The sequence below is a fragment of the Falco punctatus genome (assembly GCF_963210335.1).
Source record: "Falco punctatus genome assembly, chromosome: 8".
Lineage (NCBI taxonomy): Eukaryota > Metazoa > Chordata > Aves > Falconiformes > Falconidae > Falco > Falco punctatus.
The window spans coordinates 27,751,777-27,823,865 of NC_137588.1; the positions used below are offsets into that span (position 1 = coordinate 27,751,777).

A 72,089-nucleotide genomic window follows, 5' to 3' on the forward strand; every position below is an offset into this window, starting at 1 on the left:
TTTTTTTTTTAATTTTTTATATTATTTGGCTTTGAAACACCCATATGAATTTTATTCAGTGTTTCACAGAGAACAGGAGCTCTCTAGGGAGGAAAACCCCAGCACTCTGAGTGTGTATTTCAGACACAGATGGCAGCTTTATAGCAGAGAGTTTGTGTATAAAAGTATTGAAAAGACAATCAAAACATCCCATGAACTCAAACACACTTAAACAAAAACAGATGAAAATCAAAGCAACAATTTCTTGGGAATGTGCAGGATACTAATGAATATTATAGATCAAAGAGCTAAGGGTATAGTCTCCCTGTGTTTGACAGAGTTTGCCTGCCAGACTTACCAGCCCTATTCACAGCAGCTGAGGGAGTACTCCAAACAAACAGCAGTGCAATTTTCAGAGTTCCCAATACTGACTTGTGCTCATATACGGTACTTATTGGGGGCTAAGTAGTGCCAAATTACCAAAGTTTTCTGTTTCAGCCAGATTTAACCAATTTTAATACAGAGCAAACAATGAAGGCTAAAAATAGCCTGCAATATTCAATAGCAGCAACCCCTGTGCCTGCAGAGATGTGTGTCATGGGGGTGACATGGGTGCTACCATAGTGCAGTGCTGGAGGTGAAATTATGCTGTGACAACCTGCACTACATGAGAAGATGGGGCATGGCACACAAGAATTATTATCCTCCACAAGCACCACAATTTTTATGGAAACTAATTTTTATGGAAAAGTAAAAAAATAACGTTTGGGATATTTAGTTTTAAGTCAAAAAGTCATTTTTCTGTTTAAGTGAAACCATTATTTTACTTCTGAAAGATTTTTTAATTTCCCTGTATTTGCTATGAATCATCCCAGATGAAACAATCAAAATTAATTTCCCCTTCCGTACGCCCACACTGCTTTAACTTTTACTAAAGCTTGAAGTCTGAAAGCCAGAGAGTGTCAACCAGCTCAGTGTATGCTTGTTCTGGGCTGACCTACAAACAGCTCAGAAAGCTACTCACTTAGAGAACACCAAGAACTAGGAAACAGTAATTCACATGATAAAGTAGGTTAAGATAGGATAGTGGCATCTCTCTCCTCTGATAGAGGATCTCTTCAGATTTGTGTTATGGATAGGATGGGGAGAGGCCTTGTTGTATGTCTGCTAGTTTCACTTTGTTATAACTTCATCCTTTCCCAATAACTCTTGTTTTGTCTTTTATTCTGGGAAGGATAATTAGCCTTCAAATGATAACAATCCCATTACAGAAACAGCAAGCCTTCTTAGGGGAGGCAAGAACAGCTCAAACCCTGCCAGGCGGGGAAGAAGAAATCTCAAGGTTTCTTTCCAGATATCCCCTCCCACCCTGTGGCATCCTGCTGCTACCTCCAGGTTTATCCTCTCTGCCTTTCCCTCAAGAGGTTCAATTGCTTTCATCTTTGCATTTACGGAACTTGCAATGACCTGTCACAACATGAGCTCCCAGCAGCAATACGAAAGATGCTGATTTAGGCTGGGGGTGGCTGAAAGCTCACTCCTTTATTTTTCTTTCTGAATCCCATTGAAAAGAAGGAGTAAGGGTTTTCAGGGAGAGAGGTAAGACCTCCTGCACCTTCCCAAAATCCAGCTGTTTGCAGGTGCCTACTGCAGTGTAGTTCATGTGTATGTTACCAAGCATCCCATGATTATGCACAATCAGTTGAAGCAACGCTGCTGTCCTTGATCAAACCTTATGATCAGGTATTAGAGAACTGTATTTAATTCCCTTGCAACTATGTATGACTTCAGATGCAGCCACCCCTGAAGTCTGCAAGTCTAAAATCTGATTAAGTTTCTATATGTGGCCTACGCTTTTATTATCACCCTTCAGTCATTCAGACTCTTTCTTAGTAGTCCAATATTCAAAAAGCCACACTGAGATAAATAGGAACTTTTTTATGCTGAGTGGGGAATGATGGCTGCAAAAATTGCCCCAGAGTCCACACCCTTCTGTTTGCAGTCACACTGAACTAACTAGGGCAGGTATAAAAGTCCCTTCTTCTTTCCTTATCTGTACCGTAATGTTACCTTGCAAAGGAAACGTGCCTGACCTTTTGGCATGTGCTGCCTATCAGGCTGGTTCCACAGCACAGTAAATGCTAAATTTAGGTCTGCAAAATGCTTAGAGTGCTTTGTGTCCGAGACATGATGCATATTTAGAACAGAGTTACCAGTGCTGCAGTGAGCACTTCATTCAAGAAAAGGGCAGGGATCGATTGTAATGTTGCTTTAAGCAACATTGATCTAGGATATATAAGAAAGCTGCTTGGCTAAAGGATTTAAAATGCAGCAGCCTGCATGGACACAAACAATAAAGGAAGATGTCAGTGATGAGCTGCTAACGTGAAGGCTGAAACCCCAGTTCTCCTAATCTCAGGAAGCTGGACAGGAGGTAGGGAGGAAGGGATAAGCTTGTCACATTTTCAGTGCAGAAATCAGGTGAGACATGCAAAACCTGGAAATGCATTAATAGAAATTATGATAATGAATCAGTGTGAGAAAAAAAGTCACAATGATAATTTCAAAGCACCAGTAGTAAGCTCAGTTTTCTTTATTTTGTTAAAAACTAGTATGCAATTAGAACTTTGATGGAATGGAAAATATAAATTTTTGTCAGGCACATCAAAATAGGTAATTTCAACATTTTTTCTTCTTTCTTTTTTTTTTTTTTAACTGAGAATGTTTTTCATATAGATTCATCTAGGTGGACTCATTCCTCTTGTAAGTTTTATTTCCAAAGACAACAGCATTTCTTTTGAAAGGGAGAAATGTTTTGTTAATAGAATTTCCAGCTGTCTTACAACACCAAAAAGCTTAAGGAGATGAGCATCACAGCAGTATTGCTAGAGGTGAAATGCAAGAGTGGAGGTAATGTGCATTAAGGTTGTTCTGTCTGGTCTGTCGCAACTACTTATGCTGAGTCCCCTGAGAAGTGCTGTGAATTAATCTTTGGAAAAGTAAACTACATGGTACATGGTACATGCTACGTTCTGAGTTCCTGGTCTTCAGCTCCAGCTCTCTAGACTTTGTGGGCCACATGCTCATTTCCACCACACCACTTCTGAATTCTTCACAACTGTACCTTGAGTAATTTGGCGTGAAGAGAAGCCTCTAAAGCACAATGCATGCAATACGCATGTTTATTTCCTGCCTACTCCACAGGCTGTTGAAGTTAATGCGAGGTGTTCCCTTGGCTTTGCAGAGGTCTGAACCTGGCCCGAAGCAGGGTAGCATACTCGTGAATGGTGGTCTTAGAAAGAGTGACAGAAGTTTGCTAGAGCTATGCAAGATGGGATGTAATTTCATTGAGTAACTGAGTTATGAGGCAGCAACAGAGAGGTCTTGCTGATGTATAAATTGTAAATCTATGTACTTTGCCAGGGGGACTCAGTCTTCTCTGCCTATTAATTTACATTGTTCAATGTGCAAATAGGCAGACACACATGTAAGTTATTCTTGGCATGCTGCTATCAAATTTGCATAGCAAATAGAGCCTGCGATATGCATGAAAAATTCCTTGGACAATTGTATGAAAGTTTTTTAAAACTTTGGTTCTGCCTTGAGACACACAAGTGCCTGAGTGTCATCTCAAGGAATGTATGAGATTTACAACATTCATTTTAGAGGTGTTTGCTCAGAAGATAATATCCTAAGGTTGCTCTGGAGCTTGCAAATCACTTCCTTACCTTAAAGAATTTATGACACAAAATGTGTGTGAGTTCAGTGCAGATTTGGGGAAAAACTTCATGTCCAATGCTGTAGAAGTTTTATTCCTCTTTCCACAGAGGATGCCCAGCCTTTGCTTCAGAGAATAATTTCCTTTGTGTCCCAGACCACATTCTTTTGGCTTCACAGTTTTTAGATGACCATGCTATATGAATAAATGCAACCTGCAGGGGCAACGTACTTCCTTTGGAAGTGCTGTCCTTTCCATGGGGACACTTGAAGAGGTGTTCATCCCGATTCCCCTTAATTCACTTAATTAGTGACTCCCTACCTCCTGGTCAGGACCCCTTTATTACATTCTGACTCTTCTGTTCCTTTGCCATGGTTGCAGTTGGACAGAAGGTCTCACATTTCCAGAGTGTGGACCACAGGCTGAAGGAGAGAGGAACCACCCTTTGATGCACTCTTAGCTGGACTGCCTTCTCTCCTGCTGTCAATCAACTAGTGTCCCTGTGGCCACCCATATGGCTACTCAACTGGAACAGAAACATCAGGAAGATATTTATTCTTTGTGAGTCTTAAAGCAAAATTAGCTATCTGAAAACAAGCAGAACAAGCCAGCGTCTCAGAAAGAAGTATCCATGGAAGACCATAGACCTAATTTTACTAACTTTTGCTACCCATGCTGATGTCTGACAATCTGCTGCTGGAAGAATTTCCAGTCTTCTGCCACAGTGAGGCCAAATGCTGTTCTGGGAGCCAGGTTGGCTATGGTAATAGTCCGTGTGGTTCCTAGTAAATGGATTTTGCTTGCTATGAGAGAGACAGCACAAGCAAGATGTACTGCTGGTGAAAGGACTATGGTGTCAATGATTACAGAACTGGGAAAAACATGAAATAAGTTTCAGACTCCTGAGTCACTTCCTTTCCCAAATATCTAACCAGAATTATTCTTTGTTCTTTAGCGTTTAAATGAGGTCCACACTGCCTCCTTTCAGTGATTCCACTACATAGCACAATATCTGTCAGCAACTTTTCATTAAGACTGCCTAAAATTTCCTTTGCTCAGCTTGGTTTTAATAACCTTCTCTGTCAATTCCCTCTCCAACAGTTTGGTCTGTACTTCCCAGTTTATCTAATCTTTTCTTACAGATGCTTAGAATAACAATAATAACATTCCTTTAAAAATTTTTTTCTCCCATTTAGATATACCTAGTGCCTGGAAATCTCATCTAGGCAGAGTCTGAGGCTGTAGGATGTTTGTTCAGAATTTCTAGCTGTTCCAGACATATGCATGTGCAAAATGGTGCAAAACAGCCTGTGTTCACAGTTCCTCCCTGGTTTTATCTATTTATAGCCTGAAAACCTCAGCTTGAAATTTGGGACTCCCATTCATCTGGCATGATCTCCCATATATAGTTTGCCATTGCACTGAACCTCTTAGCTGAGTAAGCAGTCCAGCTTGGACATAGCAGAATTTCTCAGCTGTGGGGTGGACCTCAAGGGTAAGTACAAGAGGTCCTTGAGGCAGGGGCCTAAAAGAAGCAGTTCTGTTGGCAACAAGGAAACATGACCATTCGCAGGGAGGAAAAAGAGATGCAAGTCATGGAGCTAATTTGCAGGGTGGAAATGTGAAGTATAGTATCTAGAAGAGTCTGAGGCAAATGTTATTTGCATCAGCCTTTACATCTATGCTTTTGGTGAATTCTCAGCAATAGGACTATTTACTGATTCATCTCTTTCATTACCCTATTCATCATTCCCATTTTCTTTCTCTGCTGACTTGATTCAAGCAAACAGCAGCATCTGAAGCGTGTGGGGAGAAATTACAGCATCCGTCTTTAAAGTGACCTGCTTTTCTCTTTAAGCAACTTCTATGCCCTACCCAGGCTTTGGAGGTTCTCTGCTGGATAATGTTAAATGACACTAACTGGTCTATTTATATCACTGCAAAGTGACTACACGATGGGATAATTAGCAGTGCTGTATCTGCTGGAGTGAGCGGTAACACTGTAACACATTTTTGTGTTAAGCAACACAAACAATGCCTGCAGGTTAAACAGTACCTGAGCAGCTGATAGGCCTCCTGCACTATTATTTCCAGGAGGCAATATCTACTGGCTTCATTCATGCGTGAGGCACCGTTGTAATGCTGATTTTATTACCTCTTGGAGTACTTGCCCCCCTATGCAGGTAAATGATTTTTGCAAGCAAGCTTGCTTTGGGCAAGTATGGGTATTCATGACATTTTGCAGACAAGTAAGGTCATGTGGATTTGTAGATCTGCTAACAAACATTACCCTTGGATGAAAAGGTCCAAGTGCTTGGTCAGTCGGTCTCGCACTGCTGCTCCTAGATGGAGTCCAATAGCTTGTGCTGTGTTTCGGTTTACATATTACTTCAGAAAACATAGTCAGTCTTGACCTGAAGCCATAGAAGTGTAAATGTGATCCGTTCAGCCCATGTCCAGGTAGAAAGATTCTAGTTTTGCTGATGAAAGCCTTGACTTCTTTTAAGTATTAGCACAGCCACAGCCACAGCGGACAAGAACCTGTTATACTATGATTCAGTGTATTTCAACAGTTAATCACACTCATTAAAAAATGTTTAATATGAATTTCCTCAATTTCAATTTCCATAAATTGTCTGATATGCCTTTCTCTGCAAGATTAAAGGACCATTTTGTATATGCTATTTTCTCCCCAGGAATGTTACTAATGCAATAATTATGGCTGTCTCAAGTCTTCTTTGAGATAAGATCAAAATTACTCCCCGTAAATATATTCTCCATCCCTTGAGTTATGTTTTTGTCTCCTCCCTACACACCCTGTAGTTTTTCAACATCCTCTTAAAGATGTCAACACCAGAACTGGACATGCCATTCCAGTATGCAGGAAATGTGCCAGCATCAGGTGAGCAGTGCCAGATGGAGAACAAAAATCATTGCAGTGCTTGCCTGCTGGTGCATCCAAGGAGTGAGTTTGTTCACCTATTATATTACCCTTGCAAAGTATGTTGTTTCTTTGTTATGAACTATGAATATGACTCACTATTTACTAGGGTTCAGTTTCTCACTTATCTTAAGATCAGTAACATTGCATTCCACTTAGCTAAAATGCACTTTGTTTGGATGGACCAAACTTTCAAAGCAAAATCTGTAACTGCCTTTATTGACCTTTATTCATCATGTCACCCTCTTCAATAAGAAGCAAGTCTATATTTACCTCCATCTCACCTATGGGATGCCCCATAGGAAGGGGGACTAGGAACTCTACAGCTCAGGCTTGTAATTCCTTGGTTCTAATGCAAAGCTGTTTCATGTTTCACTAAAAGACAAGAGAAGCGTCATTTAACCTTGGTAAAGAATAGCATTATGATTGTGAAAAGAAACTGGAGACTGACATGTAGGTGACACATGCTGATAATGTTCTTATGCTGTCAGCTAGTGTGAAATGTGCCCTTCCATAACTAGAATTAACCCCATCTGCAGCCTGCAGCTGCTTTTTGCTAGGAGAGATTCCAGCCACCCATTTACTTGGATTCCATAAACAAGTCTAACCAAAATAAGACAGACTCAGGTCTGTCAGGTGTCCATCAGGACTTTGCCTTGCAAATTATCCTAGTTCAGTCCTGTGATCTCTGACACAACAGTTCAATATCTGGGAAAGAGAACAGCCTTTCACAAAGTGGAAGCCAAATATCTATTTTTTCATATCAAAGCTACACATGAAAACAGTCCTGAAAACCTTCTAGTGGTCTATAATAACATGAAGATTAAAATGCTGTCTGTTGCACAGAAGCCATGGATTGCAGAGTATAATTTTGAATAAAGCTGCTGCCACAAATGCAGTATCTTGCTGACTGTATTATACAGAGAATAGGTATGAAGCTTTAAAAGAGTCATTTAACACAAGTTGAGAACAATAAGAAAAAACATCTAAAGAATATAACTTTCTAGCTAATTTACTTTCCCATTTTTTGAAAGTGCTGCTGTCTGTTTCCCCCATACAGGACACGTCATGTTACTGTAGCTGTCTTAAGGAGCCACACAAAGGTGTGTGGCTCACAAAAGATTCCAAGTGACATGAGGACCACTGAAGGAATTAGATGGAAATAACTGCTGGGCATCTGTTCTGATGCAAAGACTGTCAGGGCTCTGCTGAGAAACTGTCAGGGACAGGTTCAGAACAAAGAAAAGCAGGTACTGCTTTACTGCTTCAGCATGTCTGAGACACAAAGAGAATTTTGTAAATTCAAAACATTCCCCTATAAGTTAAAGGAAGAAAAAGCCTTACAGTCTGAGAACACAGTAACCTTTCTCTGATATAGGAAATCTCTAAATCATAAATGTTTGAGTATATTTTAGGGAAATTGCACCATAACCTTCCTCTGTCCTTGTGTTCTTCCCTTACGTGTCTGCACTTGGGAAAGATTTGGAGATGAGGTACCAGGTTACTTGGACCTTGTATCTGTCCCAGTAAAGCTCTTTCATGTTACGCTTACCTCCTTATAGAGCTACACACCGTCCCTACAATAGCAGTCAGCCTCTAACTGCTTCTGCAGTTTACTGGGGTATCAGTATGAAGAAAGTGAGAGAGACTTGCTGGCCTGAATCAGAGACAAAACAAGCTGAAAGAAAAGCTCACTACACAGGGAACCAGACTTAGTATTCACTGGTGGGAAGCAAGTGCTCTAGTAACAAAGAAATAAGGGCTAGGTGCAGTCAAGAGGTTGATAGCAGGATAACAACAGGAGAGCAGGGTAGAGAGGTGCTGCTCGGTAGTGTACATACTTGTCCCTACAACAGACCAGAGTGTGTGAGCCACGCTGGGTGCTGCTCATGTCTCAATGGGAATGATGCAATGCTGAGATCTGGGACTGAGAAGCCCACACCACGCTGGCTGAGGTGTGCAGGGACAGAGTAGGGTGGAAGAAATTGCACCCCTTCTAAGTATCCAGCTCTGCCAGAAAATCAGTGTTACATAGAATAGCCATACAGAATTACACAGAAGTACGGACCTGCTCTTCTAATTCAGAGCATTCTGTTCTTCAACAACAGCCATTTTTAGGTGTTCTTCACTAAACCTCACTGTATTTTCACACTGCAGTTTAGCCTCCTTCAAACTTTTCTTCATACTTCATCTTTGGCTACAAAGGTATTCTCAAACCCAAACAAAACCCACTCTGTTCTGCACCCCTCTAGCCAAATCAGAGGATTGACTCAAAAACTTCCTTATGAAAGCTTCTCCCCAGCTGTGGCTATTTACTAAATAAGAGAGGATTAGCTTCTTAGTGGAAGCAGGCATGGAAAGCTAACTACACCCAGTTACGGTGTTAGATTGCAAACCCTAGGTGACTGGTAAGAATCATGGTTCTTGGATAATAGCAGTATTTTGGGGAATGAAATCCAGGTGTGCAGAGATTGAGTCAGTGTCAAGATACAAGGTATGCTAGCAGTTCTGAGTCATTGATAAAAAGCTTCTGGTCACTGAAGCCTAAAATAGCTTTGGTAGAATATGAGTTTAGGCTGAAATGAATCTGAGGCACTTAATGGCAAAGTGTTATTGTCAGTCTTAGTAGCAATGTATAAATAAAGTCTTTGTTATTGACCTTACTAGGCAGTAAACATAGGCTTTCTGAGATACCTCAAATGCATAGGTCTACCTCTCAAAAGCATCTCTGTTCAATTTTCTGTTAGGTCTAAAGGATCCAACTGTGTATCTCTATTTCTTATTATGAAGCAGTTACTGATAGGAAGGCTGCTTCTGAAGATAGGGTTCAACTCTAACTTAAAAACTCTAATCAAGTCTGGGGTCTTCAGGTGAATTCTGTTCTCAGTTATCTCTGTGGAAATTGAGTAGCTTTATCAAAACCAGCTGATAGTATAAGAGCAGAGTGGTGGGCAGTGTATGCTCTATGTAACTTTGTCTTCTAAATAACCTTCCTTGTACTGCTACTAAATCACAATATTCCTTTTCAAAGAGCATCTGAAATCACTTCCCTGCAGAACCAAAGGAGCAGCAAATTTTAGAGTATTCTTTTGTTATCTGTTTTCCTCAGTCCTGCACCTACTTAAAAAAAAAATAGGAAGAATAACTTATATATAAAAAATAAATGAAACTAATTTTGTGAACGTTGAACATTCACTCACAGTTCCCAGACTGAAGGGGTGGGAGAAGAAAGTTGTTCTTCCTCTTATTTCATACTGTAAGTTTAAGGGTGATGTCTTTACTTTGCAAAATGCTTGAGTTATGGGTGATGTTTTAAAAAATTGTATTTTCTATTCCTAATCTTCTTGTCCATTACTAACCCCAAATTTTACCACCCTTACCTGCCTGTGATAATTTCTGGCTGCCATACAGACAGGATTACCTATTCTAAGCATTATAGATCTAGTAATTAATTCCCAGATCTCTGGCAATTCTGAGTCAGTAAACTATATTGTATGCGGTCCTTTAATAGGCAACTTAAATTTTGTTGGCTTTTTGATATATATTTTTTTAAAATCAATGACTTTCCAAGAATTTTGATCAGTAGTAATTACACTTATCAAATCTATATTTTTTTCTCATCTGTTTCAATTTCTTGCCATTACCTTAAGCCATGGCTCTCCACAGAAAATGTGAGCAAAAAGCCGTGCCTTAAGAGAGACTCTCCAGCTTACATTCAATGCAAAACCTTGTGCAAGAGGTGAAAATCGATTGGAAGTTATTTTTTAAGTCCTCTATGACATTATATGCTCGAGATGCAGAACCTGCAAACTTTTCCCCTTGATCTGAATATTCTTATGAGGTAACTAACTTTGGACAGACCCATAATACTAAAACTTTGTTGGTAAGTCTTCCTTTTCAAAAAAGCAGAGAAACTTGTTTAAAGCACCTTCCATCTCTGAAAGCATTTTCCCCTTCATAAACCCTGAAGTGCTACAGCAAAGCTGGAGCTGTCTGCATACAGAAGCCTGCCTGTCACTTATGGAAAACTCAAATTTCATATATCAAGGGCTTCTGTGAAAATTGGTTTGAGTGTTAATTGCCCAAATGATTCAGCTTTATAAGAGCCTCTCTTACGTACTTGAGTATGTCTCATAGCACACTGAGTGCCAAGCTCCAATAGAGAGCCAGCTGTGCTCTGCTCCCAGATGTTTGAAGAAGATAATTCTTGCCCATAATTTCAGTCCCCCTCCCAAAGTCCTGAGAAATTCGTTTAATGAAGTCATTAATGCACAATAGCGTATTTCTTCTTCTTTTTTTTTTTTTTTTTTTTTTCTGTTAAAAAAACTACTCTCCCTAGAATGTATGCGGGTTTGCCTTGGCTTATAATTACAGTAGCACATTGTCAGATTAACTGTGCTGAGGAGATAAAACAAAAGCTGTCAGTTCTGCAAAACTAAGACTCTGCCAATATAATTTAGAAAGAATCAGATCCCTCTGCTTTCAAAGATGCTGTTTTTTTGCTGTGTCTGAGGTAGTTTTAAGCCTCCAATTTACCTATTGCAACATGAATTGCTGTTGGAAACCTAACAAAAAAATATACTCAGTTGTAATCCTTGGATTCAAACCTTTTTGTAACTATTCATCCAGATCTCAATTTCCAACATGTTCATTGGTCCTTGACCAATTTACATTGCTTAGTTTGTTTTAAGTTGAAGTTGCTATGTTGAAGTCAAGGGATATGTGTTAATTTATACCAGCTGTCTGTGGGCTGAGCTGAAACTCTGGATCCAAAACCCAAGAAAACAGCCTTTTACAGGGAGATCCTGCCTGGACTTTGCCAATCAGTGTGCAGGTGCAGAGAATTTCAAGGAGACATTTTCTGTGCTATATGGTGATAAAATATCCCTGAGATCCACAGCTTAATCTTCATAGTGAGGGGCCACCATCAATTCCTTCTCCTATCTGACGCAGCTGTCAGAAGTGATTTCTCCCAGACTATGTTGTAACTGAGTTTGAACAACCACAGATAGGTGCTGGGTTAATTCAGCCTGTCTTTGTGGCCAGGCTGCTTTTGAATCATAAGTATATAGCTGTATTTATACAGCACAGGCACTAAGCAATGTGAGTTCTCTCCACAGTTCCTGAGGTACCATGGCAGAGCTCATCTGCCTTCCCAGGTCCATGTGTTTGTGTGTCACCCACCAACACACCATTACCGCAGGTTGCTCTGGTTTTACAGCATCTGGTCTGTAGAGGAATGAAGCTGGGTTAATTAGCATTGATAATATACAGCTGTGGGTTGGCTTCAGCGGCAGCAGGTTGGCCGATGTAGATAAGGTGCAGCTGTGGCTGGTTAAGTTAAGTGGTTGAGAGCCAATGAAGAGAGAGCAGCCGAGGAAGAAGCAAGAGAGAAGAGAACGTACCGTGGATGAGGCAAGATGAAGAGAAGGTAACAGAGGGATTGTATGAAGAGTATGCTGGTATGAGATGGTAAAAGACCTTGTTGCAGCTTGATAGTTTGGAGAGAGGTGTGACACTGATCCAGCTGCTGTTATGAGTTGTGGACTCTGCCCAGCATCTGCAGTCTCTTTCAGCTGTTGTTAAAGTTATTGCAAAGTTGGTTTTGTTTTTTTTTTTTTTGGTTTAGTCAGGGGTAGTAAGATCTTCTGGAAAGCACTTTGTCTGTAGCAGGTAGCCCTTGCAAGCTGGTGGCAGATGTTGATATGGAGGTTATTGAGGCTGCACACAGATCTGAGAGATGTGAGATGGTGAAGCTCCTTGCAATAACAGTGGGATGAAGCAGCTGCTCTGAAACAGAGCCACAGCTACAAAAACCTGTGCAAGGCTGGGGTGGTTGCAATGATTCCAGATGCTTGTTCTCTTTATGAAGCTAAGGGAGGAATTTGCTAGTATCTCTATCAGATGATCCATCCAAAATTAGGACATATGCACCTGCGGGTACAAATCATTCCCCTGTCTTGTTGCCACTGGTGTTAATGGGTACAGTGGTGTAAGGCTTAACTTTCTCTATATGTGGTTAAAAAAATACCTTAAGAAATACTATTTGTGTTGCTATCTTGTCCAGTTAGCTGGAATATGAAATTCTGTGGTTTGCAAGGTTGTTTCAGCGAGGTGTTGTGCAACCAGGGTATGTAATTTGGAGAATACATGTGAGAGGTATTGCTGTCTCACTCACCATCAGCAAGAACCTAGAAAACACAGGCAGAAACCTACAGACAGAGACTGGCTGTCTCCCAAGTCATGGAGATCTTTTTATTTCTGTGGTTTTACATTCGGGTGTTGCCTGTAGGTGGAAATATGATTTGGATTAGAATAGTTTAGCAGCCACAGCAGCCACTGACATGACAGTGGAATGGGCATGTCAATGTTCTACGTGCATGTACAGAGCAGAAGGCTATTTATCTTTGGAGGGATTATTTTCTTTTACTCTTACCAGGGAATTCACTAGCTAAGCTATGCTGCTGGAATGACATGTGAAACCATAACAATCCCAATTTACGTGAAAGTCAGTCAATCTTATGGCCCCAAGCATTTACGAGATGATACCTTTAGAAAGTTGTTCACCTTGGCAAGGGGCCTTATCTCCTGATATCTGCAATACTGACAATGCATGTCAAGTGCTTTTAACTAATAGTGTTTTTTTTTTAACATGGGAACTCTTGTTACTCCAGAAACCACTAGTAAAATAAGCCCCTACTTAACAATTTCATTGTGAATTTGCTGCAAATGGGTATTTCAGATACTCATTCTTTTCCTTTATAATTCTTAGGAAATGCTTAATTCTTATTCTGATGGGCTTTGCTAAGCAAATAAAATGTACTGGGCAAATATAACTGCTCTTTTGGGGAAGTCTTTCTTCTACTCTTTAACTCATAGAAGGCTTGTGGTGCCCCTGTATTGTCTCTAAGATGTTGTACAGATAAAGGGAGTCTCCTAAAACATCGTTTCTAGCTGCAATGGGATGAAATATTCACACCAATTTGTGGCTGGGGCAAAGAGAACTAACATTTGTGTTTTATTGAAAAGGGATACTCACTGAGTATATATCATGATGCAGTGGACAAAGAAGCGCAGGAAGTCACTTGTGTTTTGGAACGGCTTTTAGTTGCTTAGCTAAATCTGGAGAAGCTTCTGCTTTTAGCTGTAACAGTCACAGTTTCAGTTCTCTTTATGACCAATGGCTTTTAAGGTACCAGCATGTATAGCTGCAGAAATTTTCACCTTTGTGGAAGACAATATTGCTCCAGCCTTGTTATTGTAAGGAATCATTGAGCTTTACCTGAGATACAGGAGATTTTTGGTTTACTTGCAGAATCCAAAGGGGTTTCCTGCTTTCTACAGGACCAGCTTTAGTTAGGAAAGCCAAAGTCAGCTTTGACGATGCTAATTAAAATGAAATGAACATCCTACAAACCAGCTACTAGCAACAGAATGTACCATGACCCAACTGCATCCTTACACAGCCTTGCACTGATAGGTGAGGCTGTAATTTTCTCATGCTTTCTGGAAGAATGTTGGCTGAGATTTAAGATTGAAGAAATAGTGTCTTTAACACAGGAACAAGGTGGAGAAGATGATGTTGGAAGATTGTTACCAAATAAAAAGCAAGAATAGGTTCTTGCAGATCATCTGGGTAGTGACTACAGAGGAACATGTTAAATATACAATTTTAAGAAACTGTATAGCATTTTCTCAGGGGTTTAATTTTCCATAATAACACCAATAAAACAAGATAGAGCACTTGGAAGATGTGAACTCCTGCCTGGACTCAGAGCCAGGCAATGGATGATTATACATATTTTCCCAGCTCCGCCTTAACCATCCAATGTACGTAGAGAGAGAGGGCAAGACCTGGGAAGACACTGCACAAGAAAAATGTTTATTGGATAAAATGACACAAACACATTCCATGAACGTTACTGCAGAGGGAAGGCAAGAAAAAAATATTACTTTGCTTTTGTGCAGTGTTAACAGACTCTACTTGCAGCACAGAACTACTGGAAAATAAATAGTTTTAGTGCATAATGACCTCATTCATCTGTTTGATTAAAAATGCTTTTCTCTTGGATTGATTATTTATTTACTCTTTATTGCAGAGAGGAGACAATTATGAGGAGTTAAGAGGCGATTTTTTTTTCAATAAAAATTCAACTTTGGCCAAAGAATTGGTTTATAAAAATGATATTGTTTGTTCCATGCCAGAACAATATTCTGGAAATGCTTTCTTTTAGATGTTCTGTGTCCCCCTGCTTTTGGTAAGGAGGCTGACCTTTGGGAATGTGACCTTTCACAGCTATGCCGTTACCTTCCTTACTGATATGCCTTACCAAATGGGGTTTCATGAAACTGTTCTGTCAAGTTATGAGGGTTTGTTGTTTTTTTTTTTTTTTTTTTTTTTTGTATGGACAACCACCCCACAACCAAACCAACAACAATACCCTCCCTCCCCTGAAGATCTGATCTATGAAAAGGTCAGTAGAATCTAATAGGAAACTTCCTGACTCTACAGGAGGGGAGGGCAAAAACTAGATTGGGGTGGCTGGGGTGAGATGAAAAAATTGGGACAGGCTTTCAAAGTCCATGTAACTTTATACCTCTGAGTGGCACGGTGAGTAAGCTGACTTGGTAGGTCAGATAAGGTTTAAAGTAATCTGATCCTGAACAATATATTTGCTCTTTTCATTGGACCTGTAATTCATTTTTCATTGCAGCCAGTGAAACTTCAGAGATGAGAGATCTGGTTAAACTTAAATGCATCTGCCAGATGTTTTTGGAGGGGAAGAAGGGGAGAGACTTATTGAATGCGAAGATTAAGAAAAAGAATTCTTTGGGGGTTGGGCGCAAGTTGCTATGACTGATTCTTGTGGCTTAACTTTTGGCAAGTGTTCAGCACCTTGGTGTTCAGGGGAATCAGCTTGTTCCTGATTCTGTAGTGTGTCTTTCATTTTTCATTCTGCTTTCTTACATCCCAGTGTCAGAAGTATCACTCATGTCATGCAAGAAGAAAGACTGACAGTCCTGAGCTCCCTTCATGGAACAATGGTCTTTATCCCTTTACCAGAAAACTGTGAGATGTAATAAACTCTGATTCTTCAGCTTCTGTTCTGGTAGGGAAGTTGTGCTGCTGCTGAACAGAAGGGAATGGAAATATTTCACCTCTATAGCAGAATTTTTGAGCATAAGGCTGTATTTGTGCATTACATTACAGGAATATTAGAAAAGGTATGGAGAGCCCTGAGGGTCACACACGCTTTTGTGAAACAAAAATTTATGAATGGAGAGGAAAGCAGAAATTGATGGTAAAGAACGGCAGAAAGCGTAATTTAATTGAAATGCAATATAAAATCTTACTTGAGTTAAATATGACTTACAGTGGTCTTTATTAAAATGCTATTGATCACTCCATTAGGTGTTAGAATGAATAAAGATGATTGTTCCCACTAACCAAGAATGTGGTGTTGAGTTGCATTTTATTAGCATATCCATATGTCACATTGAGAAGGGCTTCCATGTGAATCTGCTAGCAATCCCTCAAGGAGATTAAATACTTTCTTTCCAAGATATTGGGATCTGAGTGACCAACTCAGGTCTTTCTGGTCATTAACCAAACATCAGCAATTAGGAAACCTCTCTACATGTAGCCCTGGCAAGACCAGCTGCAAAAGATTGAGGTATTACACCTTTCTCTGATTTTTTTTTTTTTTTTTTTTAAGTTGAAATAGAAATGTTAATCAAAATTTTTGCTGGGAGGCAGGTTCATTACTGCAGGGTCTGGACTCTTTTCTTTCTAAGTGTAGTCAATATATCCTGCACTGAGGCTTTAGGTTCAGCACCGATGATAGAAAATGTGTGAAGCAAATCATATGTACATGTAAGATGTTGCTGTGTGATGGCACTGAAAACTCTTATTTTCACGTACGTCCCTTCATTTGGTATTTTTTCCTTTACTCAGCAATTTGTTTCTGCTGTAAGCTTGTCAGCTGCTGGTCATCCGTAAAGGATTAATTTGGTGCCGACACACTTTCATTATTTCTCACAAATGGTCTATGGCCAGTCTCCATGGAATGGCATGACATGCAGTGCCACTGGTAACAGCAAAATCCATCACAGATTTGGGCTGCTGAAGTACCGCCAATAACACTTAATCCCATTGTCATGTGGTATGAAGTCAAGGTCAAATTTCTGTAAGGCACTGGATAATAAGAGAATCCAGTGTGTAGTCTTACCCCTCTGCCTCTCATCCCAGCAAGAACATTGCTGATGAATTGTTTGGCTACTGCTAGCCTCTAAACAGCCCTACTCAACGAAGTCATGTGAAAGGTCCATTGGAAGAGCTGTTCTTACCACAGCTTCTCCACTTATGAATATTAAAACTTAGAGGATCCACTGTCTTTCAGGTATCCTCCAGATTTTCACCATTTTGAGGCATTATTTTGACCCAATAACATCTCACTTAAAGATCTACTTTATTTTTTTTTTTCCAACTAACAGCAGTGATCTTTGAAAAAAGGGGTGACACTGGCTAGATTGTGAACAGTTGGACTTAGTGATCTTAAAGGTCTTTTCCAACCTAAATGATTCTATGAGTCTATTACAATACGTATTATACTAGGCAAAGCAACTGAATATTCTTTAACTAGGGATATATTAAGATAAAAGAGGAATTCTATGGGAAGCATGAAGAACGAAGCAGAAGCGTTCACGTTGCGTAGCAGTTGGGTGAAAGGCAGGCCGTCCATCAGTAAATACCCATTGGATGTTTGTAAGCTTGCCTAGAATTTTTAAGAACACTGTGTACAGGTCCACACTGGCATTCACGGGGTAATGTTCTTTCAGAGAAAATTATTGTTTTATTTCTTATTTGAAGTTTGATTCCTTCTTGAATCTATCAAAAGCTTCTCTTGCTTTTTTAATGCAAACAGTATATCTTTTAGGGTTTGCACGCTCTATTAAGAAAAATTCTAGCCTACTATTCCTTTTTGATCTACATTCTTATTAAAACAACATAATTGGCAATTCTAGAAGTTCATGGTATTTTAAAAGAGAACAAAATATGAGAACAGTCTTTTAAATGCTGAAAATGACAACTTTAATTATAAAGTTATTTGTTTCTTCGTATTTTAGCTTCTTTTTCTTTTTTCAATTCAAAATATAGTAGATTTACACAAGCAGTGTAATGTATTTTGAATAGCTTTGGTAAATACAAACATTATAGTCAGTTTTAATGTACAATCAGCAGTAAGCTTTGAATGTCCTGTAGTCTCTATTCTTGTCATAGCACTATTGCAATTCCAATAGACTTTAATACAATGCATCAGATATTTTTCATCATACATACAGTTCAAAACAATAGAAAAATGGTGTGAAGGCAAGAGGTTATGCTGAAAGATCAGCACTTACAAAGATTTCTGCTTTAATTTAGTGTGTTTCTGATATGGATGAGAATGCATATGCATTTTTTTTAGGGAGTATAAATATAGTCAGTGAAATTCTTGTCACGCTGAATTCAGTGGGATTTTATCCCAACCACACAAGGAACAGTTGTGTAGAATAAGGATTCCTTATTTCCAGTCCCTGACAATATTACCACCTTGAACTAGAGAAGGACCTCTACTACTATAGACTTTTAATTCCTTTGTAACATGGTTGGAAATTTTACTCATCGTGTAACTTTTTGTTTGATATCATTATTTTCCTTTATCAGCTATCTGCATTTCCAGACATCAGATGTGTGCTCATTGCTTGTTCAGGGGTTCTTCAGTTTTCTGCCTTACATGAACTGCTGCTGTGAAGCTTCTGCATTTTCTAAACATACAAAGTTTTCTTATGTGAAGAAGTGAAAGATTTTAGAAAATGCAGTAAACGGCTCTTAACACTTTAAGGTGAGTACCCTTTTGGTGTGTATTTACCAGCATTTTTTGATTGGACTTGCACATGCAAGGAATTCAAACACCTCATATAATTCAAAGAAATTTGAAGTCAGCAGTTACCTTCAGTAAATACACTTCGGTTTCTCCAAACAGCAATATCTATTTTGTTTGATGAAAAACTGCTCTCCATCTCTAGTGGCATCTAATTAGTTTCTCCTAGTCTGTATATTTTCATGAATGTACATCTTGTCTAAATGTTCTCCGTATTCTGTGAGGAATCCTCACAGGCTTTACCTAGTTGTGCTATTCTACTTTTCCTGCCACTATAAATGTTTCAGCACTAGTCTGCGTTCCTTGCTGAAAAGGAATAGCCCTCTTTTTTTTTTTTATATTATTTTATTTTCCTGTCCTGGTGTTCCACCAATGATCCTTAGGCTTGATTTAAAAGAAAAATTGATATTGATGTTCTGAGGGATCCAATGGAACTACTTTTAATAGTCCCCCAAAGTGATTTGGTCCTGTTGTTCTAAAATAAAATTAAAAAAAAAAAAGTTACCTTGACTAGTGGCTGATTAAATCCTCCTCAGGACCGCATTAATGAGCAATGTCACATTGGATCTCAGGAAAACCTGGAATGATAGAGGCCAAGCCCCAGAAAAATATGCATACCGGGTCCAGCAATGGGTGGCCAGACACACATTTGTGACTGGCTGCTTTTGGACAGAATTACTCTGCTGAGCTGTAATGCTGCTATAGGGGCTGACGCTGGCAAGCAGTCATTTTTGTGCAGGGGAGGACTGTACAGGTATGCTCCAAAAATTAGAAGAAATTGAGTTCCACATGTTAAAGCAGAATAGCAGAATATTGAATCTGTGAAGATTGTTTTCAAGTTTCCCAAGAGATGATTTAAAAAGAGACTCATATTCCTTTGAAAGCAATGGGTTTTTCCAGTGAGAGAATTTGAAAGCTCCATGGACCCACTCTTAAAGCTCACCCACATAATCAGAAATTTTGTGTTTAACTCTTGTCATTTCCATAAATCTTTTAAAAATGTCTGATGTTCCTACAAGATCATATTTATCTTTTCTATTCCAGCTCCAGCAAATATTGGTTATTTCAATGCACAGCTTTCCTGTACATCATCTAAAAATGACTTATATTTTTAAAAGTAGACCTGTGGCTTTCTATGCAAAGTGGGATTCAACAATCTTTCATAGGGCATTAAGGCCTCAGGAAAAAAACAAGTTGCTTGAGGGATCATCATGCTTCTCCCTTGTTTAGTGAACACTGGAGTTTATAGCACTAAATTTGACTAACTACAGAGCTTGCAGTGCTATTTTAAACCCGTTTTCTGTCAACATGTGGCATACACAATGACTCTGTAAATCAATCTCAGGTCAGGTTGGTCATGTTTGACCAAATTTGACACAGGATTGGCAATCCAAACCTAAACCTTTTTGAAAATTGGTTCTGGTCTGACAGAGAGGGACATGGTATCTTCATGGATAAAACCAGATAAATAAATGCATAAATAAATGGCCAATCATTTGCCATAGGAAAGGCAGTAGGGGTCTAGATAGGAACCTGGGGGACAGCAAGCAAGAATGGCAGTCACAGTTGGGGAGATGGGGCACCAGAGAGCTGCAGGACAACAGGCCACAGCAGTGGAGAGACCTGGGGTGAAAGTATGTGGGAGAAAAAGAAACTGTTTCCTTAATTCTATTCAGGAAGCAAATTGTAAAAATCATTTCATCATCAGTGATCAAAAGCTATGGCTGTCAACTGGGATGCTTCAGCATGGCACATGATGTTTGTCTTAGCACAGCATGTTGCTTGCAGAAGGATGTTTTGCTAATTAGTCCTAAATGTTATAGGAAGTTTGTCATGCACTCTTTTCACAACTACATTGAATGACTTAAGACAGTAGAGTTATTGTATAAGTAGAAAATAGCAGGATGAAGCCATTACAGTCTGCCAGTCATCACATGTCATGAGCTTTCTTCACTACAAAGCAAAATTTGTCCTGAAAAACCCAAATAATTAGAAAATCTTCACAAACCATCTTTTCTCTCCATTCAGTGTGCTTGAGTCATTTCCAAATATGTAAAGGCCTGGAACCCAAAAGGATACTGTGAAAAATAAGCTAACTGAAACCACAGCTCTTGCTATAGTCACTGCTCTGCAAGTATTCAAAGTGGCTCATTACCAACAGGGAAGCTGTTCCTCTATGTTTGAACTGTTTGTCAGCCTAGATGAACAGGGAAAATGGGATAAAGAGATTTAATTGAGCTACTAAGAAGTGATATAGTCAAAGACCCGTAGTTGCATTCAGTTCAGATTTAGGGGAAGCAATGACACAAAGCCTGGTGTTGACTGAACTGGTAAGAATTGGCTGAGCTCCACTGAACTTATGTTGTACCACCAGAAAATCTGGTCTCTATAGTTCCAGCGTGGGCAGTTAGTCTGTCTCAGTTCACCCCATAATTACAAAAATCACACGCACCCCAAAAGAGACACTAATTCAGGTCCTCCTGTGTATCAAGTATGACACAGTTGTCTAATTATAATCAGCAGGCTCAAGTAGCAAAAACCAGAATTTTATGACTGGGGAGACAGGCAGGAATTTCTTCCCCATGTCCCTCACACCTTCCTCTAAAGTAAATTTTCTTTAACAGCCAAACTAACATTACATGGTTCTGCATATATGAAAGGAAACAAGAGGCTAGTAGTCCTCTGTAAGTCCTGCTAGCACTGCAGGAAAGTGTTTTGGTGTTCCCACACCTTGTGTGGGAGATGCCGCAGAGCTCAAGTCACCCCATTTACCCTGTCTTCAGAGGAAATATTTACATTTTTATTGAACTGGAGGGTCGGGGGTCTTCAGCTTTACAAATTCAGTCTTACAGATAAGTTAAATGAATTTCTCCAACACTTGTCCCAGAAAAATAAAGCGAGATATCTTACAAAAAAGTGGTAAAAAGAATAAAATAGTAATGTACCTTAGAAGAAAGAGTCAGATGCATAATATCAAAATATTTGAGCTCTACTAGTGCTGGGTTTTGTGCATTTTATACTGCACTAGCCACAGAATACAACATGGTTGTGCAATAGTATATTACAAAAAATATCTTCAGCATTTAGTAAATTTGGCACGATTATGATATTCTTTGGTTATAATGCAAGCACACAGGGATTTAAGATTAAAAAATCAAAGGCATTTGGATTCTAAGAATAATTCAGAGTCCATCTCCTTCAGGAACTGAGAAAAGACTGAGATTGTGATTAAAAGACAAAATTGTCCCATTTTGTCACTTAAGTCCCCTTTACTTGTTCAGATCTGTCTTCTCTTCCAGCATTTTTGTGGCCATTTTTGATAATGAATACTGGAGTCCAGGAGCTTTCCAAGCTTTAGTGCCAAGAAATGAGCACAAGTGGTCATCAACAATGACTTGAAAGCACAGTTGTAGATAATTTTATATATATGTACATACATATATAGATTAAAACACAGGAAAAACATATTGAATTTAGCAGAGCTCATCAATGTCTTATTTGCTATCATGTGTTTCTCCCCCTCTATTTTCAGTAGTCCAGGGCACCATCGCAGCTGGGGATGAGCAGGTGCAGAGAACAATTATCCCCTTTCCAGAGCTAATTGTGGGCTCCAATTAGGAAGCCAACTTACTGGGGTAAAGAAACTCATCACTATCAATTCTTAGGCGAGGAACAAGATCTTTTCATGAGGCCCACCATGACTAATCTTTTTATTTATTTATAATAAAGCATCGATCGTAGGTATAATTCTCTTACCTAGCACAATACAGAGGCCATACAGAGGGAGACATCAATACAAGCCAGTGGGATGCAGATGAACAAGCTTATTTATAGTGGCAGTCTTATAGTTGCATTTGTGAAAGATTTATCTGTATCTGTATCTGCACCAGAACTGAATTCCTCTCCCTGAAAAAACCCAAAATTCTGCTGGCGGGCATTCAAGAGAATTTTCCAATGCGAAATAAATAAATAAATACTCAGGCAAAAATATCTTACATAAAAAAATCTAACTGAGCTCCATTGTTTCAAAAGGCCTGCTCAAACCAAAATGCTTTACCTTTTAATTTCTATCTATTTATGCATGCGTGCAGAGAACTTACCAACTAACTGGAATCATATTTGTAAGTCCACTGACTGTTATACACTACATTGTGACTTCCAACATTTTGCAGTTCTCAAGCTGCCATGCAGAGCAAGTTAGAAAAAAATCCTTCATTCTTACATTTTCCATGTTTTCAGTTTATTTCTTTGAAGTGTCTTTGACTTTTATATATATAAAATAAAAAAAAAAATGTAAAAATTCCCAATCTAAATCCCCAAACAAACAAAGTCCCCTGTGCCCATAAAATTGCACATTTAAGGGGAAGGGGGAGATATCTGGGCTATAAAGCTATTTTTGTTGCAGCTACATCAGCTTTATCTAGTTTAATGTTTGTTCTGTGACCATTTGAAATTCAATTTCAGGTAGTTCTGTATCATATCAACATAGGATGCATCATTAGCTCTAAGAGGGTGTTTTCCATTGGCATCTGCTATTTTCACCAAATGTCAAGGCTTGACATTTGCTATCTGTACCTGGTGTTGGTGTATCACTCATACTGAGATTTTGTTTCTTCTTATCTGATACTGATTTCAACTGTGACCAGCTGTGTTGCTAATAAAATCAACAGGCAAGTATCTGGCATTTAGTTCTTCACCGGTGGAGGAAAAGAAACAACGCAGTGACAAAAAAAAAAAAAAAAGTAAAGAGATACTTTTCAATTAGGATGCTTGCCTGTCTCCTCATATTATCCATCTCTCAGCCCTTCTGTTGATGTAGCATTTCTGATTGATTCCCTTGGGGAAGTCTCCATGGAAATCCTTGCCTCTCAGATGAAATATTCCTTTTTGCTCTCATCCACTGCTTCCTGGAGAGCAGGGTCATTTTTCAAAGCAGCATCTGCGCTTTCAGCAAACTCAGTTCCTTTTGCCTCATTGGTGTGGTAGGTGCCCTTATGCCTGTACATGTACCTGACCATCACCACCAGCAGGCAAATGAGGACAAATACCACCGCAGCAATCACACCTAGAGGAAAAAGATGAGTTAAATGTATTCCCAGTAATAAAATAGAAGCAGTGTCTCACAGCCAGACATCACAACTTTAATTACTTGATAGGGAAAAGCCTGTGTATCGTAAGGTGTTTGCATGTTGTGGTGGCCAGAGCCAGAAAAGAGCCTGACACTGCAAAAAAAGCAGATGGGGTATGGATACTGCAGGAACGCAGGTCAAATTCTCACTAGCTTTCTTTCAAATCAATGGCTTGATTTTGTTGAACTCATTGGAGATACAAGTTCACTACAAAATGAGGAGAAATAGGAGGACATAAAGGAAAACCCAGGTAGGTTTCTCTTATTCTTCTAGTAAAATATGTCCAGGCAAGTGTGTAGGTAACCTGGCCCTGCCTCCAAAAACATCCTCAGTATCAGGAGAAGTACAGGGCACTGGGTATTTTTTAGGAGACGTTCAACAAATAGCAGAGCTGTGTAGCTGCAGTACTGCTTTCTATTTGCAAGCTGCCATTTCGTGCTGTGCTCTGATTAGGAAAGCCTGATTGTAATGAACGTGGAAGGGACACCTGGGAGGAGGAAAGGATTCTGGGCAGATCTTCCCTGTCTCCTGGACTAAGGCTAATTACTGGCAATGTGTTGACTGGACAAAAATTTCCATAGGTAACCCAAATGTGCATAAGACTAAATGGTGATAGGAAGCATTCCTACTGAAGGAAAGTAAATTCAAGTTCCAGGAGCGGTTGTGCAGAGAACACTGTGTGTCCTTGCTTCCCAGAGCTCTTTCCTTTTTTTTCTTTCCTACTGTGAAACGTAGAAGTCCATAAAAGAGAGGTACTCCTGACAAGTCCATTGCTAAATAATTACAAGATGCATCCCACTCCTCCCAGATCAAATTGTTCACATAAGAATTGTGAAAATAAATTATTTGAAGTTTATTCAACTTGTGTGTTTTTTAATTTTTTAACAGTTTTTGCATACAATTGGGATCCACTTAATAAACGCTTTAGCTGTGATTCTGTACAAGTACATGATACTGAGCTGATTCTAGATTCACATGGCTCCAGGAGTAAACCAAACATTAAAGAAATACACAGTAAAAAGCACCAGAACAGGAGATTCCTAGGAAAATCCCATATGTGGAGTATAAAGCTGCTATGAGGATGCACTAAGTAGGAAGTAATCTGACTGATTGTAGGCATTTACAGTTCAGGAGGCTTCATCTAAGTTACTCCCCTTGGGCTTCTTCTACTGTCAGTAGATGGTATGTGTGCAGGTTTATTCCTCCTCTAGAACTGAATGCCTACATTTGGTCAGATGAATTGCTCCTTGGAAATCTCTACTATTCTACAGAGACTATGAGGTGTACGTACACAGTATCTCTTCTCTGTCCACTGTGGTCAAGATGTGTGGCAGGAATGGGTATCTCCAAAGCTTTAGATTTCTCAGCTTCAGTAAACTGAGTGGGGATATCCAGTTGGCATGAAAACATGGGAATGGGCAAATATTAGCAGGGTAAATAAAAATGATAATTATGTCTTAAAAAACATGGCTGCAATGTTATCCCACAGATTTTATGGTGCCTGGTTCTGGAAAGTGAGGTTACTGCTAGCAGAAATGAAATTACTTGTACGAAGAACTTTAGGTTTATAATAGCATCATAGTTGCAGTGGGGGCTTCATCAATTTTTAGGACCTCACTGGTATCCCTTGACACAAGAAGCTTTAATAGGCTTTGGATGTAGCACAGTATTAATAAGCCTAAGGGACTAAGTACAAATCAATTTACCTGCTACTTGTTCATAGAAAGCTGAAATTAAAGTTACGGGAGATGGGACCTGAGGGAAAAACAGCAGAACCTCACTAATTTTCACTAATGATTGGTATACCCTCTTGTGAATGACTGAAATTAGTGCGTTAGCATGGAAATGAACAAACACAATAAAAATAAAAAGACAGGTTTTCTCCATGAACATAGCTTTGCTCATTTATCCTGACAACTGTATTTAGTTTAAATGGATGAGAGAGCTTTAATGGAACACCAAAAATGCACTGTGGTATATTCTGTAACAATAAAGGGTCAGCTGGTATGAGCTAGAATGGCCCAAATCAAAGCTGTTACACCAGTTCTGTATTAAATGACAATCTTGGCCCACTGAATAATGAAGAATATCAGAAGTTGACTTTGCTGCTGGACTGTTAGGTATTTTGTCCTAAAATAAGGAATGGATGGGGCTGGTACTGCTCTATATGGTTTATGCTCATTATCTCATCTTGTTATCTTGCCAATAGCCCCTCTGGGAGCAGATTTCCCACTGGTCTAATTAACTCTAATTGTGCCACTCCTGTTGCCTTGTCAGCCAAAGCAGGGGTTTTGTAAAATGCAAGAAACCAGCTAACCTGCTGTTTTAATTCTAATGGTGCTGCTTAGTATGGTCTTCTACTTACCTCCAATAACAGCCACATCTGCTCCAGCTGTGGGGGTCTCGATGTCTTCATCTATAAATAGATTAGAACATACAAAAGTTAATTAAAGAAAAAGGAATTGGATCATATGTAACAGCAGTAACTGTACTGGTGGTGCTGTATTATTTTAACCTCTGAAACTCAGAACTTAAACTAGATCTCTTGTTAGCAAAAGACATTTATGAAACTTCTCATTAGAGTTAGCTGTACTGTAACAGTTTTCTGTCACCATAACACTGGAAAATAAATAGCTAGCACATTATGCAAACTATCATGGCCCTGAGGGAAACACCCACTGTTTATTATGAGCACTTACCTGTAACATCCTCCAGTGAATGATTAAATTAAGAGGGTTTAGGTACTGCAATGCCTCTCAGAAAGGTAGTTTTGAGGAAAAAAATGTTGGTGCTTATTTATTTTCCCATTTATGGCTCTTTGGAGTATGGTCTGGATCTTGATTTGATGCAAATTAATCTGCCTTTATTGATTTCAATTAGTATTTATTTATTTGCAATACCCTGGTTTTAATCTTAGCATTTGTTTTCTTTTAAACTTACATTGGGAATGAAGGCAAGCCTGTTATGTGCGTGGTATAAAATATAGTCCCCACTTAGAGTAAGTTTGAATTTGGTGCTGATAAATCCAATTACATTCTTTCCTGGATTATAATTTATATAAAAAAGATAACTTTGCAATTTAAATGCAAAAAAGAAGTACCTGACCAGGTAAGAGACATGGTCAAGACGTAGGAAATCAGTCTGAAATGTTGTAAGCTGCTGAAAGAGCAGTTAGAATTTTAATTACATTTTTGTCGTAATTATAGCACTTACTAAGAATATTCAAAACAACTAATGAATAGCCAAAGTATTTTAAAGGGGAGAGGAAAACAAATCCGAAAAAACGGTGAGGATTTTTCTCTCATTATTAGATACAGACCTCAAGTGAAAGTCAATTCATATAGACAAGCATTTCTTCACTAGCTTCCCCTTAGGTGATCAGGGTACAAGTCTGATCTTGTTCTCTGCTCCTTGTTTCATGCTGTTGGTATCAGCACACTTAGACCTGAATTATATGGGTGACTGAGAAGGTGATGAACTCCTGGAGTTTTTCCATGCTAGGTTTATGACAGGACACTCCTTTCTTTGTTTATTATTATACTATTTATGCAATTCTAAATGACATTTATTTCTGAACAAGGCAAAGAGCCTTATGTGAGGTCTTTTTTTAATTTCCCTTTGGTAAATACAGTAGATAGAAAAGTTCTCTGGAAAAGGTAAAAATGCTAATTCCAAATCCTTCTATAAATTCAACAGTGGCACTATGGCTGATAGCTGACTCTTTTGCTAAATCTGTGATATATGATGCAAGCATAAGACACCATCAGCAGCCTTCTCCTTACTTATGAGCAGTCTCTTATATCAAATTGCAATAAACTGAGGACAGCTGAGAGTCAAAGAATCACCCTCTTCCCAAACATGGGAGATGCTTTTTTTTCTAGAAAGCAGGAATACTTTCCTCTCCCCTAGAGATCCTTCCCACACTTTCTTCCAGCTATACACTGACAGAAAGGTTGAGCACACCTTGTGTAATTTAAAAACTCTAATTACATCTATGTCCATTCAAAACCCGTGTGCCTCAGAAGAGATTAATTGCTTCAAGGTCAAATTGTTCTGTATTTCTTTATATACCAAATATATGCTGCATGCCAACAAAGCAGGCTCCTCTACAACAATCAAATACTTGAAGGTGTGAATTCTAAAGTGCTTCCCTAGCCACACAGCTTGCTTCCAAACATTAATTCCAGATCAAATCATTATCCCTTTAATTATAAAAAGGCATGCAAGCAGCTCTCTGCTCTTTCCTGTTGCTCCCAGGTGCCTCTCAGATGCAGATAACAAGCAGGTGCCTTATCTCTAGTACTTGCCACCGCAGTGCTTTTTGATACTGGGTTACAGTATCATCACTTTGCAGAAAAGTTTTTATTTCCATACTGTACTTTCTAAGTTTCCAGAGGGATGCTGGACCCATCTTGAGCTATCGTGTAGTTGGCACTGATCTGCTAAGCTGATGATGCTGGGCCTTTCAGCAGCCAGCTAACATCACGATGTGGCTTTACTCACCACAATTCCCATTTTACTGCAAGCATGAGAGTCTGACTTCTCCTTTGTGCATTGACTTGTGACCACAGAACAGGCTTCTTGTTCTCCCAGGTGGCCTTTTTGCTGCATTATCCAGAGTGCCAGGACACTGCAGTGACTGCCAATGACCAGAAGTTGCCAGGATCTGCTCCTCAGATCAGTTCTGGAGCAACAATGCTGGTGGGGAGAGAGGGACCCTCGATGCCTGTCTCACAGCCTCTGAAATTTCATTTTGTCCAAAAACATTGAAGTAATTCATGGCAATATCAAAACATTGCTAGGCAGGGGCAGGGCAGGGGAAAGGAAGATAGTGTCATTTGATACAAGCAGTATCAGCCTTCGTGAAACTTGATTGAAGAAAATGCAAGGCATGTGTTCGTGAAATGAGGCCGTCTTCCCAGAGCAGAGGTGAGACGGCAGCCACTATCCAGACAAGAATCTACACCTGGTCAGGAACCTCAGCATGGTCTCTCTAAACTTCAGCTCAGTCTATGCGAGAAATACACTGCATTACTGTGGGACTGACTCTTCACTTCTGAGGCAAAAAAGGTATCTATCATAGTGGAGGAATTTTTAGCTGATGGCTGTAGGCTTTGGCCTTCTTGTACCTTTTTTATTCTGCTCTCCTTTGCAGTCAGAGCACTCAGAGGATGGTGTTTCAGTAACTGCTGTTGCACCTGTTTTGGTTATTTTCCCTTGTTTCAAGGACATCTTTTGTGTTATCTGCTGCTAAATTGTCCTTGCAAAACTTCCTCTCACTGTTACACTGGCCCTTGTCCATAGCTACAATCTGGTCTCAAAAGCATTTAGACAGTGTTGTTATTTAGTGCTATTGGTTGCCATGACACACGGAAATCAAAAGATTCTGGGAAAACTTGTTTTTCATAAAATCTCTGGCCATCAAAATGAGTTGGCTAAATCAAGAATAGAACATACAAATCAAATTGCCTGTTGTTGGAAAGTATGTTTCTAAAAGCCAGAATGAAGGGAAAGAAATGCCTTTGTCTCATGACCTGAAATTCATCAAATTCCAGTTCTGCCCATAAACTTACAGATAAGGAATTTTGCAATAGAACTACAATTGCTACCTGTCTCATTCTCATCAATCAAATCATGATGAGAAAGCAGCAGCTTCTGAAAACCCTAGGAATATTCCTGACTTAAATGCTGCAGGCAGATCTCTGGCTTTGCACTTCAAAGGTGAAAAGCCAGTACAACTAGCTTTTATCTTAATGTAGTCAGTGGTGAGTTTTCCTGCTAAATTTGTTGGTAAATTTGTTAAAGCATCTCCTCCAGGTGCAATTTTCAAATAAAACTTGACTTTTATTGATTTCGAGAGGTATTTTCTAGCTTAAACTGATCCCATTCCAGTTTGGCTGAGGAGCACTTGTTGGAAGGAGGCAGGTCCAACAGTGAAAATGTTTGAGGTTCAGCACTCTCCTTGTTTTGCTACGCACTTCTCCTGGCAGTTGCAATGGTTTCTTTTATTTTTTAAATCACAAATCTCAACCAGTAAAAGCCATAAGTCACTTTCTGTTTAAAAATTATGACACTGGCTTTAAAATAATTTAAAACTTTTTTTTTTTTTTTTTATTAGCCATTTCTTTCATACCTGAGCTTCATTCAAGCCTTACTTTCCTGCCCTGCCCTTCTCTACAATTCCAAAGAAGAAAATGTGCTTTGTCGATTAAAACTGAGGTTTTGGTATGCTTTTGTGACACTAGGAAGCAGATCTTTAAGGAAAACACAAAGCATTATGAGAATCCTGATAAAGACGCAAGACTTATCAGTGAGCTACTTTAGGAGCATTACCACATTAAGGCATTCAAACTGACAAGCTATTCAACTTAAATGACGATGGGAAGAGCCATATTTGTTCCCCAAATGCTTTCTCCCATCCAGCATAGAAAGCACAATTTCAGATCCTACTACTTGCAGAAAACAATGACACATGCTTCTGTGGCTACTGTCAGTGACACACGGGATAAACTTGTAGCGAGGTTCAAGCTTTCTAGTTTTTCAGGCATCAATTTTTGCCTGCTAAAGGAGTTTCCAGAAAAAAAAACAAAAACACAAACATTTGGTACTTGCACCCTTAGTGGTTTTACACTCAACACTGTAAGTTAGCAATTGAAGTACCTACATATTTGCTTGTTATGGATTTACACATGGAAAAAGCATGAAAGGAGAACTGTAGCTGCAAAGGGATCCCCATTCAGCACATTTGATATGAATGCACGGGAATCATCATACGGGATAGACCAGGGAGCAAATTACCAGCTCTCTGCTGTGTAAATCCAGAAGGGCAATTTGATGGGATAACACAGACCTTACCCCAAACTTCTCAGTGTCTCTCTCATTTCCTGAGACAAAGCTCCAAATTAAAGCTAAGTAGTGTTGAATATAGAAAGACACCCACCCCCCCCCCCGGATTACAGTTTGTGTTGTCACAATTTCCTTGCAGCTGTGGGTAATGCTGCTGTTTTGGAGTGGGTGAGTCAAACTGAGTGAATATACAGATATCTGTGTGCAATAAGCAGCTTTTACAACCCAGTTTTCAAAGTCACTCAGCACCAGTCAGGCAGCACTGCTCCTGCTCCTGCCTTTCAGGATTTTCCTACCCACAAGCTTGCGCTTTTCATTCTTAGCAACGTAAGCCATCTCTTATCATGATGCTCCATTGCTGCCTGCTTGAGGTTACAATCTCAGACAAAGCCTTGGCTGCTAAATTGCACTCAGGTAGGTCTCTAAGCGCTTTCTTGGGCAACTCATTTTCTCTCTTGATGTGCCTGTTTATTGCATAAGAAATGCTTGAAATTCATTCCATCCCTGTGAATGAGCTGAGCTCCTTAGGGCAGTCATTTCCTTCTTAGGGCTTTCCTAGGCGTGCAGACTAGGAAATGCGCCATAAGATTTAATCTTCAATCAGCTCACCTAACCACCTTATGAAAAATACTGCTGCTAGTGGGACTTTTCCAGGTGAGGAACAACCTAACCTTATCTCAGTATATCTATGGATGTGCTTTGTAGAACCACCTCAAATATTGACTGTGTTGTCGCAGGTACATAAGCAGTCTGTAGGCTTTTGAATTCAACTATTAAATGTTTAATGGCTTTCTCTTAAATAGTAGTAAAATCTATCTGCTTACTTCCAGTAAACAAGGGAGATGTTCAAACTGAATAATATCCACTTCATGGTTCACACCAGATAATAATGGGATTCAGAGAGGGATTTTGCCTCCGTACTGGTTGTTCTTTCAGACATACATACATTTGAAAGAGAGCTTTAAGTATAACTGGAGATTAATGAAATACAGTTGACCCAGTAATACTGAGTCTACTAAATTATTATCTATCTTTTGGATTGTATCAATTGATCTAATACAACATACCATGCTAATTTTGCATTATTTTTTAAATGTTGTAATTTTAAAGGAAGACTGCCCTTTTCTGTAAAGAATTTAGTTGGAGTTTCAAAAGCATTCATCCCTGGTATAATTGCTTCCACTGAAAATGATAGTAAGGTATTTGACTGGGTTCAGTAAAACATAAACCTCTGGAAGTATTGAGGAATGTACAGAGTCTACCAGGAAGCTTCTGCAATTCTTAAAAGCCTTTACTATAATTTCTGCAATTTTTATTTTTTTAATATTATGTATATTAAAATGTATTTATTATAACTGTTCCTTTCTCAGGGGCTCTTTTTGTGCTTTGTACGCTCTTCTGCAGTCATCATTCCTCTTGACTGTAAAAGCAAGTCTTAATGTGTCCCTATTGCCACCACTGATGCAAGACTTTTCTTACCACACATTTAGTATGGAAGAACTAATGAAGTCTTAACATCTCCATTGTTTATGCAATGGTGGTAAGTCCTCCTTGCCCTTTGGTTTCTGTTTGTGCCTTGCCAATACATTGCATTCATGAGAAAATCATTAATCTATTAACCTTAGCACACTGATTTAATTTACAAGCTATAGTTAGAACTGGTTCACTGCAGCTGCATGTGTAAAAACAAGTTGAGCCAACTTCTGAAAACTTCATGTTAAAAATATGTTAATTGCTCAAGCTGCTCTCTGGCCTGTGTTACAATATCAGATGCATTGCACTAAGGCCTTTCTGGATTAAAAAAAAAAGTCATTACCTATTTTAATATTTGCCACTAAGTGTGCAGTGCCCTGCCAGAGCTGGCATCTCTTATCCTGAAGGGTCATCAGCCTGAACCCATCAATTTGACACATTCTGCTGAAAAAGCCATCACCATCTCCCATTAGATAATAAAACACATCAAGGCTGTTCTTTCAAAATTAAGGAACAGTTTCTCATCTGTCAATCTGGAAAAGAGACAGAATAATTTGGCTTCCATTTATACACTAAATTATTATAAGGACAATAATGGTGACATACAACAACAACAACCAGATGATCTTTTTGGTAATTATATGGACAGTGCTGCAAATGTGAGGTAAATCATGCTGACTAAAAATATCTACAAAATTAAAATGCACTGGGCCCAATCCTCTTGCTATTCTAGCTAGCAAGTACTTCATCATTAGTCCTGAGAAGATAAAATCCAGTTTCATCCAATTAAAATAAAAATATATTCAAGACTTTTCAAACTTTGTAATAAGGTGATTATAAAAAGGTATTGTCAAATTAGTTTAATTAGATTAGGGTTGCCACACAGTTTTAGCAGTTCTTATTTGATTCTGGTATGCAGTGTCAGCAAAATATTTTTGTACCATTCGAGAATGTTATAAAGGAGATAAGAGAAAACATGTTTTCTAATGCTTGAGGAAGTAACGGCTTCACTCACACAGTTTTTCCTTCTTTTGTGAAGCTGAATTGCACTTGAGTCTTGGGGAAAATCAGAGATGGAAAGACACTAAAAATGAGCTTGTAAAAAATAATCATATGATATCCTTACTGAAAAGAGGGACAAGGAGGAAATGTTCATGAAATATGAGAAATTATTTAAGTGAAAAGTAGTAAGGATCTTTTCAAACTGAACAGACCTTCTATATTTTGTAATAAAAAATAAAAGAAGAAAATTATTTAAAGGATTACATAATCCATAAAAGCACAGATTTTTCAATTAAATCAAACTTCTGTTTATCCCCTCCAAAGAACCCTCCATCCCCAATTCCCTTTTCGGTTTGAACCACATACTCTTTCTTTTCATTTTATTTGCACTTACTAGAAACATACATTAGAGTCCTTTAACTCCTTAACTCACGGTAGCTGAATACCAACTACCGATTTTGATGGCAATTAAGAAAAGTGCATCCAGTAAGAGCATTAAAATGGCAATCCCACCTTAGAAGTACTAAATGTTACAACCTTAAAGTTCCCGTACAGCGTGGTGCTTGAGAGAGAGCTTATTGTAGGCCCATGCCCTCTCTCGTAACAGGTATTTAACGTGTCCTGTGTGTTCGCACTGATGTATATATACAGTAAAAAACTGGCAGAGAAATTCAGATGGATCTGTCTGCTGCTTATAGCATCAGGGAAGTCAAGAAGGATTCAGAGCCAGTGAAGAAACCCAGAGCAAAGGAAAAGTTGGAGAAAGGAGCTGCCTCCCTGGCACTGGAGCTCCTTAGCAAGAGGGCAGTGAAGCTCACAAAAGGATGCTGTAGAAATCTTGGTTTTAGAGATGGGATGTTTGAAGCCACCAAGGCCCACCCAGAGGTGCTCTTGCTGCTCATGTATAGTGGTGGTGTTTTGCTGTGCTCCTATGGGAAAGCTACTTGATGTCTGAAGAGCCAATGCTGCCTTCTTATCAAACAAAGGTGTGTGAAGTGTGTGGACCTGAAAGAATGTCTTTTTTTTTTTTCTTTTTTTTTTTTTTTTTTTCAAAAAAATACTGTGTGTGGCAACTTCCAAGTTGTGCCCTGTTTTGTCTGCCTCATGTTTATAGTAATATCACTGCCAAAAGTTCCTTACTTTTCCATGGAAATATGTTAATGTAACCAGGCCATCATTTATATTTTTCCTCCAGAACCATCAAAGTTGGCTCATGCACCAAACATACAACATCTTGCTGGGGAAGGTGAATTGACCTGGTATTGCTTCATTAAAGGAGTGACAAAAGGGGTATGAATCAATCCATAAGGTACAGTCCACAAGCTGGATGTTTCCCTGCATATGTTCCTCCTCCTCCCACCTCTGTCACCTTCATCAGACCAAAGTACTCCTTTTGGGGGCTTTTTAATTGGGAAAGTTTTGAAAGAAACACTATCTGGCAAATAATTTTTGCCTGACTTTCCTCCAAAGTCAACAATTTTAAGATCTAGTCAGTTTTTGCTGAATCAAAATAGGAACAAACCAGCCATTTGCTCATTCATTGAGATCAAAGCTGAATGGAAAGGAGTCACTGTCTTAATTGATTAACTATTACAAATGTTACAAATGACCATAGGTAATCAAAGGAGCTGACTATGGACATAGTGAAAGCCCATCTGGCAACCTCTAACAGATACTTAACTTGTAATTCTGGAGGAACAGTGCATGAAAGAAGCACACTTTGGTGACCTAAACTTTTCATGTTAGAAACAAAAGCATAAAAATTTGAGCCAGAACCTTTGAGTGGAAAGTCAGAGGCCAAGAGGTTTTGGAGAACATGACAATTCCTTCCCAACCCCTTGTGTAAATGGTTATACAATGCAGTAAGACACTGTTAAATTCCTTGTAATTATTTACAAAGATGTGCTTTTAATCTGTACCTAACAGCTCTACCAGCCCCAGTCCCAACTCTCAGGTCTTTTGATCATGTCATCAGAGGATAAGGTGATCTCTGTGTTTCCTAATGTTGCCGTGCTTGACATTATGACCTTAATAACTTCTCAAGATTAGGCTTTACATTTGAAACAGCCCATTTTTATGGATATGGAACTATTCAAGACGAACAGTTAAAATGAGGCCCCCTAACTAAGACAGACAGAAATGTTTGTTAGTCTTTGAAATATTTCCATTGAATACATTTGGCACCATTTTTGCATCAATTTTCTCTGTCCCTGCTGTGTGCCTGAATGTCCTTGTCACCTTCACAGGTTTTGACTCCATTATTAAACTGCAACTGTTTCTAAAGGAAGAGCAGGCAAACATAAGCACTTTGCCTCCATTTTCATGCAAACTGTAGGCTGGAGAGAAAAGGGAGACTAGAGTAGTCCAGCAGTGAAGGAACGGGGGCAAGGACTCAGCAATTTTAAGCTCTGTTTAGCAGCACATGCTTTCCAGGCATCATGCATGTAGATCCAGAGGAGCTGCAGCGAGTTGAATGGGGAGCTGTTGTGGGATGGAGCTGTTGTATGCTGGGGCTGGGATTTTTAGGGAGCAGAGACATAAATCCAAAAGGAAGAGTGTTTCACTGGTTCTGTTGCTGGCAGAAAACTTCTTTTAATGAACACACACATGCAAGGAAAGAAATGTGGTGATTATTCTATTCAGGCTGATAAAGTCTGTTTCTCATTTTGAGATGAAAAATCTTGATTTTGTGTTTAAATTACAGGTGATATGATCAAATTACAGCTGATGTCATCTAGAAATCACCTGGAGCCTGGCAAAATCCTGCAGTTACGCACAAAAATATTATCCTGACAATGCAAAGAATGTAGTGCCAGTCTACATTCCTTAGAAAAGCATAATTATTTTCCCAACGTGGCCAGGTTTCTTCCTTTATGTCTCATTGCCACCACCAATATTTTGTAGCAAAGCAGTCCAACAGGTGACACAGTTCTTGCAAACAGGAACTCTCTGTGCTTCATCCTCTAGCTTATTTGATATGAATTGTATTCATCTACATCCAGCTCCTACACCAGTGCTTGCCTAAGGCGCTCTGTAGTAAGCATTGCAAGTGGAAATGTCAGGATGTTTAGCATATGCTCTTTAGGGACACAGATCTTTCCTGGAGCACTGACGAGGTTAATATTATTAATGGAGATACCTGTAATGGAAACAATCTTCCAAATGCTTTAAATATTGAGCATATTGAACAAAGAAAATAAAACGTGTTGAAACACCTTAGAAACTTGCAAGGCAAATAGTAGCCCAGGGCAACAACATTTCCCATTTTCCAAGGATTCTGCAATGAATATTCATATTTCATTTGCATATCTGCTCCATTTAAAAAGACAAAGCCCATTTTATTATCTCAAAAGCATTTACGTATCAGTCCAAGCTGTCTGAATTGAGTTGAGCAATTTTAGCAAAACTTCTTTGCCATCTATCATTTATCTGAGCAATTCTAGACAGATTGTGCAATAATTGTTGAAAAGAAAAAAAAAAAAAGAAAAATATCTTGCTTGTTTATTATTTTTGGACAGTTGTCTGGCATTATTTGACAAATAGCATATTGAATGCATTAACAGAGCTAAGCATGAAAAAACTTCATTGAAGCTGTATACTGAATGTGTCCCGTCCAGCTGGAACTATTAATTACTTTTCCTTTTCCTTTTCCTTTTCCTTTGCCTTTGCCTTTTTCCTTTGCCTTTTTCCTTTGCCTTTGCCTTTGCCTTTTCCTTTTCCCTTTTCCCTTTTCCCTTTTCCCTTTTCCCTTTTTCCCTCTCCCTCTCCCTCTCCCTCTCCCCTTTTCCCTTTTCCCTTTTCCCTTTCCTACTCTATTTCTATTCTATGCTATGCTATTCTAAACATACCTTCTTGAAGGAGATCCATTCAGTTCCAACAGAGGTGGGATGAATCCTGGGGGATGGACTGGGAATTTCTTTTCTCATCAACCAAGCAGGAAACCCAGAAGATTAGTTTAGATTAGAAGTCTGGCTTTCTATATATTATAGATATATCTATAATTAGGGAAAATAAATCCCAGCCCTTTCCAAATCCTGTGCTGACGGCTTAGCCTTTCTATAAGTTATTCAGTAGATTTTTTTGCAGACCTTTCGACATGTACTGGTCAGAAGGGCTAGGTCTCCCCTGCAGGTGCTTAAATAGTGTCTTACACTCAGCTTTTGCCTGCTATTTGCAGTCATGTTTATAAAAGCCATCTTATTGTGCCAAAGTTTAATGCTACTACATTCCTAACTAGAAAAGAACTCCATTTAGTTTAGTCTCCTAATACGGAGTCCTTTTTGTGTTACTGCTCACTTGAATGGCTCTCTGTAGACAAGTGTTGACTTTCATATAACTTGGAGAATGATAATAATTTCTGGGGCTTCTGTTTCTCTTTCAGATCTGGTTGAAGCTGGTCAGTGCATCCAAAAGTTCTTGATGGGAGGTGACAGATGGATGAACAGATGATTATGCAGACAGATAGACAGCAGGAACACATAAGACTCATTTCGTTAGGAAACTGGACTGAAAACAGAAGTAGCAGTGGGTACTTGGATAATATTAATATTTTGGTCACCAATTTAAAAAATGCCATGGTTTTGCAACCATTTCAAAGCTTGTATATGATATCCTTAGTGGTATAAACAGCAAAGGAAAAACCAAAGAGGCATTGCTGAGATTTTTTTCAGCTCCTTTTTTTTGGTCAGAATGTTACATTGTTATGGTTTGGACTATATTTTAAACCTTTAAAACCAGATTTGGCTTGGAGAGCCCTGGCAATTTCAGTGGAGGATTAATGTGTGTCATTAAGCAAAGAAATATGGTCTAGTACTTTTCAATAGCAACTAATGCTTGCTATGGCACTTCTCTGATCAACATATTTTTCACTTACTGTAAAGCCTTTGGGCTGCTCCTTTCCTAAATGTATGAAATATATATGCAGGAAAGCTGTGGGTGAATTGTTGTGGCTTGAGCTGGCTGCTACATTGCAGCAGGAACTGGCATTCCTGTTCCTAACCCTTTTCCATTCAAGCTAATCCAGCAGAAAACCAGCCCAGCAAAAGGGAAGAGGTGGGTGGTATTTACCTATTGGCAAACTGATCCAAATCATCATGTAGTCTCACTGTCCATCGGTCTGTTAACTGGGAGTGGTTTGCTAGGTGCAGACAGAGCGGGCAAAACCCAGGAATGTTCTTTTGGGTGGGTGAAGTACATTGCAAATCTACACTCAGAAAAAACTGTCCCCCCATAGACAAGTATAAGGAGAAAACCAGCTGGATAAAGTTGGACATTTCCTTGCTAGGCCGTTCTGAATGAAACAGAAAACTCCATATTTTTACAGCCAAGTGACTCCTTTGAAATACAGTAGCTTTAAAATGCCATGGAGAAAGCTGGGCTTGGTATTCCCTGTGTAAGAGTATATTGGAGTGCACTAAGAAGTAAGGCTCCTCTCTCAGCTGTCAAAATAGGGACTCTAGGGCAGAGCTGTTACTATGTACCACTCTCCCTCCCTGGGGCGGTGCTGCTCTTCCACAGCAGAATTCAAAGGGGCAGCAGCAGTTCCTGCTGTCCCATTTGCACTTGTATCAAAGCAGAGCAGTGCTCCAATACACAAAGTGAAATAGCAAGTGGTACACATACAAGGTGGGATTTGCAAAAGATCTTTTACACAGCTTCTGCTCCCTTTGAAGTTGGTGGCAGATGTGTCTTGCATTCCAACTGCTCTGTTAGGCCAATGGTGAAAACTTTTAAAAACTCCATTTTATGGATATTAGAAGCATGATAGAACAAAGGAGTAATCATCAACATCATCATATTTAGTCTCTGCCCATCTTCTCTGTTTTCCAGATTCCCAGTTTAATCCAGTAGCTGATGCTGCCTAAGAGGCTGCAAAACTCTGTCTTCTCAAGCCATCATGAAAGCCTGCAAATTTCTCAAAGCCCTTTCATAACACACCCAAATTATTTAACATTGCCTCCAGAGAAGTCTGCTTTTAACAGTATCATAAGGTCAAGTTATCCCACTGAAACACCTATTAGTATAAAGATAATGGAGAAAAAAAAAAAAAAAAAAGAAAAATGAACAAACCAACAGCGTTAGCACAACACTGGAAAATATGAAGTCATAAGTAGAGTTCAACCAGAGCAGACTCCCATTAAACTTTGTTTAAGAGCCAAGTTCCACCCCGATGGGTGAGCTGCAGTTTATTTCAGGAGGAGTTATGCTGTACTTCGTGTTAGGGCAAGGCTTGGACACAAGTATGTATCTGTTACAAGTTAGAGATGAATAAAGCTCACATCCCTTCGCATTCTTTGGTTCTGTCTGCATAGATGGAATAAACTGAAAGAAGTGAATAAAACAGCCCACATTTTTACAGGGCCTGTCTGTTAAATTTAATTCCTTATTCCACAAGACCTGAATGCCTGTGTTTCTAAATCCACTAAGCTACTTTCATGAGATGTGGTAGCCCTGCCCCATGCCTCTGCCACCCTCATGAGAGTTAAACACATAGGCAGAAGCTCTAAGGCTTGTCTTTCTAGCTTCTTTGCTCTTGGGAGTCCTTGTAGCAGACAGTCAGCAAGAAACATTCCCTCGGATATGCTTATGCTTTGTAAGAACGGACATACACAGCAGCCTGGCTTTACTTCCTTAAAGTCTTCCACTGAAGGGTTTTGTCTGACAAGCAGGAGCTCTGCTGAATGAAGAGGGAAGAAGGAGTGGCAGAGGCTTCCCCTATCCCGCTTGCATTCCCAGACATGGGCTAGGCGTGTCAACACCCTTGTGCTGTGCTGGGTTGCGTGGACAGCTTCACACAACAGCCTGTACAGTTTCTGGGGCCAGCTCCTGCTGCACAGCTGGCTGTTAGAGGGGACAAAAGGATAAAGTCACAACTGTGTGCGTGTCTGCGTGGCTTCTGGAGGCACTGTGGTTACCTGGGGAAACAAGGCAGAGTGCCTTGCTCCCTGACACAAGCTGTGCCTTCAGTAATGCTGAGTTCCCAAGGTTGAATTCCTTCAAGTTCAAGTTAAAAGAGCTCGTTCAAGAAGAGGGAAGAGGGGGAGGCAAGGCTCAGTCCCGCCAAGTGGATAAAACAGCCCACAGACCCAGCCTGAGTCTGAATGTGAACAGGACGTTAAAGTATTTAATATGAGAAACTCTGGTAAATGCAAAAGCTTTTATACCCCAAGGCAACCCTTTAAACACTGAAATACTAACTCTGGCTCAAGAATTTCCCATGCCTCAGATCCCTAGATGGTTGCCCTGTGCTTTAACTCTCCATTAGGCATCAGCTGCTGGCTGTAATGGGAAAGGCGGAATGTCAGCTCCATGCTCACTACAGCATTTTCATAGGCAGATCTAAAAAAACATTTAAGTCCTGGTTAGGCAAGAATACCCAGCACCATCAGGACCAAACCAATGTTGGTAATCATTTGTCATGGGTACTGCAGCAGATGGGAAGAGGTGGCAGTGTCCCTGGGAAAGAAAGTCTCTTTCTTAATACTGGTGTAACCGAGCAGCCAGCTGGTAAGGGCCAAGGAAAACACACAGGCAGCTCTGGTAATGCCACAACACCATTTAATTGTGCAATGGTAGTGAAACAAAGGATGGGAAAAAATTGGTATCAAATACTGTTAGCTAGAAGATGGATTGGAAATATCCCAGCAAGGGTGAGGAATGGGAAAGGCAGATATGCGTGCCCTGGGAGTCTGGAGAGATGATATGACCCTTGGCCACAGCTGGCATGACATAGTTTTGCGCCTGTTAAGGGACTGATTTTGCATTTCTTTCTATATCTCCCCTCACCCAGGATTATGTTCAGTGCGGGGTGGGGGTTGGGGTGGGGAGAAGTATCCTCTTAGGGATATGGATGCCTATGCCCACAGACATCAAGCTGCTACCTTAATGTGCCAAATACTGGCAAACAAAATCATCTGCAAAGCTGGACATCCATATTTATCAGTATCTCCTTGGCAGACTTCCCCCAGCCACCCACAAACCCTGGACCTTGCTGTGTGCTGCAGGCAGCAGGGCATGACTGGGGAGGGCTGGTCCCTTAGGGACTGACAGTCTCTTCTCAGGTGTGAGCTGTGAAGGAAATCACTTAGGTGGAAAATGGCATGTGCTAGATGTTCCAGTTTCCAAGCCTATTTTCCTCATTGAATGAGGAATATAATAAAAATACATCCCTCTCCTCTGGAATGAGTCACAGACACAATCTTTAATTACAGGATGTATGCCCACCCACAACTACTCTCCTCACCGCCCCCCCCGCAATAACTGCTGCAATTTCATATCTGACAAAAATAGGCTCCAACGCCTCCAAAGGGAGTAGCTTGCATTTCCCCCTCTGGCCACTTCCAGCAGCTGCCAGACTCTGCAAGGTCCTGGGGCTGTGCTACACTGCATTTGAAAGGGAAGGGATTTACCCAGCAATTCGGTACTCTGGTCACTTAAAAACAACACAGTGGAAGCAACCACATGGAAGTCATGCTCCCATCTGCTCTGCTACCGGCCTCTGGAGAAAACAGGACACAGGATACGCTTCCTGCCCAGGGAGGGGTTGTTGCAGCCTGGGAGAGAAGGCATGACCTTTCCTGTAAAGGAAATGCAAGTCATGAAGAGGAGTAAGGGAAAAAAGTCCAGGCTGCACTTTATCTTAAAAGCAGTCATGCAGTCGTACCTTCTCTTGCTTTCTTCCCCCATATTTAAAGCTGATCTTTACTTATTTAGCAATGACACATTTTAAACAGTTCCATCCATCTCTGCCTCCCCATTGTTGCTCCAGTTAGTCATGAACCTTCTGACACAAGTCAGATGCTGTTGAAATGAAAGGTTTCATTCATTACAAGCAAGGAAAATCAAAGGACGTACTCCAAGTGAAGGGCTTGGCTCATGCTCTGTTTCCAGCTCACAAATGTTTATGTCCCCAGGATGCAGAGATTAAACATCTCACACAGAACACAGGAGGAGGAAGAACAGTCTTTGCCTGAGATTCATAGATTTTAATGGATTCCAGAAGGGGAAATCTTTTACCAAGGAGCAACAGCAAAGTTCATAGAAATGCAAAACCATTTATGTCCCCAGTCACATTTCTGCCTTCCAAAAGCAGGAGGGGTGATTTACTCCTCCTTGGTACAAGGAGTCCCTTATGGATCATTAATCCACAGGGAGAATAAGCTCAGGAGCCATAGATATATTTTCTTAATGTGCAACAACCTTGAATCAGCAAGAAGTATTCTTCTTTGGGAGCATACAGAATCAGTTTATCTTTATTTGCTCCCCACTACCCTCTGCCTTCAATAGTGGTTCCTAGAAAAGCTCTAGTTACCAGTGATAAATCAAATCACTTTGCCTTCATTAAAATCTGTGGTGATAGTAGATAAGGCTGCTGTGAGGTAAATCAAGGCATTTGAAACAGAATAATATTAAAAAAGTGAAGATCTGAAATCAGCAAATTCTAATCCAAAGTCCAATGAAATCAATATGAGTGATCTTGAGTTCCAGGGTACAAGTATCTCACCACCACTGACTTCAGCAATGCAGTGCTAACTTGCAATGAGTAAGGAATTTCCTGAGAAACCGCAGAAATGTGAAGGAGACAGAAATGGACAACTATTAGTTTACATGCCAGGACCTCAGGTGATGAAGATTTCTGTTTGCAGCTACAGCTGATCAGAAAACAAGCACCAAAAGTTAAGGCAGGAAAGGGGTTAGATCTGGTGAATATCTCTCATTATTATGTTCTCATTTCTTTAGGAGTAATAAAAAGAAAAATAGATGCATTTTGTCTCACTTTGGCTCTCTGAAACCACCTGAAAATATTTTGACAATGCTTCAGTTGCTAAGTGAGGAACATTAAAGACTGGTTATATCTATCTATTCACAATATGCAGACATTTACAAAATGCCACTAGTCTGTAGTGGATGTCATTTTATACTATTTTCCTTGGTGAAAAATACGCAGCAGAGAACTACATTTTTCTATTTAAATCTCCAAAGAAGCACTCGCTCCATGCTCAGATTTGCCAGGTTCCACTTAAGTCTGGTAAATCCACATCCTTATTGCTGTAAATGACTTGCAAGAGCAGATGTGTAGCTGAAAGAGAAACCCCAAAGCTGACTGGTGTCCTTGGGCTTTATGCTTTCCTGTGTGTCTTTGTATGCATGCAGCATCCTTTATTTTTGCTCTTTGTCAAACGTTGTGTCACAGAGTTAGGCTTTGACAAGTTGAAAAGTTTGAAGATTAGAACAATCATGTTTACATGTATTACCACCTGCTACTTCATTTCTTCCATGGTGCTTAAATGTTCAGGCATGTGGCTTTGAAACATGCTACCTTTAATGCACTTTAAAACTCTGCTGGATTTCCAGCGTGCTTTGATCTCCACAGTCTACAGACTATCTCAGAGAATGCAAATAAATATGTTTAGAGGGAAAATATTTTCAAGGAGAAAACACTAAAGTCCTTCCAACTTGATATACTTTGCCAGTTGATGTCCTACCTAAGGTTGTTTTTTTGCATTTTATCTTTATGCTTCAGGAGGCCTAAATCTCTTCCCAGAATGAGCAACTTGATGAGGTAACTTGGAAAGATGGATGTGGTCAGTGCTCTTTGCCATCAGCAATGAAGTGGCAAATAATGGGTGACTTTTGTTTAGAAAGGAGACGGAAGGAGAGAGGATTTCTGTCCTGAGGAATCTGCAGACTAAACAAAGCAAAAAGGATAAATTCATGCAATGGAGGAGACCGTATTTTGTTAAGAAGGAATGGGAAGGATATGAGAAGAAAGATGGTGGGAGCTTGCTATTAATAATGAGTAGGAAGGAGACGTTGACTGGAGAGCTAGAAACAGAGGAAGGACTTGGCTAACCCAGGCTATGAGCAATCTAGCTTCTTCCTGGGACCACCATCTTTTCCATCTCTCACTACATGAAGTCACCACACCACCACTGCCTTTGTGGTAATGGCTTGGACTTGAAGTAATCTCAAATTGTCCCTTGTACAAGTAAGTAGAAATGAGATCTGGATTCTTGGGTTAGGGTGTGGAAAGGTAAGCTTGAGAAGGAGGAAGCATAAACTGGGGATACATGGTGAAGCGGGTGGGCAAGTAAGCAGGATGAGAAAAGTGTTTGGAGGGACCAGATCCATCCAGCTCTACAAAAGGTGAAACAGAAGGTGACTTCATTTTTTTTAAGAATAATCAAAGATCCTGACATTAACTGTTGCTCGATCTGTAGGTATGGAGGAGAAGACACCTCTCGGTGGGAGATGGGAAAGTGCCAAAGGCAATCAACAAGTTTCAGAATTTGTCCCTTTCCATTCGGTGGACACAGCCTGCACAAGAGGGACCTACAAAGCACCCTTCTCCTCTCTGACCTGGTGCAGCTCTTCTTGGCTGTGCTGATGTTAACAGAAGCCATTCACTCCACTCTTTCCTCATGACTGGGGCAAGAGTAGGATTGGCAAAAGGAAAAGTGATAGGGTGTGCAGAGCACACTGAGTGGTTTTGAAAAAGAGTGAAAAACCCATGACTTCTCCTTTTCCCAAAGCAAAGCGGAAGCTGGAACGGAAGCATGGCTCCCAACAGCAGTTGTGCTTCCCGCTCTGCTCTGCTCAACAACTTAGGCAGGAGTTTCTGTAGAGATGTAGCCTAACCCTGTGTATATTGCCCTGTTTCCACCAAGGGCTTAATTGCCATTAACAACTGGTAGTATAGGCTTCTTTAAACTAAAAACTCCCAATGGGTTCAGTGAGAGTAAAATTGGATTTCTATGCAACGCAGTCCAAAAATCAAAGTCCACTGATGTAATTACGGAAATTCAAAAGAGACAGACAATAATGAACTCTCTCAATCGTGTGATCCAGGATGTATAAGGTGTGTCCCAGGTTGTAAATAAAAATTCCTATGTGATGACAGGAAAGATCTGGAGGGGGGAGGTGTTTCGTAGCAATCTGTGAAGATGAAAGAACAAAGCCAAACCAACAGAGAAGAGGAAGGGAGATGGATAAGGGGCTGATTCCCAAAGGAAACAAGGCCTCAGCCCAGAGGATGACAGGGGAAGATGTATGTCTTCCTTGTCTATGCTTTTCTTCCTTCCCACTCTCAGGACTGTGGGAGGTCCTTGAAAAAAGGGAGGGAATAGCATTTAACAACTGGGACCTGTGTGTCTTTCCTGTATTGAGATATGAGCACTTACCTGTGGGCTGAGAAAGGGTCAGACAGGAAGGACTAGGAGGTGCAGAGGGTACCTGAACTAGACAACTTGAAAGGTCAGGTGTGAGAGAGAGGTATTGATAGAGTCTGGTCCACTCTCTCAGAGCATCCTTGCATCACAGATACAGCAATAATTTAATAAATTGGTAAATTTATAGCCCTAATACATGCTAAGAAAACCTTGAAAGCAATTTTTAACAATACACCCATATAGATCACAGAAGATAGAAATAAACCAAAAACATTCAGAGTGTCATTTTAAACATACTTTAGAATTTTTGAAAATATATACAGGTTTCCTGGATTCTTGGATGACCGCCTTGTTATGGTAACTCTTCACCTTGCACTAGAAATATTTTTTCCCTCTACATGTAAGTCCTCAGTAACCTGTGGTTAAGTGATTTTCAGGCTCTTTGTTTTAACTAAGGATTATTTGGTTTAGCTGAATTTGGTCATCAAGGGCTCTTGTTAAGTGACTGAAATGTTTGAAACATCCAATTAGCAGATGAGAAGCCTCTTGCTTTTGTCTTAGTAAGAATGCTGTTGCAAAGAAAACAAGCTTATTTTTCTTGTGTACAGAGAAAAAAATTGCCTACACAAAAGGATCAAGTGAACCTGGAGTAACAATTCTGTGAAAGCTACTCCAGTATAAATTCATTTTCCCTTAACTGTTTGAGGTGAAACAATTACATAATAACATTGAATTGATTCTTGAATAAGTATTCTGTTTCAAATGAGGGTAGTTAATTCTTTAAAGAATAAATTTTTTTCAGCATGAACATGCTAAAATGACCCGTTTTTTCTGTAAAACTGTCCTGAAGATGCAAGTACCAAATTCTCCCAGCACAGATGAGCTACTAGAAGAACACAAACCTGACCCAATCTCCTGCCTGCTTGAGGTTTAAACCATTCACTGCCTGAAGAAGAGTGCAGACATGGCCTGTCCTAATCTGGGTTCTCCCTTTTTAAATAGCTTGAGCCACATGGAACATCTGCTTCCTCTTTGCTTCTTATTATCATTGCTCTTCTCTGAATCTTTGCTTATATGGACATGGGTCCTGTAGTAGTCTCCAAGATAGATTCAGGCAAATAATGTAGATGCTTAATTTCAAAACATGGAGTGACTCAGTGTCTATACCGTCATGCGCTGCTATGCTCCAACTGTATATACAGTCAACAGAGAGACATCTGAATCTGGCATCTGCAAGAAATAGTTTGTATAAGGCTGTTTCTCTAATGTTTTACTATATCATAAAAAAAGGATTTTTTGTAATGTTTTCAGCTTCTTATATGTAGCCCAAATCATCTCCTTGCTTTCTTTCTTGTTCTTGAGTTTATGCCTCTGCTAAGCCTTCAAAAATACAGTCATTTTTTTCTGCCACTTTTGAAGGTATCTATCATACAAAAAGGGAAACGTGTTTGTGTGGGTATTGATCTGTGAATAGAGATATGGTCAGGGAAATAAAATTCCCTATACTGAGAAGTCTGACTAGTGAAAAGCCATGTAAGTGGTGAAGAGGGGTGTCCGTGTATAGATATGTATGTCTGTGTATACATATGCATACCTTTATATAGTATATTATATATAGATACACTCTGTGTGTGCATATATGTATGTATATAAAGAATTCAAATCCATTTTCTGGGTTTGATGATACTAAAATAGTCTCTGTTTGCAAATCTAACCACCTACACATGTGTAAAGACTTGATTCTGCATTACTGTGACCTTGTCACATATGCTCTTTATAATGTGGACTGCCTCATAAAACTAGACATTTTAAACATACAGTCTCCAGTAAAATAGGCATTTATCACTCATGATAACATGGAGCTGTCTCAGGGTGTGTTCAAAAACCCCCCTGCAACTTACTGATAAAAAGCTTAACTCCATTTCAGGGCTTATCTGAAGAAGAAAGAGGTAGACCCTCATGAAATAACTGATTTCTTTTTTTTCCCCCTAAGATGAAAAAGAGAGGGAGAAAGAAAAAAATCACTTTAAAACTTCAATGCAGTAGAACTAGTTTAACCCATTGAGATTTTAAGTGAAGTTTTCTGCTTCATCAGGAAGAACCCTGTGGTGAAACATATGTCAGAAGAGAAGATATGAGACACTGGCCTCCTTTGCAGATGAGAAGATTAATTAAGAGGAAAATCACTTAGCCAGATGTCTCATTGGTGAAACTACACGTGCGAGGTACATCTGCAATAAGGGAGCAGCACAGCACAGACAGTGCATTTGATTTCCATGCTAACATTGGGAATCTGGTGTGAATTAGACCATGCTGACTCTTGGAGAAACAGAGTTCAGATCTTATTTCAGCTACAAATTATGAGCTGCATGTCTGTTGTTATAATGTTGCAGTATTGTTACTTGATGCAATTGAGTTGTGGGTTACAAATAAATCATCCAGAGAAGACAGTCCCTTTCTCCATGCGTGTTCATAAATTGTTGACAAACCAAACCTGATTTCTCCAAGTGCCACTTTTCTTCATTCACCAAGTAGTTTTTCAGAATGCCTAGCAGCTGGTGAATTTTTCATCAACTCATTACTGGGGTAACACTGCCAAATTCATTTGACTTAGGAACTTAAGTCTTTCAGAAGTAAGTAAAACAGTCTGTCTGCTGTCCAAATATTTGCCCAGCTAAGGTGTTCATGTATTCTTGTCACTGCAACATCTGGGTGTCCCTCAATTTTTCATGCATTTCCTATCACAACTTCAATGTGAAGTAAAAAAAGAAGAAAAAGTAAACAAATTTTCTACTAGCACCAAATATCATGTGTAAAATTTTTCTGTTCTTTCTGTGGGAAATAAATAGGGCAATTGCTAAATGATTTCAGACCTACCTTTTTTCCTAAGCATGTGTTACAAAATTAGAGAGTGGGAAGCAAAGAGTTGTTGCCCCAGTGGGTCTATTGGAATCGATACTAGCTCCTGCCTCCTGGCTGCTAAAAATGCCTTCCCACAGCCAAAAGCTGCCTCTCCAGAGTGCCCCTGGGAAGCAGTCATTTCTCTCCTACCTGTAATCCAACCTTTAGGTAGTCTACCAGCCTTTTGAAGAAAGGGTGCCTATACAGCACCTAGCACAATCAGATCCCTCTGCTGGCTTGAATTTCTGTATGCTATAGGAATACTAATCCCACCCCAACAATAGAGACAGGCACTCCACAGAGCAGACACACAAACAGACTTTCATTAGAGAATGCAGTCCTGAAAGCCTGTTGTACAAAAGGCTTTGCTGATTGGACTCAGTCATTTGAACAGCGGTGGATACAGGGTATATTCCACCAGAGCCTAGAAAGAAAGGTGCAGCAGTATCAGCAATGAGATGCAGACACTGCATGATTCTGTAATACTAATAGGCTTAAGCACATAACCAGCCATAACCTGAATCTTTAACATCTATTGTGTAAATAATTGGCTTCTCTTTTCTTTTTCTCCATCCCCCTATTTGTGTGTGTGTGTGTGTATGTGTGAAAAGCAGTGTCCAGAAATGCTGAGAGCTGTGTATTTTAAAAAAGCAGACTCCTATCTGGGTGGACATCCCGCCCATTCCCTCCAGCTTAGCGGTTTACCAACATTTCTGCTGTTAATTACTGAAATTTCAGGTGCATTCTGGGTCTTTCAATTCACAGACTTTCACATCAACATCTCAGGCAATTGGGGTGTCAGGGAAAGCCCTGGGGTATAAAGCCAAATTTTCCAATTCATATGCACAGTGGTGAGAGACAAATATAGAAGCAGAGGCAGTCAATTTACATAAATGCTTGTGGGACCTGTTTTGAGACTTCTGTGCTAAAAATGAGAGGTTGTTATAATCTATAGGTTTCCTTGCTTATAAATGCTCACAGGTTTACCAGCGATGACCAAAATTTTCATAATCAATAACCTCCATTTTTGTTTATTAGTTATTGTCACAGACAAGTGCTTCTGTTGATTAAGGGCAATGAAATCAAATCTATTGCCAAGACAGTGAATAACGTGATTAAAAGCCTACAGGGATCATCTGTGGCTTCTCACAGGCCCTGTGTGAAACCCAAGTGGTACTGCTCCACGAACATTTAAAGGAGCAGTCTGCAGCCCCAAAATGTATCTCAAAATGAGTTAAAGATAGGGCAAGGCTGTTGTCATAACCAGATTCACCATTCACTTTGCCTTTATTGGGGGGGGGGGGGGCGCACCTTTGGCAAGCTCTCAACCTCTCTGGAGGGGACATCCCACACATACTTGACTCTTTTTGCCAGAAACCCTAGCTGTCATTGTGGCAGGTGGAGAAGCTGGGCATGATGGAGCTGAGACCTCCTGCTTGTGGGACAGAGGCAGCAGCAGGGTCTGCTCCCCCCAGAGCAGGGCTTGCACTGCTGGGCTACTGCTGAACTACAGCTGGCAATGCAGATGGAAAACGTGCAGTTCTCAAGGCATGCTTTGCTTCACCCTGTTCCTGACCCTCTTCCTCTTTCTGCAGCTGTGGCATGGCCTGAGGTCCAGTCTTGACTCCTGGTTTCCCTTTGGGCCAATTCTTCTGCAAAGCACAGACTGTACTGCTTCGCTACCTGCCCAGAAGAAAAACCTTTTCTGCTGGTAGGTGGTGAGGAAGAGAAGCCTCCACAAACTGCTTTCCTTAACGACTAATGCCTTTGACGGCTGGCATTTGGAGTATACGAGGTTCCAAATAAAACAGTCCCAGCATGCTGAGTACGGATTAAGTCCTGTAAGGTGCAGAGCACCTTCTCCAAAGGGATGAAAACGTTTGACCCCTGAAGATGGTTTTGCATAGATCACTGCCTCCCAGACCGAACTTTGACCAGGTGACATTTATTTGCGTGAGTCCTTCACCTCATTTGAGCTGTCCCATTGCCTCCAAACTGGGTCAGTGCAGTCTAAAAGGAAGAGCACAAAAGCTGCGGTCTCAACAGAGATTGACAAACCTATGGATTTCCTCAGATTTTATAATAAATCAGACATCTACTGCCTGTACATCTGAGCAGAGATTCGTGCAGTCAGGCTAGGTCCCCTTTATATCAGAAGAACTAAAAAAAACCCCAAACTGGATACATATTCACAGCACAGTATTGTATTCAATCCAAGTCAATGAAATCCAAACCAAACTCCATTTTTGGCTTTGGTAACAGATTGCTTTACTTAGGCATTCCATTATACTCCAGCCACACACAAATGTCCATTAACAATTAATGACGTAGTAAATATACACACACTGCCTAACATCAGCAGGTAGAATTACTGGCTCCCTTGCCTCTCTGTTGAGTATACATACAGAGAGTCCACTCAAAGCAGTGGGATATCTGAGCTGGGCATGGGAAGTGCCCAAGGTTAGATGGTGTACCATCCCCATATCGATGCGGAATACATTTGCAAGGTTCACAGAGTTGAATATTTTAAATCTGAAACAGTAGTCTGCTCCCACCTGAATTGCCAGGATCATACTGTATTTATAGAATGACTACAAATTCCTTATCAGCCTTGAGCGAACACAAGGAGATAAGCAAAGAACACGAGCAATTAGGTAACTTAACAGTGTTCAGTTTACATCAGTAGGCAGGTGCTCTGTGGTCTCACCTGCAGGTATTCAGCAAAGAATTAATATGTTCAGTATAGTCAAAGGTTTTTACTGATTCTTTATGCATTTTCACACCCATTTCAAAGATTTTCACTATGGTTATGAAGCAAATTTGTCTTCCCAATTACTCTGCCTCTCTGGCAAACATCTGGTGTCCATGCTATGCAGTGCCTGTCAGTACACTGATCTTTCAATATCTTGTTTCTTGCAAAAATTGCAGGAATTTTACTGAGAAATAGGACCCTTTTCCACAAGACCTACCCCCAAAACCTCTACCTTTATAAAAACAATGCACCAAACTTGCATTATACAGGAATAGAATACTATCAGACTTCCCTCTAATTTAATTTTGGTTTTAATCCATAAATCTGATCCATGTAATTAAAAAAAAAAAAAAAATCAAACAAAGAGAGACTGAAACTAAATAAAGGAACATCCTGTCTGAATCAGTAAGGGAAATTCTGAGGTCAAATAAAGAATAGGTAGTAAATATTTTTCAGTCAGAATACTTCTTCTAGCTAGATTGGAGGCCATTCATTTTCACTGGCAATCATATGATCTTAAAATGGTTCAATCTGAGAATTCCTGCTTAGATTTTGGAAAAAACAAGAGAACCTGATGAATCAGCCTTTTTTCATTACGAACAGACAAAAGGCCCCCTGGGGTACTAACTCCTCATCCAGATTCACCCTAGGGCCTTCTGTGGAGTCCTCGAACAATCTGGGTCTGTCAGAGAAGTAATTTGTAATGTATTCAGGACTTTAGAACTGGTCCTGGACTTGTCACCTGGCCAAGCCCATCACTAAAGATACAAGATTGGGTCTGGACCCTTGCTGATATGGCACAATGAACAAAATGCATCTCAGTGAGTCACAACCACCCACCTGCACAAGCTTGGAGAGCACCAATGGCAGAAAATTACTCAAGGTTTTCCAAACCCAAGCTCTCAGAACCCTGAATGTTTCTTTCCTATCAATAATAGAAACCAAGCCATAATAGGAACAATACAAAACAAGCTATAATATTATAAACTGCTGAATAAAAAGGATCAAAAATAATATAAAGTTAGTATCTAATCTTTCTTGTTGGTTAGAACTTGCAAAAAGGACTGAAGGGTAAATAGAAATTACTGGTCAGGATTGCAGAGGTGCTGCTCACTGTGTCATTTCTGCTGGATCAGCCTGCCTCATTCAAAGCTTGGGAAACATCATCAGTGTCAACATCCACGCAGAAAAAATATTCTTACAGCAGTCTCTGGATCAAATCCTGAACCACAGGCACATCACAGCAGTGTCGTCTGTACTTTTTGCCTTCATTACTGATACCATGGTATGCTAAACAATTCTGCTATTGGCAGATATTTTTTTTTATTTTATAATTTTATATAAAAGAATATTTATTAAGAATAATACAAAGCTACTGTCTTGAATTAAAACAGCAAAGATTATACTAAAGCCATAAAAGAGATATGGAGCTATTGCAGCACTGAATATTCAGAAGTTTCCCATTGATTTTCTCAGCTTATCAAAACAGAATCCTCCCTCTTCCCCTCTGCTTTCTTTTTAATACTGTCCCAAAATGAACGCTACCACGCTGCAGCTGAGCCTCCATGCTCACTTGACTGTTCAGGCCAAACTCTCTTTTAAAATTTACTGAAATATGCAGAGTTACGCCAGCAGAGGATTTGCCCTCCTGTACCCTTTCTTGCTGAGAAACTAATTTGCTTGTCCTTAAACCCACGTTTCTAAATTTCCAGGAGCAGAAATGCATTGTGGCTTTAAATATAGACTGCCAGTTTGTGGCTTGTGTCTCATATTACACACAGACAGCTTGAAACTCTGAAGACAAGTTGGGCAGCACCATTAATATCTCAGAAAAGCGTCAGTATGCTTTTGAAATGCTCTATATTTTCATTCCTGAAGGTGGGGGGAGGGAAAAACATTCAAATGAAACTTTTCTAAGCCAGGGTTTAGGCAGAAACGTTACTAACTTTGCTTGTTCCTATTCAGAAGCCAAAGTTTGCAAAGCCTCTTTCAGTTCTTCACACACCCGCGCGTGCACAAACACAAAGAATAAAAAAGGAAAACAGTTTCATCACAACTTTTTCTCTTTAGGATTAGTTTCAGGCGTTCTTTTTTCTTTCTTTTTTTTTCTCTCTCTCTTTTTTTTTTTTTCCTTTTTACATATGAAACACATTAGACAATCTTTTCTTTAAGCAGCAGACTGAAAAAACCACTCTTATTGTAAGGGGGGGTGGGGTGGGGGGAATAAGAGTACTCACGTGGTTGAGATGTTGTATTGTTTTGGTAACTCATAATTTACGCCTTTGAAAAATGCCTTATTTGTCTTGACAGTCTCTCTTCCCTGCTCAGAACCGACGGCAGGATTGAACAGAACAGCTGGAAGAGCCCAGGAAAATGCTCCTCTTGTTCGGGCTCTCCTTGCCTGGCTCCTGACCCCTTTACAACTGGAAAAGGAAACAGCACATGTGTCATTCTCTTTTGCCTGTGTAGCTCACATGAGCGGGGAGGGGCACCCATTTGCAGATAGCAGTAACTGTATTCAAGTTTTGCAACTTGGATGTGTTCCACCCCTTTGCTTTTACTAGCCAGCAACCAGTGGAAAGAAAATGCTCTTTTCATTCTTCGCCAAATCTAGATGCACCTATTAGATTTGCTTCCCAAAACCCTACTGACCGCTGTTGATATTATTTCAAGTGCAAAACTTGAGCTGGCTACCTTCCCTATCACCAGTGGGTGAGACTGAAAGTAGGGCTTTCAATTTCCATTGCCCAGCAGCATCCTTAACACTCACAGTCTAACCAATTCTGTCCTTTTAATGAGTGAAAATCGAGAATGACATTTACTGGGTTGGAGTAGTTGTGTCAGTATATAGTACGGATTTACCCTGTGCTCAAAAGAAGGAGGAACCTGTGGCTGAGGCACAGGCTGAGGCACAGGTAACTCTAGTCCTGGCACTGACACAGGCTTCTTATGGCACCTTCAGCAAAGCATTTAATCTCTGCCTCAGTTTGCCGTCTATAGAATGAAGATGATACAACAGATGTCCCCCCAGTCTTAGAATTTTTATTTTAATCTCCAGGTAGGCATTGTTTATAAATAGGATATCTTTATTGGTGGGCATGGGTTAGTTTACTTATACTCCACAGCAAATTTTTCATCCTGGACTAGACCTCCAGCTCCCTCATTTATATTGTTGACATTTAAAAATATTTGGCTATCCACATGCTATACTGCAATCAGCTGTATGTAGTTGTTTTAAGTGTGCATACACAGCCTGTCTGCATTTGACGTGGGCTAGGACTTCTAGGTCATACCAAAATACAACTAATTTATAATGCATATGTCTTAGACACTCAGAAGAGTGGACAAAGTTTCCATTTTCCTTGTCTCTGTGAGTCAGGGTGAATTAACCGCCTGCCTGTGACAGCAAAAACACAGTAACCATCGGAATGGAAGTGGAAAAAAACAGAGTCATGAAATTCAGGCTGAGACTCATCCTGTTTTGCAAAAGTGTTGCAGGGTATTTCTGTGAAATCATCTCAGTGACCTCCTACAAAAAATCAATGCTGCAAACTTGGTTCACAGTATTTATTAAACAGCTATATAATCGAAAGAACAGTGACTTATTTACATGCCAACAACAAATAACATCTTGTTTGTGAGCATGGATACAGTAAATGACTTTACTCAGCATTTTCCACACTCTGGGCTCACAGTAGAAAGCCCTGGAACATTTAATGATATACAAAGCAAGGCACAAAATACAGAGAGAAAAATAATAGAAAAAACTGACGTTGCTCCACTGCCTTCAACTCTATAACACAGCATTGATTCACACCAGATAGATCCTCTATGAAAATACTGATGGGCATGTTATTTATTACCTCTTTTTCTATATTTGAAGCACAATGTGCACAGGTAAAATTGGAACTTTCTGTCCTAAGGCATGAGAATTGTTGTCATGCAAAGTTATTACATTTAAACCTTTCATCATCCTGATCCCTGAGAAATTTCACAACTGCTGTTGAGAAAGGACTTCTCAGCCACTGCAGCTGAACTGAAGTATTGATGCCTTCATTATGTTAGTGCCAGCGGCTTGGACCTTTCCCAGGAGTCTTGTGGCAGGCTACTCAAGATGGCATACACACACTCAAGTGGGCTGCCTAAACTCTACCCAGGTAGCTCCTAGTGCATAGCCCTTTTGCATCTGTGCAACACTTCCTGCATCTGTTTTCTTTGTTCTTATTAAGGCTACCCTCCTACCACCAAAAACACCGGAGGAGTTATACCCAAGTTTACATAGAAGGATTCTGGCAGAATCAAGCCCACATAGGAAAGTTCCCTTTGGCACCTTGATATTTTCACTTTTCTTAGGACTTCTTTCTTTGCTTATTGAATAGGCTGGGATTTCCAGGAAATCAGAAAGCCATTTCCCAAGGCTGTTGCGTGCCTTCAAGCAGGCCCTCAAGGACATACTCCCTGACCTTTCCCACTCACCATTAATGGGAAATATGTGAGGTTGAAAAGAGAAACGAGCACAACCAGCTCTACACAGCCCAGCATGCTCCTGGAGGAGCCTGAGACCGGGTTGTGAAACAAAGAGCAGCCCAGTGCTCTCTGCCTGCTCTGACCCTCAGCCGACTACCCCTGAGGGCCAGGAGGCACCAAGGGAACCCAGAGCAAAAGAGGGGAGTGGAGTCATGGTGGGGGAAATATGTGGTTAATTGTTGATTTCCAGCTTGTCTGAACTCTTTCCTAAACTTCAAATATAGCGGTTGCTTCTGGCAACACCCCCCCCCCCCCCTCGCAAAACAAAAAAAAGTGAAAGGGTGGCTGAAAGCATTTTTTATCTAAGGGCTGTGGCATTCATACAGGATACACCTGATCTGTGGGATAACACAGGTACACTGGGAAGTGTGTGTGTCAGCCGTATGGCTTTCATCGGCCAATTACTTGATCTTCTGGGGCCACCATGTTCCCATTAATGTGCAGTAGAAGTATAGGGTTTTTGCCCTCGTGAACACTTTTGTATCTCCAACCTTTGAAACCTCAGAGTGTTTTTCTGAGGAAGGAAACCAAAATTCCCTTGTTGTCTCAGTAGTGCTTTCAGATGTGGCAGTCCTTTCAGGTTCAAGAGTGTTAGCTCAGAAGTGAGACCTCTTTTGCCTCTGATACCGCAACTTATCCTACTCCTGCTGAACACAACTCGGTAATGGATTCATAGTCAGGCCCACACAGTTGTTCTCTTTGATACTATCTCGCTCCAAGATAAATGATATTTCATAGTCACTCAGGCTCGGCACACTGATGCCATGTGCTGCAGCTGTTTTTCTCAACAGGAAGGGAGGGTTTAGGCTGCTCTTGAAGGAAAATAAATAAATAAACCAAAGGAAAAAGTCTCTCTTCAGGAAGTTATGCTTGACAACAGCAGGTCATCAGACTAGAAACTAGATTTTCATGACAAAACATAATGCAAAATCTTTAATCTCGGCCTGTAAAAACTGTAGCAAGATTGAAAGAGGCTGAGTGGAAAACTCTTTAGTAATATCCCTCTTTGTCCACCCTGTGCAGCCCCCCAGCATCAGAGAGAGTGTTCGGATCCACCATCTGGACTTTTGAGGAGGGGATGTAACAGCAGCAGAAGCTAGGCTGAATCCTGAACGAGGGATACTTCATACGAGAGATGCTCAAGGAAAACGTTTGGTTCTGGACTCCCTGTGAAATATGATTTTCTACTGATTACCTTTATCTCTGGAAGGAGTAATAGTCTGTTTATTTGTTACCAAGTACAGTAGGGTCTCCACCCTGACTTCAGTCCTCCTGTTCCCCATTTATTTTTGTGCTAAGAGGGTGGGGATTACTGGCCATAGACTACCCATCCCTTGTGTGGGTGAAAGCAGGTCTAGTGTAATGTCATGGAGGATGAAACCTTTGTGACCATGCAAAAGGGATCAAAGTAGACTTACTACCCAGGTTGGAATATGAAGCTAGTATAACTCACATTTTTATGATGCCTATGCTGCCAGGGACTGTAAGCACAACGAGCTTGTGAAATCCTTGGGGCACAGAGTAAGAATTTTCTGTCTGCAATCATAACAGTAATAGTTACTGAACAAGTTCTTCAACCCTCATATAAGACCAAAAGAGAAGGATTTACTCTGAAGATAAGAGATCAACTCTCCTTCCTACTTTGTATCTCAAACATATGTCTTTATTTTTACCACGCCTCTGACTTCTGCTTGAATCTTTGGGATATATTCATATCCTTGAACACAGTGTGCCCCCAGCTTATCTCACAACTATTTGCAGTTAAAGGATGTAGCGTGCCTGTTTGTGTTTATGGTGTCCCCACTTAGATTGTTAGTTTATTTGGGGCATGTTCTTTTCCATTTGTGTTTGTAAAGTATCTGTGTTCTCAGGGAAACTTCCAGTGTCACTAGAATGAAAATACTTCTCAAAACATGCTATTACTCTGTGAAACAGAAATATAAGGAGACTCTACATCTTCTTTACAGCCCTGTGCTTGGTTTTCCATGAGCTGTAGTTTGTTTAATGACACCATGGGGGGAAAATGGGTAAGGTCAAGAGCTCAGTGGACAGAGTGTTGCAGATTCTTTGTGACTGTCTATAATGTTTTCATGTCCAAAGATCAAACAGAATGCCTTAGACCCCCTGATTCTTTCCTCCTCTCCAGTCTAATACCAGCACCGCTGAAAAGCACATTATCTGCTTGTACTCTAGACCAGTCAACAGGATGTTGACATGCTGTTTGATGCTGCATGTTTGGGACAGTGGTAACAAACCGGGTAGATGTGGAGGGAGTGAATCATACTATTGGCTTGCTGAGTTCAAGAAATCTGAGAGCAGGCTTTGGTACATGGATTTCTCATAACAAAGGAACAAAAAGATAAATAAAAAAAGTTAAGCATAGGGAACTTTAAAACAAAAGGGAAGACTTGCTCACAGAAAACAGAATTAAACACTGGAAGTCATCTTTCCTAGGAGATCTGGTATAGTTAAACCTTCAGTTTGACTTAAAACCATCATTCTTGTTTACATAGTTGGAACTGTATTATCTGTAGCATAATTTCAGTAACTTGTGGGTTTTTTTGTCCCTGCATAACTCCAAAATGGCCAGGAAATTGAAAGGTAAGAGTCCTGGTGCCTTTGCAGCCTTGCATGCTTTGTCACCCCAGTGTTAAATTACGTTTTCACTGCTAGTTAAGTGCATCTCAAAATGCTCTCAAAGATTGCCTATCCATCACTTGGACTGTCCTTGTGTAACATCAACTATGGGCTTGTCTCCACCTAAGCTCTCTGAAAGGTTGGATCCTAAGCGCTCTTTTACGTTAGTAAAGACTACAGCATCTTTTCTACCCATTCTAATCTGAATGGATCAGGCATGGGTGGGACACATCAAGAGTTGAGATCCTTCTAACTCATAGTGTGAAAGCTTTGACCAAAACAATAGTTGTGGCATGTCCAACAAAGGTGTTGGGTAAGTGTGTGCATTTTAAATCCATTCCTGAGTCTGCTCCCCATGTTTGAGCAGCATGGAGCCAAACAGACACAGTCAGATTGGTAGATGCTTACCTGAACAGTAACAGACCTACTTGCTCTCATTTTTAGCTTGCATGTACTATCCTCTCTGGAGAAAAAGGCATCAGATTAAGACTGTTTTCTTCTATAAGTGCAAGGGCAAAGAGCTCTTGCTTCTCTTCTGTACCTCTGGTCAATGCACAACTGGCAGAATTACAAGCTAAATTTACTCAAAGGTACTTATCCTACCACATTAATGCTGTCCTGTTAATTTTTACAAGTACACTTCTAGAATAACTGTGCTAGATATCTTCCTTATCATATTGATGTAGCAACAGCCTTCACTTTGATTATTAGACTGCTTTTCATAGCCTTGAATCAATTATAAAATCAGAGATATTTCAGTGCAGTTTAGTGTTTCAACCCACGATCTGAGCACAAAGCTGGCACGTGATAAAGGCATAGTAGTTACATTGAATGAAACTAGGACACCATGAGGACATGTGTGATGACCCTGAGATCCTGTTGCTTAGCTCTGCTCTTGTCACTGCTTTAAAAATAACTCCACAAAATTCCTAACCCAAGGGAGCTTTGAACTTCATTTTTCTCATGGGTCATGTGATTTTAGTTTTTTGTATCTTACAAGAACCTTAAACTGGCATTGTTCCTTCTTTAATTTTGCAACTTGTCTAAGCAATCATGAAGATGTTTGTGTTTACTGACTTGGTCAAGTTGCTTCCTTTCTTAAGTGATTAATTAAATAACTGGAAGACTTATCAATCCTAATGGAGTTCATTAGAATTGCAGGAATAACTCAGCACTGCACCTGGAAGAAAGGGTTTACAAGCAGTTAGGACAGATCTGGGTCCTCCTAAACTCCCTCTGGGTGTGTTCTCCTCTGATCCCTGGTGGTAGTGTTTGCAAATCCTTAGGCTTTTGGAGACCATTCCCAAGGCGGCCAGTGGTTACCATATACTGCATGCAGGGCATCCCTTAGGACCATGAAGTTGACATTTGGGAGCTCCCAAAACAATGAATACTTTTATGCTGGTAGTGTTGGGTTTAGTTTGTTGTTGTTTGGGGTTTTTTTTGTTTTTGTTTTAGTTAGTGATTTTTTTTTCTTTTTGTTTTGTATTAAACCTTACTCTAAACAATTTCTAAATCAATAAGCATAGGATCTGGGGAGACCTGGCTAATATCCTGGTGTAAATTTACAGTAGAAATATTTTTTCCTTATCTGCTCACTGGTGTACTGTAAGGAAAAAACCCATGTTTTTTTACTCCTGCCATATGAACACATGTGTCTTCCAAGTGCAGTAGTGTGACTGGATTTACTAATATCCTGCAGACAGTTCCTCCCATTGCTTTCAAAAGACTATGCACTGGAATTAAGCAGATGAGAAAAAGACTGTAAAACCAGAGCTCCAGGGAGGACTCTCAAAGCCAAAATCAAGTATTAGACATGTGATTTCCCACTGTCTTTTAGTGAGACACAAGTGGGTGCCTTGTTTTTCCTTTTAATTTTAAAAAAATTTCACCTACCCCTGTTTAATGAGTAGTTGGTCGTTCTCTCAAATAGTAAAATATTTATCTCACAGTAGCGAGGTTCCTAAGCCACTGATAATAAATTTGTTTTACAAGAGTTGTACAGGAAGTGGGAGAGAAAGAGTTCCCCAAATGCAACTAAATGCACTGGATGTGGCTACCCTTGAGGTCCGCTCCCCAGGGAGTCCAGCTAAAATAGAATACTGTCTTCAAAATGGCTGATCTGCTGTTCCTTTTATTTGTGCTAAGTAAGTTTTTATACAAAAATGGATATAGCTGTCTGCTGTGATGGGAGTAAAAATTTTAAATGGTCTATTCTAATAATAAATTGCATGCTGATCATTTTTTTTTACAGCAGCAAAGGCAATTCAGCTGTATCTGATTGGCACTACTTCAAGATTTTTTACATTCAGCAGGAGAATATACAGCTGCAAGAACCAAAACAAAGCAAAAACCCCTCAAACTGCACATGCTGGAATGGCAATAAGCCCAACTGCAACAGCTAGCCAGACCCACTCACAACTAATCAGGCACTGGGGCACACAATGAATGCTTTTGCTGACTAAATTATACAATGAGTTTTGTTCTGTTTTAATGCAGAGTCCAAATGTTTCATGCTGAGCACAATGTCACTGACTTCCTTGAAACCTATTTGAATGACATGTATGACCATGTTGTTCAGCTATTGATTCTGCAGCGTTCCCACAGATCTACTTTTTAGCATCCCTGTGTTCCTGTTGAATATGGTAGGCATTAAACTGAAAGGAAAAGGCAAGATGGCGAAACGTAATACGTAGATATTACTCCTTTCTTGTAGCGAGCTGCATGCAGACTCTACTGACATACATATACTTCACTATGAAACCTACAATATGTTATTTGGAAAGAGTTTTCTTCCTTATTAAATCAAAGAGCTGCCTGGGAAGTTATAAGTCAGGACAATAAACATAACTACAAGAAAAACATCTGAACAATATAAACATATCTTTTCTCTATCAGGTAGCTTAATATGAATTTTGGCTTGTGAAGTCAGGCTCAAAGGATTTGACAGGAAGAGTTCAGGAATGGAATTGGTTTAGATCAGGAAGTTTTGGGAAAGATCCTAGTTCAGAAATCTCTAGGATCACTGGATCTTGATAGTTTTTTAAATACTGAGAAAAGAGCTGGAGCAATTCTGTGTAGCACCGGCACTATACTACTGATTTGTCTCTAGAAGCTCAAATCTGTATTAGGAAAGCACTGAAGAATGCCCATATGGCTACCTTGATTTAAGAAAACACAAAGAATGCTCTTAATTTTAAGTGCATGCTTAGGTCTATTTCTGAGTAGAAAGCATGCTTGAAGATCTTCCTCATTACTGCAAGCTTCCTATAAATATTCATATATGGACACTTTCTCTACCACATCACCCAAATCAAATTTCCTAATTAGATTCTAAGACGAGGCAGTCTGTTGAAGAAACTTTTTAAAGGTAAAGGGTTAGTGTCATTTTATGTAACTTCAGTGATTGAGGTATTAGTCACATAAGCTATTCTAGTCTTCTGCATTCCCTCCTGAATCAAAGGAGGAGATAGAGGTTTCCAGAAGGTGATTTATTCTGTGGCTAAAATTAGTGAGATGAAATACATCACATCCAATACTTTTGTCTCCCCCCTAAAGAAAAAAAAAAAAAAAAAAACAACAAACAACCAAAACAACACCCTTCTTTGCTAAAATCCAGACATAAAGGATGATACAGTATGTTTAGGAATATTTAAATTTGCTATTTCTACCCTGCTACCTTTCATGATCCTCACAGAGGCTATCCCTCTTGTACTTAGCAAATACAAATGGTCAGAGTCCCTGCCTTTAGCATATAAAAGTGCTGGTATGCTTTGGAATAGTGGGCAATCAAATCGTCATTTAGTAAGTGTAACTGATTATATGCATCATGTAGCATGAATAAACACTCTGTGTTAATTAACACTGTATCAGTATTCCATCATTTGAAATTTCACCTGCCATCATAATCTGTTTTTTTTCTTTTTTTTTTTTTTTAACTTAAAACAATAAATGTCAAATTTCCTCTGAAATGTCCAGCTGTGCTGGGTTGACCCTGGTTGGTTGCCGGGTGCCACCCAGCCGCTCTGCCTGTCCCCTCAGCTGGGCCGGGGAGGGAAAATGCAGCGAAAGGTTCCTGGGCCGGGATTAGGACAGGGGGTCGCTCACCAGTGACCGTCACGGGCAAAGCAGGCTCGGCTGGGGGAAACTAGTTTAACTTACTACCAGACAGATCAGTGGAGGGTAATAAATAAAACCGAATCTTAAAATCACCTTCCCCCACCTCTCCCTTCTTCCTGGGCTTTTGGGGGGGATCTGCTCCCCCGGTGCCCTCCATGGGCTGAGGGGACAGCCCGCCTCGCCGGGGGCTTCGCTTCACACTTTACTGCGGGCTGCCGGGGAACCTCTCCTCAGGTGCCTGAAGTACCTTCTTCCTCTCCTTCTCCACCAACCTTGGTGTTTGCAGAATGGTTTCCTTCACATATTCTCACTTCTCTCTCCAGCTGCAGGTTGTGTCACAGTTTTTTTCCCCCCTTCCTTAACTACGCTATCCCAGAGACACTACCACCATGGTTCACAGGCTCGGCCTTGGCCAGCAGCAGGTCCATCTTGGAGCTGGCTGGCATGGGCTCCATTGGATATGGGGGAAGTTTCTGGCAACTTCTCATAGAAGTTGCCCCTTGTAACCCCCCTGCTACCAAAACCTTGCCGTGTAAACCCAATACACCAAATATAGTTTAAATATATTTAAATAAAGCGGTGTTATTGCATATTATACATAATATCATAAAAGCTTTAATTGCTTGAAAAGTACAGTACTTACAGCCAAATAATTTTTGACTAACTTTATTTCTTTTACTCCTGTTGGGTTGGTTTTTTTTAACATTAATTCAAATCCTGACGTTTCTCTGAAAACCTCTACTGGTTTGTAGTCACTGTAGTCCTTGTTAATGTTCACCTCAGTGAGAATGGTTCCTCTCAGCTGTAATGCATGCAGAAATTTACTCAGCAAAATTGTATGAGTACTGTGTTATTACAATGTAGAATACAATGTTAGATATAATTTTTGATAGTGAGATGGAGATATACCAGTTCTAATATAAGAATAGATTTTTTTGAAATGAAATGGTTAACTTCTACTAAAGAAGTAATTGCAAATACTTATTAACTTATCCCTCTGTTTATCACATATCGGCTCTAAGACCATCTTCTTTCAAGTTTAGAACTGGAAATAACCCCCAGAAAACTGAATTTCACTAGCTACCGTGGAATAATAATTTTTTCTGCAATACCTTCAAAGTTTTGGAATTTTGCTATACGTAATAGCCTAAAATAATTAATCTTTGGGCTGTAAGATCACACATTTGATATCTGTACAAATATTGCTGTGTACTTTTTGTAGGTGGAGAAATAAAGGAGAGAAAGAGGAGCTTAAATATATCTAGGGGATTTGGACCCAATTTGCATATAAATGATCTAGCTTAGAGTCTCTCAGCTAAAATATAAAATGAAAAATAAAATGGTAGTGTCTTGCTGGTATCTGATGTTACCGAATAGAGTACCCAGATACTGTCTATGTATAAAGCCATTGTCGTTCATAGTGGTTATGATGATGTTTTGTCCTCCTAAGGTATTAAAAATGTGCAATTTACCTGAAAAAAAGTCAGAAACGCTTCCATGAAATAACATTGTTTTTGTCTCGTGTTACCATATAACTCTTTTGCTACTAGCCCTGACTTGTTACTCTTTCCACCTAACTTCTCCTAAAGCACTGGTGATCCAGCACAACTGCCCAGCTGTCAGCCCAGCCCAGACATGGAGTGTGCTAACAGCTGTATCCAGCTACCCATACCTCATAACAAATGATCTGTGCATGTATATGAGCAATCTAACTCTCTTGTTATCATATCAGTTAATATTTTTATGTTGTCCACTAAAGTCAGCATTGATGCTGTCAATGTAATTGAATGACCATGGGCAATACCTAGACATTAATTCCACAGACACCAAAAAAAAGGTATTTATGTCAGCTTTTTAATAGTATCAGGTCAGTGTCTTATAAGTTTTGGAAGCTATGTGGGGACATTCAGTAATTGTACTCATGAGTTATCCTACTGGCAGAAGGAAGACTGAATGTTTCTAACAATTTCCTACTCTGCCAGTGAACTCATATTGCAAAATCACAGTTTGGTGCCAGAGAGCTAAAAATTATGTGGATTCCTTCTAGGAACAGAAGATCACCTACATAGTAGTGACAGAAAAGGTTGGAAATGTTGAGGGTTTTGATCACTGGGGAAAAAAATATATTTTGAAGTATCTTGCACTGCAAATATTATATAGAAACACAGCTATAATATTGAGATATGAAGGGTTTTTCTCCATTTAGAAGTTATGTTAGTTTAACATAAATCAGGTAAAAATCTTACATAATTTACATTCTGAAAGTAAAAATGTGGAAAATCTGTCAGACTACAAATTATATCAACATAGTCTCTCCTTGTAAAATGTATACAAACACAATGAGAAGTCACTGCATCTCCACTTTGCTCTTAACTGATGTCTTTGCCACAGACAGATATTGATAACTCTTGACTTCTTTCACCTCTCTGCTCTGCCAAGAAGTTACCTTCCACTGGGGTCATGGCATAGCACTGTGGTTAGAGGTCATTGCAGACAAGTGAGATCACTGATTTCATGCTCCTAGTGTGAAAAGCCCTTAGGAGCACTCTGGGTTTCTTGGTGGGCACTCTGGCCACTGATTGATTTAGGTTCTTTCTTGCTTTTTCACTATTGAGTGTCTGTTTTGAATAGTGCTTTTGTCATTGTGAAGGCAGAATGTCTGCTATACAGGGCTTATTTGGTTCATATTTGGACTTCTGTGCCCCACCATTTCTATGATGTAAGGTCCATTTGGGAGCCCACTGTGTGTGAGAGGATCGGACCACGCCACAGAGAAATGGAGGCTACCTGTTTGAAGCAGAGAAGGAACAGTACTTCTTTTAGGTGTGCTAACTTGCATTTGGTGTAATTTTCTTTCCATCTATTGACTGTACAGGGACTTTTGCTCCCCTACATAGACTGTCTGAATTCCCTGGGAAGGCCATTTGATTACTTGAAACTAAATGTGCCCTTCTAAAAAAATCTCATCAGCTGCATCTTTGTAAGAAGCCTGAGACAAACAACCAAAGGCTGGCCTCACCTCTTATGCAAACTGTGGAGGTCTGAGCTAACTTCTGTGTTCTTGTCAGAATTTTGGAAAACAAAAAGCAGCAGCATGGAGGAGCTTTTTCTTTTCCATTTTGAAAGCATGGAAGATAGATATGTTTAAGTATATTTGGTTTATGTTTCACTCAAGGCCAAGGCCTTGCTGCAGACATACATCCGCTTAGTTTATCAGAAAGAAGATCAAGAAGTAATATGACTATTACTAACAAGTATCTCCATGGGAAAGAAAAAGCAGGTATTAAAAAGGGTTTTGAATCTAGTGAGTTAAAGTTTAATGAGACTTAACAATTGTGCATTTACTCTGTAACAATGCAAATGAGAAGAAAAGAAACATTTTTTTAACAATCAAGATTTGGAAAAAGTACTGAGAAAAAAATATGATTTTTTTCTGTTTCTTGAAATCTTACAGACATCTTGCTGGAAGATTTATGAGCCAAACAGAAGTTATTAGTTCAATATCATTCTGTGGCCTGAGTGGCCTTGAAGATATTAATCTGTGAACTAGCCAATGAAAATCTATGGCCTGTAAAGGGCAGAGTACCCGATGATATGATTGTGATGTCTATTCTGTCCCTACAGGCCACATGCCGATGAAACCACGTGTATTAGCTCACTCCAGAGTTTGCTGTTGTAGCACTGCTCAAGAAATTCACTGTAAACCACCTCTTTGTTCTGCCTTTATGTGTACATAAGTAGACTTGAGACCTACAAATCAAGCCATGAGCACAGAAGGTGGGGTGTGTCATCAAGCGAGCTATCAGTGTGACATTTTAAAGCTGCTGGCTGACTGCAGAGTGATATGCAAGCATATACATAAAGCATATGGGGAGGCAGGAGATATATATCAGACGGCAGCTGGTGTATCAAGTCCAGGACAGCTTCTACTGGAGAAGAAAATAGACTGCAATTCCAGGCAGAGTGTCTTAACTCTTCTCTCCTTGCCCAGGAGATTTTTATTTCTTGTATTTGTACAATCCCAGTAATTTATTTCCAAGTTTAGTCCTTTTACAGTATGTTACTTCTGCTCTTATTGTACTGAAGCACAGCTTACTTTCTGTTACCTCACTGTAAAAGTGGGATAGACCTGTTGGATTTGCGCTCAGTAGTTTGGATTCAAGAGCAGATGAACTTCAGATGTAGCACTATGTAAATGAGAGTGATATTAGGTGTTGAATTTAATATAACTCTTCCCTGCACAAAAGAGAAAAGCCCAAATTCTCCGCTGATGTAAAATGATAGACCTCAGTTGGAAATAAAAGAGATTCTGACCTGGGGTTCAGAATACCTAAAAACTAACCAGAAAGAACAATTGAGTAGGAGGCTATATTGTTTTCTACTTTATTCCATGACTTCAGCACAACTACTTTTCTCAGCATGAGCCCAAGTCATCAAAGTTTCTCACTGCAGAGGCATTCACTACAGGCTTTCTCTGCTATCCTGCTGTGGATGTTAGTGAGATGCCATGAGCTCTGTTGTACCTGCAGTTACGGCTTCTAAACAGATTGGTGTCCCCTGGAAATCATGCAACATTTGTCCCTGTGATGTAACCTCTTCTTCCCTGGTGTGACAAAGTGTGCTTTACCAAAAATAACCTGCTTGTTGTTACTTCCCCAAAATGCTCAAAAGGGTATAGTGTTACCAACAAAAGTTGTGCTGATGAAATGTATGGCAAACAAAGAGGTCAAGGATGGTTTGGTGCTTGAAAGTGAGAAGTAGGAGGTAATCATGATTTAGTAAAAGGTAATGAGAAAAAAAGTAGTTTAAGTATTGTAGTATGTAGCATTGTAGTAAACAATAGGAAATTAAGTAATATTGCAGAACAAAGATGAAGTGGGGAAGAGCTCCAGAAAAAGGAGTGGGAAAGAAATTCTTTCTTTTAGAAAGAGGAAAAGGAGGGGCAGAGAGAGACAGACTATTCTGTCCAGAGTAAGGGTGCAATAAAGTAAAGCAAGCTACCTCTGAATGAGAAGGTCTGTCTGTCTCAGTTCCGGGTGTCAGGAAGCAGGGTGAGTGTGCCAATACTGTGTGGAGCTTTTCTAGAAAGGCAAGCATCCCTGGCAAAGCTCTGTACATTCTGTATTGCTTCTGGACATAACACTACTAAATAAACTAGCTTTTCATGGCACACCCTCCTTGTACAAAGCAGACATTTTCTACATCCCCTGTTAAAAGGTCACCCGTGAGCTTCAAACTGGTCATCATCCTGAGCATAGTTCAAGCACGTGAACCACAAAGGCAGCCATCCACTTGTTTAATGTAATCAGAAAGCCAGTTTTGTCTTGAAGACAAACTTTACGGATAGTCGTGTGCTGAACCAGCTCCCCACTATCTCAAATACCTCTCATCAGTGAGAACTGGGGTCCTTCTTCTCTGGTCTAACTCCAAAGAACACAAAGTATACTTTACTTCCCCCCCCCCCCCCCCCTCCTTTTTGTTCATAACTTGTACAGTTCATACTCTGTGTCTGGTCTGTCTTGCAAATTGTTGTCACCTCAAGTTTCAACACCGTCAGAAGTGTTTATCTCATTAGAAGGGCTGGAAAAGCAGTGCAATAAAGTAAAATTAAATTACTACAGTAGCTTGGGTATTAGTGACAATGTAGGAAAATGATAGCAACAAGAATGGCTGAGGAAGTTTTACAGCTCCCCAATGGCTAACACTGTAACAACTATTCAAAACAACTGTTATTTCTTTTTGATGTTTGCTTTTAATATCTGCTCTTTTTTTGGCACCAGATTCCTCCAAACCATGTATTAATGTTGCTTCCTTTTATGCTTTGTGAACTCCTCAGGAGTCCTTGGGTTTTCTAATGTCTGGATGCTATTTATGAGGCATCTGTTTTCAAAGCTGAGGGCACCTGTTTCTAAATTCATCCAGTTTGAATTGTATGATATGCAATTTTACTGAAGTTTCTGGAAGGAGCTTGGATCAAACTGGTGCCATGCGTCCCAGAACAGGGCTGCAGATTGGTACCAAATGTCACCCTCTTGGAAAACTTTTTGTACTATAGTGCAGGTGGTGATTTGCCAGTAGGCTTCAAAGGTCTGTGTCTACATATGCCTTTCACTGGAAGGGGAATATGTCCTTGGGAGATAATGGAGAAAAGGATGGAGGCCAGAGCAGATGACCTGTCACTGAGAGCATTTTGACAGAAAGGAGTCTTCGAAACCAGCAATATCAATGATGAATCTTGATATTTACTACTTCTGTTGTTGCTGCTGGATGCCTTCACTAGAAAAAGGTTGCTTTGGTGAGGTCAGGGCAGATATTTTCCTATTCATTTCCTATTCCTTTATTGCTTTTTACTATTGCTTTATACCTGTTACAGGTTTTCATATATAGTTATGCTGTTGCTTATCTAAGTGTACCAATAAAAAATGTGTTAGCCAAAAGCTTGAATCATAATTTGCCTTTTGAAATGTCTTTGATTTCTTCTTTTCCTAGAAGTATTTTTTCATGTTTTTAAAACTCTTGGGTCTTGGTAATTCTATACCAAAGAGTTAGAAATTCCTGTAACTCCTGTCTGTGCAGAAATATCTGAAGACAAAAGAAATAAAAACCAAGACCCCAAATCACTGGAAAATTTGAGAGTAAGATTAAGTCTGTAAATATGGAAAAAAAATCATCTTCTTATCTGTGAGGTTTGCTGATTCAACAGTCAATTAGGATATAATGTACACATGAAGTGAATGCAATTACACACTTCAGGCATGCAAAAGAGTTGCTGTATATGCACATCAGTCACCCAACTATTCCTCCTACTTTTCTATATCTGTAGGTCCAACACATCACATTCACAGTGGGACCAAGTTCCAGTTCTGGGACACTAGTTCTTTCTCATGGTAACATAATCTAAAGGCCAGAAGAGCAGTCAACATTGTAGAGGAATGAAGCTGGGTTAATTAGCATTGATAATATACAGCTGTGGGTTGGCTTCAGTGGCAGCAGGTTGGCCGATGTAGATAAGGTGCAGCTGTGGCTGGTTAAGTTAAGTGGTTGAGAGCCAATGAAGAGAGAGCAGCCGAGGAAGAAGCAAGAGAGAAGACAACATGCTGTGGATGAGGTAAGATGAGGAGAAGGCAGCAGAGGGATTGTATGAAGAGTATGCTGGTATGAGATGGTAAAAGACCTTGTTGCAGATTGATAGTTTGGAGAGAGGTGTGACACAGCATCTCTTACCATGTATTATGAAGTTCAGCACATCTAAGTGCTGAAGACTGACGTGTAATTTTCCCACTCATATCTCACCTGATTGGTGGCAAATCAGACATGTGAGTAGTTGTACATTTGCATTGTGGTAGCTTAACGCCAGGCTAATGGCCTTTTAAAATTTACAAAGGTTGAAGGCTCTGCTTGGAGTGCTTTATTACAGTAAAATATGCAGCCACTTGATAAGGAACAATGTTAAATATCTGGTCAGATGGCTATGTAAAGGAGATGTCCCAAAACAAAAGGAGTGCTGAAGCTTTTTTTTTGTTGTTGTTGTTTATGTTTCTTGTGGATTCTCTAATGTGTTGTCCATTTGGTGAAGTAAGCAGAGTGCTTGCTGCCTGCTTTCAGGATGTCCTTGGAAATGAGAGACAATCTCATTGTTTTTTCCTGTTGAAGCAGACAAACTTTAAAAACAGCAGATCTTTGCTTCCTGTACACTTTTTTTTTTTTTTGAGATGACCATGAAAGAAAAGACTAATATTTCAGTCAATTCCCAGACCAGCTGGGTCACTCTAAAGACCTTTGCTTTGCCTTAAGGTATCTGAAATGGTAGTGAAGACACCCAGCAGATCCCTTCCTAATTCAACATGTCTGTTTTCCAGAGCTTTTTGGAGCCTTTCTCAGTTTCAGACCATAAGCCTGTTCTTCCTCTATCCATTCATCTATCATTGTCTAGGCCTGGCTCTGAGCTGGATACTGTTAATAACTCTGTATATGTATCACAAAACTATTGAGTTGGATGTAGTTATCATATTGCTTGTTCAGATGCTCACCAGTTCCTGTAGAAGAAATGGAGGGGTTTTGCTTAACTGAGTGCTTGTTTATCTGCTTTCTTCTGATGCATTGCCATATGCTTTCTGAAACCTTGGAAAGCCATCTCTTCACCAGCTTGTTGTTCCCCAGCTAGTGAGTACCATTTGCAATTATCTGATATTACAATTGCTTCAACAAGTACACTTAGGTTTGGCTTCTCCAAATAAAAAGTCTGATGCTGTATATCATGACTAAATAGCATTTTTCCCAAAGAGCTTCAAATAATTTTTCCAATCCAGAGTTAAGCTTAAGAAAAGCACAGATAAATACTGACAGGCCCCTTGCTTTTTCTAGATCCTCATGTTGTGTGTACTTGCGATGCTTAAATGCTACATCTTTGGACTTCTGCATACTAAGCCCCCGGTCCCTTTCCCTGCCTTCACTGATCTCGCTTGCTACCTGCCTATGCATAGTGACGTATTAACCTGCTGAAATCTGTGTAAGTCACATCCACTCCCCTGCACTTCCAAAGTTGCTGTATTATGCCTTCAAAGCCATGCATTATGTTATTTTCAAGTGATGTACTCTGAGATCCTTGCCTGAGAAATGCCTTCACTTTTCTGATAACACATCGTGTCAACTTAAGTTAGCGACTCAGAAGACTGCTTCTTGGAGAAAAGTTAGTCATATGAACATATAATTAATATTTAGTCCTCTGTGAACCAGCTTCAAAAGCTGGAATAGTTGCATTATCCAGCTGGGTATCATCTCTCTGCTGACATTTAGCACAAAGGGAAGGGGCTCAAGCCCTTAATACAGTCTCCAGGTCCTGGGGAGTGGTGACACTAACAGGGGCTGTGTTTATTCCCATCAGATCAGCAAAGAAAAGTAGGACAAGACATGACAATGACCTGGACACAACTTTTGTTTCTGTCTGTGGATTGTCTAGGATAAGTCACCTCCAAGCTTTCCACTGAGAGTCTTTTTTTTCCAAGTTTGAATATGTGTGATATTGACAGATATGCCAATCATGTTGTTTCCTTTTATGACTAAGGGAAAGCAATAGGTGTTTCCAGGACATGATTAATGTAATCCTTTTTAAACATGTAATTTAGGCTGTGACAAATTGCAGCTGAGGAATATCTATTTCTGTGCACTCTCCGTACCTACTTTAGATATGGATGCTAACTCTGAAGGCTTTACAAGTTAGGTGGTGTGCGTCTCACCTGTGATGTGACACTCACTGCCTGTGTCTATATTGCTCATTGCTTTTTGACAATGGATATAATAATATAGACTAAGTCTACATTAGATGCTGCAGTAAGTAGTCTGAACATGGTCTGGAAATGTTGGTTAGGATTTGCAAGTATATGTATGCAAACATATTAGGCACAATAAAACCACAGTGACTGGCATATATATACAATAAAAAAAAAGGATTTCACTGTTTTAGGTGTCTTTGAATGTCTAGACTTTGGTTCATTATTCTGCTCACTTTTATTAATATATCTGGACTTGATTTTTGTTTCGACACTCCACCTCCCACCTCCCCAGTAGCATGTCCTTATGATCTGTGAATAACAAGACAGGGGGAATCTGGCATGTCTGGACAAACAGTTTTGTACATCCAGGAAGAAGGAAATGACTGGGTTCATCATTGGTGGGACAATACTAGGAAGCTATTTATGTTCTTTAATAGGAAGATGTATTTTTCCAGGCCCCAGGAAAAATGAGGTGATGCTTTGTACACTTTTTATCAGCCTAGAAGCAAAGTGAAGCAGCAGGCAAAATTGGTTCTGGCAGACTTGCAGGCAGGCATTGAGGAGCACTGAACAGTCAAACCTCACGGGGCATTTTCCTGTTCCTGTTTTCTGTCCTCAGTTGTGAAAAAAAAGTGTTAGTGGGGAAAGGATACAGAGGGACTCTGTGAGACAGCAAAAGAAAATTGAGGGTAGGGGGCCGAT

At 39.9% G+C, this 72,089-nt stretch overlaps 1 protein-coding gene across 1 annotated transcript; it reads right to left on the minus strand.

Moving 5' to 3' along the window:
• Window positions 1-18,887: 18,887 nt before the first annotated feature.
• Window positions 18,888-55,588, minus strand: GYPC (glycophorin C (Gerbich blood group)). The gene is made up of 3 exons (XM_080398714.1): window positions 53,070-55,588; window positions 26,057-26,107; window positions 18,888-23,627 (listed from the first exon to the last, which is right to left on the minus strand). The coding sequence occupies exons 1-3, from the start codon at window positions 53,101-53,103 to the stop codon at window positions 23,431-23,433; spliced, it is 282 nt and encodes a 93-aa protein (XP_080254840.1). The 5' UTR covers window positions 53,104-55,588; the 3' UTR covers window positions 18,888-23,430.
• Window positions 55,589-72,089: the final 16,501 nt, after the last annotated feature.

Bases quoted from the DNA above. Each gene is read 5' to 3' on its own strand.
- GYPC (XM_080398714.1), bottom strand. From the start codon at position 53,103: ATGAGTTACCAAAACAATACAACATCTCAACCAC. The intron at 26,108-53,069 runs GTGAGTACTCTT...ATCTATTTATAG, and splicing joins CAATACAACATCTCAACCAC to ATGAAGACATCGAGACCCCC. The intron at 23,628-26,056 runs GTAAGTAGAAGA...TTTTTCCTCTAG, and splicing joins AGATGTGGCTGTTATTGGAG to GTGTGATTGCTGCGGTGGTA.